Consider the following 72089-nt stretch of genomic DNA (forward strand, 5'->3'; position numbering starts at 1 on the left):
CGCGACGATCTACGAGGCCATGCAAAAGAAACAGATTTTCGGCGTCGCCCTCTTCATAGATGGCGCCAATTACCTCTGCCACTGAATACCGCGGGCCAGTGCACCTGACGTGCCGATGTTTCGGCATTTCCACACTGTGACTCTATGGAAGCTGCTTCGAGCCGTCGGCTTTAAGTGTTGACGAGGGTGACGTAGGGGATGCCGTTAGTTATGCGTAGGCAGATAACAGCCTCTACAGTTTTGTGAAGCCCGTACTCACAGGTGCCTTAACGCCCTCTCGTAATAAAACAAAACAAAACAAAAAAGAATCATGCCTTCCCACTTGTTTATGGAGGGCCACCCTTCACAAAATGCCCACGCTGCCCAGCAAGATCTGGGCAGCGACCATTATATCCTTCCTCTCTCTTTACCCCAGCTCGCTGCCGCCCCTGCCCCCACTAAAGAATTCACCATTACTGACTGCGATGTTTTTCGAAATATACGCATAAGTTCTACCTCAACAGAAGGCATTACCGACATTAACACCTGGATGCAAGCGCTACGCACTGATGTTCAAACGGCCACTCGGGTGGTAACTACAGATGCCTCAGTTTAACGCATGCATAGCTGCCTCGCCCATCTTTTGTAGGCTAAGGCCTCCATCCTAGCTCGATGGAAGGGGCAGTGCCTAAACCGTCGCCTCAGAAGTAAGGTCTCCAAACTCAACACAGCCACGAGGAGCATTGTCAAACCCTCAGCCGGCAACAATGGACTGAGCTGTGTAACATGGTGGATGGACAACTTCATCGCCCTTCCTCGTGGAAACTCCTCAAACATCTACTTGATGATACCACCACCCGCACCACCCAACATAATCGGCTGCAGAAGCTCCTTTATACGGAGACCCTAAAGCAAGGTCCACAACAGGTGCTTGACTACCTCTGCACCAGATATATCTCCAGGGGACAAGTCCGTCCACACACCAATTACATCGGTAGCCCCAACCCTACACTAGACGCCGATTTCAGAGTATCTGAAATACATGCTGCTCTTCGCAAGCTTAACGGTCGTTCTGCTCCAGGGCCAGACGGGGTCACTAACAAAAGCGTTCGCAATCTCGATGACGAGTCCGTGTCCCATCTGACTGACTACATCAACGGTTGCTGGCGCAGTGGTGCCCTTGCCCTTCCAGCTGCCTGGAAGACTGCCAACGTTATCCTAATCCCAAAGCCTGGCAAACCATCTAGCTTCAATAACTTAAGGCTCATCTCCCGCACTTCATGCTTTGGCAAGGTGATGGAACACGCCTTCTTAGCACGCATCAACAGTCACCTCGAGGACTACTCTCTCTATCCCCACACCATCATTGGATTTCGCCCTCACCTTTCTCCTCAAGACGCTATGTTGCAGCTGAAACATCAAGGGCTAAACGATCGTTCCCGTAACATGAAAGCCATACCCGGACTCGACCTCACTCAAGCCTTTGATAACATTTCCCCTGCAGCTATCCTTGACCAGCTCTCCAACCTCCACCTGGGAGAGCGAGCCTACAATTACATTCGTGACTTTCTCTCAAATCGCATGGCTACCCTCTCGGCCGGGGATTTACGATCAGACCAGCTTCCCCTTGGCAGCAAAGGCACCCCGCAAGGTTCAGTTATCTCTCCAATGCTCTTTAACTTAGTCATGATTGGCCTTGCCAAGCAACTACAACAAGTCGACAATATCAACCATACCATCTACGCCGACGACATCACCATCTGGTCGTACAGAGGCAGTGATGGTCAAGTGGAATCAGCCTTCCAAACAGCGATTGACACGGTTGAAGCCTATCTCCAAGGGACCGGACTGCGCTGTTCGCCGGCTAAATCGGAGCTTCTGCTATATAAGCCCGTTCAGCGGGGTCGCCCTCCGCAACATCAATCTGATCACCGACCCTGTGACGCCATCACCCTACGCCTTCAAGATGGCAGTCCTATCCCACACGTCCCTAGTATCCGGGTTCTCGGTCTCACCACCTCTACCAACGGCTCCAATGCTTTGGCTCTCAACAAGATCTGTCATCATCATCATCATCAGCCTGGTTACGCCCACTGCAGCGCAAAGGCCTCTCCCATATTTCTCCAACAACCCCGGTCATGTACTAATTGTGGCCATGCCGTCCCTGCAAACTTCTTAATCTGCAACATTTGCAAGATTTGTGCCCAATCTCAAAACACCCTCCGACTTCTCAAACGTATATCTGACCGACGAGGGGGACTCAAAGAAGAAAGCCTACTCCGACTCGTCCAATCCTGTGTAATAAGCCACATTATCTAAGTTGCTGCGTGCCTCAACTGGTACCGGGCTGAGCAAAACAAGCTCGACGCCCTCATACGAGGGGTCTACAAGCAAGCACTTGGTCTCCCGCATTGCACCAGCACTGAACTCTTCAACCAACTGGGAGTTCACAATCACCATTCCGAACTCATTGAAGCCCAACAACGCGCTCATCTTGAACGGCTCACCCTTACTGAAACGGGACGCTTTATTCTGTCCACGCTTGGCTTCACCTACCATCAGCAACAGGGCCCCAAACAACCGAACCCGACCGACATCCGTAGCTGGATCTACATAGGCCCTATCCCTAGAAACATGCACCCTGAATATAACAGGGCCCAGCGCCAAGCTCAGGCTGGAGCTATCATAAAAGCCCTTGGCCACGTACCTGGCGTCACATTTGTTCATGCAGCCCAATACTCCCATGGCACACGATTTGTGGCCGTCGCAACACGCCATGGAGTCTTACACCACGCCTGCAGCGTCACTACCCCCACTGCCGAGACGGCCGAAGAAGTGGCCATCGCCCTGGCCACTTCAGATCCCACCTGTCACACCATGTGTGTGACTCTCGCTCAGCCGTCACTAACTTCAGCAATAGCCGTATTTCTCCCCAAGCTCTTCGCATCCTCTGCCAGGCACCACACTTTAAAGACAGCATAATCTCCCTAACATGGATCCCGGCCCGTGCGGGCCCTGTCCACCCACACCTCCCCAATCTCAACGAGGTCACCCACTCCATTGCGCGGGGCTTAGTCAACCGCGCCGGAGTCACTGGAGATGATTTCGACACCAGGGACAATCTGACAACTTATAACGATCTCGTTAAGGCCTTATACCTCAGCCACCGAACCTTCCCCTCGCCTCACCCAAAGTTCAGCCGGGCGGAGGCTACCACCTTGCGTCTACTACAAACAAGCACGTACCCTTCACCCGCCCGCCTCCACCTTATATTTCCAGATGTCTACACTACCCCCAACTGCCGGTGCTGTGGAATTCACCCGGCTACGTTTCCGCATATGCTATGGGAGTGCCCAGCACAGTACACACAGACTAACACCACGACTCTCTCGTCGAGGTTCCATGAGGCTCTGCGGAGCTCCGCCCTCGACGACCAAACCTGGGCGACCCAGCACGCCCGCGAGGCGGCGGCGAGGCAAGCGCTCGACGTCCTTTCGTAGGAGGCTTAGGCCCGGCCATCATAAAGTGCTGGTTCTACAATAAAAGTTTATTCCTCCTCCTCCTCCTTGTCCTCCTCTAAATAAGATTGCTAACGCACGCCTGCGAATGTTTTTTTTTGCATTTGCGAAAATGTAATTTTTGCATTTTCATTTGCAAATTGTGCCCTATTTCCTGTGACAGAAAGGTTTGGCCAGGCGTTCCTTCCTTATTCTAATGTTCACCTCTCTTGAGCCATGGTTATGCCTCATGCTAAATATTGACACGTGTGCTTTTTATATTTACTAGTACCACTTTTTCACCCGCTAGCATTTGTAAAGATTTATCGCACGGCGCCGGACGCTCCGGCATCTTTCAGAGCATTCTCGACTCGTTTAGCTGATTCTATTCGTTGTCTGTGTTGCCGCCGAACCTCTTGTTATCGATTGCTTGCGTGATGTGAAGAGTCTTGTACATTCTTGAACTCATGCCGCCACAGCGTTTACTGTGGTACCTTCCATGAGTCAAGAGCCAACGCGCCTGACACGCAGATCGAATTTTTGGAGATCGATGAGGGGGCTCGCCGCTGTAATTTCGCTAAGCGGTACTTGCTTTGCTGGGAACATGCTCACCCAAAAACCCTTAGTTTAGTGACTTGCGCGTTCTGCTGCTCTGGTAGCTAAACGTCACTACAGCGTCACAATATCTCATTGCATGCCTATCTTCTGCTACACTACGAAGCAGGGCGTCTAGCAGTGATATTGGTAAAAAGTATGGCTAGACTCACTGCTTCGTCGCGTAACTGAAGACAGGTCGCACCCACCATATCTGTAGGCCCCGTCACAGTATTACTAGTTTCAGGGCTGTGCAACGATATCTTGCAAAAAGTGTCATGATACAGATGTAAGATACTGAAACGACAAGTGTAACAGATACAGGTACAATACCCTAGCCGAATAAATAAGTGTACCTGACACCCAGTATGCAAGACGCGAAATGCAGAAGCCGACATCCGCCACCTGCTGTGGCTTTGCCCTGCATTGAAACCGACGAGGCTCCGGCACTTCGCGGCAGCGGGACTTTCGCCGCATAATGCTAGCCGTTACGCTGCTTGGACTCAGGGACCGCATTATCGATCCCTCCTGGACTTCATTAGATCCGCAAATCTTGTTTTCAATCATTTAATCATCCTTATTCACCTCCACCTCATACCCCTGTATGCCCGGAGGCATTTACCTTCGCTATAAAAAGAACTGTATCTGACACTATACTTGTCACAAAAACAAGAAAGGGGCTGGCAGATGGAATGGCACACTGTGGTATAAACTTTTTTAAAACAGGGTTGAAGTGCCTCAGACAGGCTGGCCAACGTTTCGATAGGTGGACCTATCTTCGTCAAAGGCGGCCTCGTCATCCTCGGCGTGTTAGTTTTAAAGGGTTAGTGCAGTGACGTCACGTGCGGGTGTTGTTGCTGGCGGCTGGTTTTAAAGAGAGAGATTACAAGAGGGAACAGGCGCTGTCGTCCGACGTCTGTGAGCCTCATTCTCAAGACGAAGGGACAAGAGCGTGAGAGTGGGCACGCGGGGAGGAAAGAAAAGAAATAGAAGCAGAAAAAAGGGGAAAAAAAAAAGAAAGCAGGGGGGTGCCAGGGCCGTACCAAGACACAACAAAGGGGGGGGGAGTGAAAGAAAAAGCAAGACAAAAATGAAATCTTTAAGAAATATGGGGGCTTGGGAGCGTGTTGGGGATGCGAACGGTTAGGAGGTAATCCGAGGGAGTCGTTGGCGGCATGTTTTTGAGGCATTAGAACGGCCGGTCAAGCAATAGGTCGAGTAATTTTGAAATAGTTAAGGTGGCGACGGGGAGTCTGCGGTGCAATGTGTGGGGAGAATGAAAGGCAGCGGCATGGTCTTTCAAGGGGCACTGACCCACGCGCTTAACGTAGGTGTCGTTACGGCGGCATCCAGAAGGCGATGGTTGAGGCGCCGAAAAAGGCATATTGACTTCGGAATGTGTTGTCGAGGGGGTTTCAAAAAAAAAAGGACTAAAAAAGGGGTAAGGGGGAAGGGGGGGGGCGAAATCGGTATAGCAAACAGGAGGGCGACGCGTGCAGAAGCGGGCGCGGGCAAGTGTACATGGAAGAAGGGGATCGTACACTTGGTATAGACGTAAAATCCTGAAAGAGTACATTAAATTGAGTAGTAAGCAGGATTTTTTTTTTTTCCTTCCCCCCTTCTCCCCCTCCCCTCTCCCCCTCTCCCCCCCTCTTTTCCTCCGAAATGAAAGAGTAGGTGAGGTTAAGAATTAAAGTTGGCTGGTGGCCTAATGTGTTTTGTGTATTGGTTGATGATATGAGAGTTTCAGATTTAAGTTACAGCTTTTAAAGATTCTAAGTTGCCGCGTGCCAAATTAATTCCTGTCGGGTGTAGGCAATTAAACTTGTGTATGAGGTATGATTCCGTGTACTTCCTTTCGCGAGGGGAACGGAAATTTGTTTGTAGTATATAGAGCCTTGCTTTGTCAAACATATGTCCATGTTCATTAAAGTGGCTGGCTACTGCTTTGGGTAAATTGTGTTTTGTGTCCGCGCGGTGACCATTGAGTCTTGTATTGATTTGTTGTCCGGTCTCACCTATGTATTGTTTGCTACAAGCGGCGCATTCTAGACAGTAGACTACATTGCTTGATGTGCAGGTGAAAGCCGAAGTTACTTTGTGTGTGTAATTCGACGCTGTACTTTTTACTGTAGTAGTGGATTGAATGTGTTTGCATGTAGAGCACCTGGGGCGACCACAGGGATTGGTTCCCAACTTCTTCTTTTTCTGTAGTTTGGCGTGCACAAGAACATCTTTAAAATTAGTGTTGCGTCTGTAGGCTACTCTGGGAGGGTCGGGAAAAATCTTCTTAAGTTTCTGGTTGCTGGTGAGAATCGGGTAGTATTTACTTAGGATGTTATTCACGTTTGGGAGTGCGTTTGAGAATTTAGTAGTAAGAAGAGGCGTTGTTGTTCTTGTGATCTTCGGGCGGGGCTTGAGGACCTCGGCTCGATCAAGTTTGGTTGCAGCGATGTAAGCTGTTTGAAGGTCACTGTTTGGGTGGTTCCTGTTTGATAGCGTTTCTTTAAGGTGATCGAGTCTATCTATGTAGTCTTGGTTTTCAACGCAAATGCGACGTAGTCGTGTGGCTTGGCCTTTAAAGATGCCTTGTTTGCAATGTCTGGGATGGTGGCTGGTATATTCTAGGTACTGTTGTTTGTCGAAAGGTTTCCTATACAGCGTTGTCTTTAGTTCACCATTGTCAATGTATATTGTTGTGTCCAGAAAGTTTATGCGCTCAGTTGAGGATTCTGATGTGAATTTTATTGTTGGGTGAACAGAATTTAGAAAGGATACATATTTATCTAGACTGTCTTGGCCCTGTCCCCAGATTATGAGTATGTCGTCTATGTATCGTAGGTATGTGTGGGGCTTGGTAGTGCAGCGCGATAGGAAATCTGTTTCTAGAATCCCCATAAATATGTTCGCGTAGGTTGGTGCAAAAGGCGTACCCATGCTTGTACCATGTATCTGTAGGTAGTAACTCTCTTCAAATTCGAAGTAGTTATGTGTGAGAACTAATTCAAGGAGAGACAGGTAAACTTCAGTAGAGTGTTGTGCACTGTGTTTAGACAGCGTTTGTTTTATCGAAGATAAACCATCAGGGATTGGAATGTTGGTGTACAGCGCCGTGACGTCTAGTGTTGCGAGTATTGTGTTGTGGGGTAGTGTGCCTTTAGTATTAATGTCTTCTATAATTCTCAGCAGGTGGGGCGTATCTTGTACAAATGACGGAAGTGTTTTCGGCAAGTTACCAAGGTAGTGGTTAAGGAATGTGGAGATGTTCTCTGTCGGGGTGTTGTTGTTTGATACTATCGGACGGCCTGGGATAATAGCAGTGTATAGCTCAGCGGATGGAATTTTATGAATTTTCGGAAGGAGGTAAAAACGTCCGGCAGTTTTGTTGCTTGGTTTAAGAAATTTGTATTCTGATGGTGTTATCAATTCATCAGCCAAAAGTGATTTCAGCCTGTTGGTAATTGTCACTGTATAGGACAATGTCGGATCGTTATCTAGTTTGCGGTAATGTTCTGGGTTGTTTAGTTGTCTGTAAGCCTCGTGCTTGTATTTTTCTATTGGCCAAATAACTATACTTCCACCCTTATCTGCTTCCTTAATAACAATGTCATTCCGGCAGCTCAGATTTGAAATGATATGACTCTCCGACGCAGTTATGTTTTTAGGTCGCTTAGATGTCTTGGATTGGCTTATAATTTCTTTAGTGATAGTTTTAAGGTATATGTCAAGTTCTATGGCTTGTTCTGGTTCGGGAGTCCAAGTGGATTGGGCTCTAAGTGGTGTCGTCCCGGTGTCTGGTGTGTCTGCAAAAAAGTGTCGGATACGCATTCGTCGGGAGAATTCTGAGAGGTCCTTGTGAAGCTCGAATTCATTTATTGTGTTGTTCGTGGGGCAAAAGTTTAAGCCCTTGCTGAGTACGGCTATTTCTTTTTGACTTAATGTTTTAGAAATGTCTATAACATTGGAGCGGTTTAGTTCTGTGGAAATTTCCTTTCTGTCTGGTCCTTCTAAGCTCGAGGTCCCTCTTGTCTGGGTGTGGTGGCTGTTTGGCTGGAAGGTTGTTTTTTGATTAAAATTTGCTTTTTTCCTTTGTTTTTGAACCACTTTTCTAGATTGTTTTTCGCCGTAATGTTCTAAATCTCTCTTCTCATCTGGTGTCAGGGTTATGTTCCTAAGTCTGTGGTTAAAAGTTTCGATTTGCTCTTCGCAGTGTTCTTTGAGGATATTCAAAAGTGAAAGTGAGGCATTATGTAATGTTGTTTGCCAGTTTGCGCGATGGTGTGGTGGGAGTGTTCCTAGAGCTGGTACAGCCTTGTGTGTTAGGCCTTTAGGAATTATATTTTTCTCGGTGCAGCTTGTGTAGGTTTTCAGATGGAAGGTGTAGCTCACATGTTTTTTGGTAAGTTTTCTAGCCTGTAGGAATTCGGTGCTTCGTGGCATTGAGGAATTATTGATTTGCGATGTCTGTCATTTACTTGTCTTCTTGCGGGCAGATTTGCATGGGGTGTTTTTCCGTTCGGCCGGTTTATTGATGTTTTATTAAAGGACTTGATGTGACACATCAAGTCCTTTATTAAGGACAAGTACAGAAAAACTCTTTTAAATTCCACCTCAAATACCACCTCCACCAACTCTGCGGAACGTGCAACCGCGAACAACACAACTGTGACAGTCACTTCGAGGACACAGGGAATACAGACAGTGGAATGTGAAGCAAGCCACTGCACAAGTGAAACAGTCAACACAAGAACAGTTGGAACACAGACAGTGGAATGTGAAAAGAACCAGAAGGCACACACACCACCAAAAATGACATCAACCACCATGCAAACAGACACAATGGCAACAGACAACAGAAAACCCACCACCGAAGTCTACACACAGACCCCCACACGCCTGCCTGCACACACACAAACTCAAACAGAGACCGAGATCGAATTAAGCCAGGCATACGATAATAAACCGGCCGAACGGAAAAACACCCCATGCAAATCTGCCCGCAAGAAGACAAGTAAATGACAGACATCGCAAATCAATAATTCCTCAATGCCACGAAGCACCGAATTCCTACAGGCTAGAAAACTTACCAAAAAACATGTGAGCTACACCTTCCATCTGAAAACCTACACAAGCTGCACCGAGAAAAATATAATTCCTAAAGGCCTAACACACAAGGCTGTACCAGCTCTAGGAACACTCCCACCACACCATCGCGCAAACTGGCAAACAACATTACATAATGCCTCACTTTCACTTTTGAATATCCTCAAAGAACACTGCGAAGAGCAAATCGAAACTTTTAACCACAGACTTAGGAACATAACCCTGACACCAGATGAGAAGAGAGATTTAGAACATTACGGCGAAAAACAATCTAGAAAAGTGGTTCAAAAACAAAGGAAAAAAGCAAATTTTAATCAAAAAACAACCTTCCAGCCAAACAGCCACCACACCCAGACAAGAGGGACCTCGAGCTTAGAAGGACCAGACAGAAAGGAAATTTCCACAGAACTAAACCGCTCCAATGTTATAGACATTTCTAAAACATTAAGTCAAAAAGAAATAGCCGTACTCAGCAAGGGCTTAAACTTTTGCCCCACGAACAACACAATAAATGAATTCGAGCTTCACAAGGACCTCTCAGAATTCTCCCGACGAATGCGTATCCGACACTTTTTTGCAGACACACCAGACACCGGGACGACACCACTTAGAGCCCAATCCACTTGGACTCCCGAACCAGAACAAGCCATAGAACTTGACATATACCTTAAAACTATCACTAAAGAAATTATAAGCCAATCCAAGACATCTAAGCGACCTAAAAACATAACTGCGTCGGAGAGTCATATCATTTCAAATCTGAGCTGCCGGAATGACATTGTTATTAAGGAAGCAGATAAGGGTGGAAGTATAGTTATTTGGCCAATAGAAAAATACAAGCACGAGGCTTACAGACAACTAAACAACCCAGAACATTACCGCAAACTAGATAACGATCCGACATTGTCCTATACAGTGACAATTACCAACAGGCTGAAATCACTTTTGGCTGATGAATTGATAACACCATCAGAATACAAATTTCTTAAACCAAGCAACAAAACTGCCGGACGTTTTTACCTCCTTCCGAAAATTCATAAAATTCCATCCGCTGAGCTATACACTGCTATTATCCCAGGCCGTCCGATAGTATCAAACAACAACACCCCGACAGAGAACATCTCCACATTCCTTAACCACTACCTTGGTAACTTGCCGAAAACACTTCCGTCATTTGTACAAGATACGCCCCACCTGCTGAGAATTATAGAAGACATTAATACTAAAGGCACACTACCCCACAACACAATACTCGCAACACTAGACGTCACGGCGCTGTACACCAACATTCCAATCCCTGATGGTTTATCTTCGATAAAACAAACGCTGTCTAAACACAGTGCACAACACTCTACTGAAGTTTACCTGTCTCTCCTTGAATTAGTTCTCACACATAACTACTTCGAATTTGAAGAGAGTTACTACCTACAGATACATGGTACAAGCATGGGTACGCCTTTTGCACCAACCTACGCGAACATATTTATGGGGATTCTAGAAACAGATTTCCTATCGCGCTGCACTACCAAGCCCCACACATACCTACGATACATAGACGACATACTCATAATCTGGGGACAGGGCCAAGACAGTCTAGATAAATATGTATCCTTTCTAAATTCTGTTCACCCAACAATAAAATTCACATCAGAATCCTCAACTGAGCGCATAAACTTTCTGGACACAACAATATACATTGACAATGGTGAACTAAAGACAACGCTGTATAGGAAACCTTTCGACAAACAACAGTACCTAGAATATACCAGCCACCATCCCAGACATTGCAAACAAGGCATCTTTAAAGGCCAAGCCACACGACTACGTCGCATTTGCGTTGAAAACCAAGACTACATAGATAGACTCGATCACCTTAAAGAAACGCTATCAAACAGGAACCACCCAAACAGTGACCTTCAAACAGCTTACATCGCTGCAACCAAACTTGATCGAGCCGAGGTCCTCAAGCCCCGCCCGAAGATCACAAGAACAACAACGCCTCTTCTTACTACTAAATTCTCAAACGCACTCCCAAACGTGAATAACATCCTAAGTAAATACTACCCGATTCTCACCAGCAACCAGAAACTTAAGAAGATTTTTCCCGACCCTCCCAGAGTAGCCTACAGACGCAACACTAATTTTAAAGATGTTCTTGTGCACGCCAAACTACAGAAAAAGAAGAAGTTGGGAACCAATCCCTGTGGTCGCCCCAGGTGCTCTACATGCAAACACATTCAATCCACTACTACAGTAAAAAGTACAGCGTCGAATTACACACACAAAGTAACTTCGGCTTTCACCTGCACATCAAGCAATGTAGTCTACTGTCTAGAATGCGCCGCTTGTAGCAAACAATACATAGGTGAGACCGGACAACAAATCAATACAAGACTCAATGGTCACCGCGCGGACACAAAACACAATTTACCCAAAGCAGTAGCCAGCCACTTTAATGAACATGGACATATGTTTGACAAAGCAAGGCTCTATATACTACAAACAAATTTCCGTTCCCCTCGCGAAAGGAAGTACACGGAATCATACCTCATACACAAGTTTAATTGCCTACACCCGACAGGAATTAATTTGGCACGCGGCAACTTAGAATCTTTAAAAGCTGTAACTTAAATCTGAAACTCTCATATCATCAACCAATACACAAAACACATTAGGCCACCAGCCAACATTAATTCTTAACCTCACCTACTCTTTCATTTCGGAGGAAAAGAGGGGGGGGAGAGGGGGAGAGGGGAGGGGGAGAAGGGGGGAAGGAAAAAAAAAATCCTGCTTACTACTCAATTTAATGTACTCTTTCAGGATTTTACGTCTATACCAAGTGTACGATCCCCTTCTTCCATGTACACTTGCCCGCGCCCGCTTCTGCACGCGTCGCCCTCCTGTTTGCTATACCGATTTCGCCCCCCCCTTCCCCCTTACCCCTTTTTTAGTCTTTTTTTTTTTTTGAAACCCCCTCGACAACACATTCCGAAGTCAATATGCCTTTTTCGGCGCCTCAACCATCGCCTTCTGGATGCCGCCGTAACGACACCTACGTTAAGCGCGTGGGTCAGTGCCCCTTGAAAGACCATGCCGCTGCCTTTCATTCTCCCCACACATTGCACCGCAGACTCCCCGTCGCCACCTTAACTATTTCAAAATTACTCGACCTATTGCTTGACCGGCCGTTCTAATGCCTCAAAAACATGCCGCCAACGACTCCCTCGGATTACCTCCTAACCGTTCGCATCCCCAACACGCTCCCAAGCCCCCATATTTCTTAAAGATTTCATTTTTGTCTTGCTTTTTCTTTCACTCCCCCCCCCCCCCTTTGTTGTGTCTTGGTACGGCCCTGGCACCCCCCTGCTTTTTTTTTTCCCCCCTTTTTTCTGCTTCTATTTCTTTTCTTTCCTCCCCGCGTGCCCACTCTCACGCTCTTGTCCCTTCGTCTTGAGAATGAGGCTCACAGACGTCGGACGACAGCGCCTGTTCCCTCTTGTAATCTCTCTCTTTAAAACCAGCCGCCAGCAACAACACCCGCACGTGACGTCACTGCACTAACCCTTTAAAACTAACACGCCGAGGATGACGAGGCCGCCTTTGACGAAGATAGGTCCACCTATCGAAACGTTGGCCAGCCTGTCTGAGGCACTTCAACCCTGTTTTAAAAAAGTTTATACTTGTCACATGTATCTTAAGATACTTCGATACATTAGTTCATTTCTCATTTCAGCTGCACTGTAGAAGCCGCTGTTCAGCTAACATGTCTTTCGCAGCAAATTTTGCACCTCACGGAAGGAGAGATTTTTTCCATTCTAAGTTTCTTTACAGGCGCGTAGAAAGTTTTTGCGAAGTTCGAACAAGCACCTACAACGCCAAAAATTCCGCAACATTCTACGTGACTGGCTAAACATGCCGCAGTTCAGTGCAAATACGCTGCGTATTCAGTGATTTTTTCGTACCACCTTTACTATTGGTTCGATGCACTGCTTTGCGGCCTATTTGTAAGGTGCGTGAGTGTTTTACATTGAAACGTGTTCGTTTGTATAGTTTTGTAATTGTGCCACATTAGGCTTTAGAGTACAATCTGAATGAGTTGCACCAATTTTGCACTGAATTAGTTACACGAATTTTATAGAGATAGCAGTGTCAACAAACAATACGATTCGTTGTAGTGGTAATAACCTTTATTTCTGAAATGAGCAGGAGACGCCTGCACCATAGGCAGGCGGCGTCCTCTGTATATCTTGTAGGAAGACGCGACGGCAGCCCAAGAGCCGTGCCAATGTAGCGAACTGGAAGATTGTAGCGGAGCGCCAGGGCCAGAGGGCCAGTGTAACAGGCTCTTAGAACGGTCGAATTCCCAGCGCCGAGACGTGGTGACCCAGGAACTCGAGCTCGGAAGACCCAAAGGCGCATTTCTGGGGGTTGACAACCAGGCCAAATTGTTGAGGGCGTTGAAAGAGTGCCCGGAGGTGACGCTCATGATCTTGTGGATTAGCACCCGCGACGAGGATGTCGTCGATGTAGGCAAATACAGCCGGCAGTCCCCAAGCTAACTCGGCAATGAATCTTTGGAACCTTTGAGCTGCGTTGCATAGGCCAAATGGCATGCGCACATACTCAAACAGGCCAAAGGGTGTAGTAATGGCAGTATTCGGTATATCAGCAGGCTCAACGGCAATTTAGTGACAGGCCTTGACAAGGTCCACTTTACTAAAGGTTTTGCATCCTTGCAAGTGGCCTGTGGATTTTGATTGGCATGTGAGCGCTGAGCGCTCGGTAATCGCCGCGTGGACGCCAGTCACCTGGTTCTTTTTTCGGCACCAGATGGAGTTGGGAGGTTCAACTGCTGGATGAACGGGAATAATACCGAGCTGGAGCACGTGTTCGACTTCCCGTTTAGCAATGGCCAGGCGCTCACCGAAGAAGCGGCGCGGACGAGCTGCGATGAGGGGACCACGCATGACAATGTGGTTGGCTACGCTGTACTTGGGCGGCTGAGCTAAATTGCAGGACCTCGTCACCGCAGGATGCTTTTCAAAGATGGGAGCGTACAGCCATGGTGGAATCAGCGTGCGGATGCCAGTGGGAGCGACAGCCGAGAGAACTCCAATTGTGGAGAGACGCGTCTTGGTGTCAATCAGGCGACGGCAGTGCACGCATGCTGACATCGAGGTTGAAATGGGTCAGGAAATCAGAGCTGAGGATAGGCTGATTGACTTCGGCTACAATGAAGACCCACCGAAGCGTGCACCGCCCGCCAAGTTCGAGAGTGAGGGACCGTACACAATAGGTGGCGAGGGAGGTAGAGTTTGCCGCGTGGAGCGTGTACGGCCAGTTGACTTGGAAGAGCGGTCGCACTTAGACGGCAGTACGTGAACTCGGCACCAGTGTCGACCAGAAAGCGCAGGCCTGAAATGCGATCTGTGGCGATGAAAAGGCCGTCCGTCTTGAATTTCTGCGGCACTGCGTATGACCCTTTACCGGAGCCTGATCACACTGTGCGCGACTCCTTTGAGCAAACATCCTCACGGCCTGCACTTAGCGTGCTTCTTCCTGCGGCCGTATTCTATCGTCATCAGGTCACCTCATCACCATTATCGCACCAACGATGACACGTGGCATAGAGACATCGGCGACCCAACGCCGGTTCCAGTGCCGCATGACATCGGGTCTGTCTCCAACAACATCGCCCCTGCAACTCGGTCCAAGAGCAACCTTCCACCAGAACCGTCTACGCAGGCCGCTGAGCTGGCCTTCAAGTCAACGCATGACCTTTACAACTTGCCGACTCCGCAGCCTGCGATCTTGCCAGCTATCGCCACCGCGGATATGGGCCACGATCTTTTGCGACCACCGAGATCGAATAGGGCATATCTCCGGCGGTGACTGCAGTCCTGGGCGCTGTTGGTACAGGTCACTCCACGTACCAGCCCATCCGTCTTCACCTTTACTGCCTCCGTGGACATTCGCGTCTCGCTGCTGCGCGCATCGCGGCCGCGTCCAAATACCGGCTTTTGCAACGTCGTCCCGCATAGCACGTCCTCGCCGAACCACCGGGCACTCTTGCGGGCATTGACCCCACCTTGCCGTGCCACCCCGTGGCTCACTTGTGAGGCACCCCGACGCCAGCTGCTCCAGATGGTGTTCGCCTCCCGACAGGGTGCGCTGCATTCACCTGCAATGCACATGTCGTGGTCCACCCAGCGCTTCGACTAAATTTCTCGTGCGCGCACCCTACACTCCATGCAACGGTGCTGTCCGTGATACGCCGCCGGCAATGTTCTCAGGTGCATTGCTGACGCACCATTCGCCTCGCGGGCTTCGCCGTTTCTCCGTCCTCTGAATGACTGTGCCGGTCGTCATCGCGTCAAGTTGGCACGTTCGTCCTTCCAGGGTCCGTTCATCGCGTCCCTTGCCCGTTACGCAACACCTAGGGCCGCCCGCCTGAGCTGGGCGGCCGTGAGTCGATGCCCTTCACGTTGACCACTTGGACTGGCCACGGACCATTTGAAGTGCGGCTTCACTGGCTCGCTATCTTGACGTCCAGTCTGAGCGGGGGGCCCTATAACGCCCACCGATGCCGCAACGCGGCAACGCTCACAGCCGCCGCCTTGGTGCCGGCTGTAAAAGCAGTGAAAGAGATGCGCAGCTCATGCTCGATGCGCAAGCCCGGCACGAACAGCGTTCTTGCAGAAACCTGCCACGCTGGTTTCGCCCTTCTACCAAAATATATGTAGGACTGAGGTTAAACAGCGCGAAAAAGACAAGGACACAAGGAAACAAATACCACAGACAAGCGCTGTAGCGCTGTAGGCGTATTTGTTTCCTTGAGTCCTTGTATTTTTTGCGCTGTTTAACCTCAGTTCTAAGTATGAACCAACTAGCCCTCATAAAGATCTTACTAATATATGTAGGAGCGAAGGTACGGCCCTTCGGCCGCCGTCATGCCATCCTACACGCTTTCCATGCGAAGCTTGTATTGGCTCACAGATGGCATTGTCGTGGTCATGAAAAAAAAAGCCAATTGCTCCCAGAGCAGAGCAGTTGCGGGAAAGGGCGCTTTGATGAGTTGACAGCTGTACCGGCACTGGAGCGTGAGTCATTAGTAAGGATTCTAGGTGCATGGGCACACGATCACGCCACGCGCGCAACCAATCAGAGCTTCCACCGGGGCGGGAAATGGCAGGAAAGGGTATCGGCCGCACTGCGCCGGCTTCGTTGCCGTTCAGTTCAATCTCAGAAAACGGATGGGACGGCCCGGCGTTGCACGTTTTGTGGTATCCTGTGTTGGATTCCGGTTTCGGTTTTGGGTCGTTTACGTCAGGGTGCCACTCAGCGCCAAACGCTGTAAGTTGCAAGCTGCGTTTCCCCTCGCTGAAATAAAATCATTCTTTGTCTGGTCCCCGACTTGAGCAATCCGGCTCTTTCTTGCGGAGCTGCGCACCCCGGCCGTTTAGGCCTCATGCCGTAGGTCCTGCGTCCGGCCACCCCGTCGAAGCCACAACAAACGGGCGACTAGGTAAACCGCTTACTCTGCTTCCTACGTGCCCTAGCCGTTCTACTCCTGCTCCTATTCTGCTTCGGGCATGCAAGACGCTACGTCCACCTCAACTCCCCCTCCTTTGTTCTCGGTGCGCAGCATGGCGTTCACAGCCCCTCCTCCCCCCCCCCCCTGCCACCTTTCCTTGCATTACCTGATACTCCTTCGGTACGGTGGCTCACGTGGAAACGTTTTTTTTTGCATGTTTCTCCAGGTGACCGTATGCGAGGCACTACAAGACGCCAGGAAGAAAGCCTTTTACTCAGTAACTTAGTCTTCGAAGGTCAGCGTCTCTACTACGACCTCGCGTCGCAAACGGACTTGACAGCTACTACGTTCGAAGACATTCTTCGCATCTTCGACCAGCACTACGAAGAAGCACCAATCCCCTGGTGCACCCGCATTATCTTCCGGAACAGGAACCCGGGGAAACCTTTCAGGACTTCGTCACCGTGCAACAAAGGTTGGCGCCTCCTTGTGCGTTCGGCGCTTGGCACACGACGAGTCCCTTCGCGACCAAATCCTGCAAGGAATCGCATCAGCAAGAAAATGAGAAAGACTACTCTACGAAGGATTGTCCCTCACATTCAAGAAAGCCGAGGAAATCTGACGAAGCGTGGAAAAAATTGATAAGGAACTTCAAGCCTTCAACAGCTCGTCTGTTCAGCGCGCCTCAACGCAATGCCAAGATGTCGTCGCCAGCCATCACCTTCCTTGCCCGGGCGCGCAAGATGGCGGTCCCCGACACCCTTTTTCCTCGACCCGGCACCTTCAAGATGGCGCTCAACTGCATGGTGAACAGTCGCATTCTCGGAAGGCCGGCCAACGTGACGCCCGGCCCGAACTTCGTGAAGCCAGTCGAGACATCGCAGTCCATTGCTACCGATGTGGTTCACCTCACCACATCGCGTCCGACCCAGCCTGTGCGACAAAGCACGTTACCTGCTGCGCGTGCGGAAAAATGGGACTTCGGTTTGCCGTTCGAGGAACCTAGCGCAGCAACAGTCTCCTGCTCGAGCGCAAATTGTATACGCTACCGCGGGTACAGAATCAGCCACTGCAGTGCCGTTGATGCTTACAGTTCATGCACCACATTTCCATCCGGCAACAATTCACGCCGAAGTCCTCATTGCGAATACTACACTCAAGTTGCTCGTGGATACAGGAGCTACGGTGTCGCTGATGAACAGCTCCCTGTACGAAACACATATCAAGGTTTTCCCATTATCTCCTTCGAGTCTTCGACTCAAGAAATATTTGTTGGTAACAACTTCATTTACGCAAACATTATTCGCAGCAAGAAATTCTGCATTCAGGACATTCCTCCATGCTCGTCAAGTACCGCAACAAGGCTGCAGTAGTGACATATCACGTCACGAACCAAGGCACTTCTCTTCTGGGCTTAGACGCCATTCAAGCTTTGGGCATTCACATTCAAGGGTGCTCGCTCACATGTCAACAAGTGTCAGGAATTCCAGCTGACCCAAGCGTCCAGCTGCCATCTCTTCCACACAACGCTCCAACAGAGGTCGCGCATCTGTTCTCAGGACAATTGGAACTTGTAAATGGCTTCATCCACAACGTTCGTCTCCGAGCTTCAATGCAACCAGTCTCAGCGAAACTGCGTCATGTGCTTCTGGTTCTCCGTGAGCAAATCTCCGCCGAGCTGCAAAGGCTGGAATCAGCTGATGTCATTGAACGAGTCACTGCGTCCGAGTGGATTTCTCCACTCGTCGTCGTTCGGAAGAAGGACAATTCCATTCGACTTGGCGTCGATCTTCGAGAACCCAACAAGCCTATCATCATCGACGCCTTTCCGCTTACGAGAGCTGACGAACTGTTGCATCAACTCGCTGGTGCTACTGTCCTTAGGAAGTTGGACTTGTAGTCCACTTATCATAAGGTTTTATTGTCCGAAAAAAGCCGTGAGCTTACTACATTTATCACCCATGACGGTCTCTTTCGTTTCTATCGTGTGTGTTTCGGTTTGGCATCTGCGCCATCCGCTTTCCAGCAGATCATGTCATCTGTTTTAAAAAAACGTCCAGGCACCTTGTGCCGCCTTGATGATGTTTTTGTGTGGGGTCACACTCAACGTGGCCACAACATAAATTTTCGAACCGTCCTGTCTAGAATAAGTAATGCAGGCATGCAGTTTAACCACAAGTGCATATTCAGTGTCCCAGAATTAACTTTCCTAGGACATAAAATTTCCCCAAACGGCATTTCGCTGATTGATAGCAAAATTCAGGCAATCGTGGAGGCACCACAGCCTAAGTACAATAAGGCTCCACATACATTTCTCGGCCTCACGGGATATTATGCTAAATTTATCCCGCACTATGCCGACGTAGTGGAAGCGCTAAGGCAACTTCTAGGGAAGGACAAGACTTTGTCCGTGATCGGAATACTGAATACAGCTTTCAGGCGATTAAAGCGTACTTGCATCACGCCCGGTGATAGTACGCATGTTTCAACCGCATCGTCCTATTGTTCTGACGGTTGATGCTTCTGACGGTGGCATAGGAGCCGACCTACAGCAAAAATGCGGAAACGGTCTTTTTAGAGTAGCTTTTGCTTCTCGTACATGATCTTCCGCAGAACGATGGTACTCCGTAGGCGAACGGGAAGCATTGACATGCTTGTTTACGTGTGAACACTGGCATTGGTGACCCCACGTGTGAACACTTGTGCGGTCGACAATTCACTCTACGAACTGATCATCAAGGTCTTGTCGCATTGCTATGTTCAATGGGTCCTGGACAGCGACCATTACGAATTTCAAGGTGGAATGCAAGATTGCTATCTTACAGTTTCACCATTGAGTACTGTAAAGGTGACCCAAATGTCATTGCGGATGCATTGTCACGCCTACCTGTCCCTCCCGAATCTGAACCAGCACCATGGTGAGGAAATAGTGTCTTTAGTTTAATCTTGTATTACAAAGGAAGAATTCCAAGCAGCTACACAAGCAGATTCAGTGCGCCAAGCATTAAAATACAATGTAGTAAAAGGACGGAGAACTGCGGTGGACCTTCCACCAGAGTTAAAGGCATATGCTGCTGTACAGTCTGAATTGTCCTACGTAGATAATCTGCTTCTCCGACGTGAACATATCGTTCCTCCTGCTTCATTGCATCAGGCCCTCCTGCCTATTGCTCATGAAGGTCACTTAGGCATCACGAAAACAAAGCTTAGATGGATAGGCAAGTTGAGGAACTTGTGGGAAACAGCTTTGTGTGCCAACAAGCAGACAAACCTGCAAAACCATCATTTGCTCCATTACAGCCTGTCGAATGACCGTTGAGACCATGGTAAAAGTTAGCCATAGACATAATAGGCCATCTTGATTGTGCTCCACAGTATGCACGTTTTGCTTTGGTCATGGTTGACCATCATGGCCTTCTGTCATCATGCCATCATGCGCAGTCTCATGTTCATATTCAGTAGAGAAGGATTTCCTGATGCTATAATGTCCGCCAATGGACCACAGTTTGCTTCTGCACAGTTAAAAAACTTCCTGAAAGAAAGAGGCATTGAGCATTTCTTGTCTTCTCTTTACTACCCACAGGCCAATGGCCAGGTAGAAAGCTTTAACCGTGTCCTTAAAGAGCTCATACAGATTGCTATTTTGGAACAGCGAGACCTCAGGCTTGCGGTCTTAGAATACTTAGTAATTTACAGGTTTACTCCACATATGACTGCCCGTGTGTCTCTAGCTATGCTGCTCCATAGTCGACAACTACGAACTCGTCCGGACGTCGCAAACATGCCTCCAATTCATCCTGAATTTGCTTTTCCAATGTGCAGAGTAGAGTACGTCAAAAACAGAAAAATAGTAGAAAGTATGTGGATCGTTGGCGTGCAAGCAAATGTCCTCAGTTTCAGCCAGGTGATCTGGTTAGGGTACGTACTTCACGAAAATATGCTCCTAAATTCTCCGGTCCGTTCAAGATTTATCGCAAAGTAGGTCGAAGTACTTTCCAGCTTGAAAATGGAAGGCGTTGGAATGCTTCTAAACTGGTGAAGTACTCGGTACGCCAGGTTGAAACAACAAATGAAAGGAGTCATTTCAATGAGGACACATCCTTTGGCAATAGTTTTCCACGTTTTCTTCGCATGCCTACTGGTACCCGTTTTCCTGCAGCAGCCACTTCATTGCAACCGCCTGTTTTACCACCGCCACCGGGCTCAACGCGTGCAGCAAAGTCTCCTGACCGTACGTACGACACTCCTCCCTGAGACACTGCTCCTGAAAACACTCAGGACACTGACACACCTTCCAGTCCCTGTACGAGTAACACTAGCGCTGTTCCTCCTTTACAACCTGAACCAGTCCTCCGTAGGTCTACACGTCATAGCCAACCTCCGGTACGGTTTAATGATTATGTTTCCAAGTAGCTTTCTACCATGGTTTATTGTCTACAGAGGTTTCAACCCTCCCAGGCGAATTCGGCTCTTAACGCCAAAAATCTTTCCTTACATGTTCGTTAAGTAAATAGTGCATAAGTAGTATCCTTCAAATGGGGGGATTTCTGGCAGCACGAATGGTGCAATGCGCACACTGTACTTACTGATATACCGCAGATTCATCAGTGGGTCCTAGTAGTAGGAACACTTTCCTTGATTACTTAGCATCCCCGTAGAAGGGATACCATACATTTCTTGTACGCTACATTTCTTGCAGGATAAGCATGTAGTATGCACATTTTCGCTACGGCAATAGCCGCCATACGAGCTTGTCTTTCATGCCAAAGAGTTTTTGAACATTAGGTATTTAGCATCCTTACGGGGGGACTATCTCAACTTTTTGGGAGTTTAAAGTGCTTTATACGCACAATCTCCAATCCACGACAGCTACAGAGCTGTCGCGAGTCAGGCTCAGGGCGAATGAGCCACCCATCCAGAGCCACCCACCCAGAGTTGTGCGTTACATAGCTGATGTCCATTATACGCACTCCACAAAATCACTTTTTTCTAAATATGAAATTCTTCCTGTATTTTGTTTTTACAATTATAGGTTGATGTTGTGCTACAAAGATTTCGTAAAATTTGGCATTGATGATACAATTCATCTGGCAAAACTTCGGGAAAATACAAATATTCTACAGACCCGACATAAAGAAATGTGGTTCGTACCTACCCCAAGAACCTCTTATGATGAGCAATCTTTATCCTATACATTACCTTCGCTTTTAAACCTATTAGACCGACAAAATTTTGATCCCTCCAGAAACCGAAACTCTCGCATTAAACGTTTTTGTCAACTTATTTATTTGCAAGACTAGACATTGCCTTCTCCTAATTTTGTTTTCCACTGTTATTTATGAGTGTTGATTATTTCTTGCCGTCTTGTTTCACTCTGTATTACCCGTTACATTGTGATGTTTTTTTTTCATTTCTTGTGTATGACTGGCTGTCATCTTGCTGTTATGCCAACTTACAAGGGGTCGGGACCTCGTCAAGCTGTCCAAGCTTTTAGTCCTGTACTCCTCCTTCTTTAAGGAAATAAAATGATTGATTGATTGATTGATCAGTGCTGTCCCAGGGGGCACACAGATGTTCGCATTGTCTATTTGTACTCGGTGAACTCTTTTTCATGTGTGATCTGTGTATGCAAGTGTGCTTCTCGTCGTCTTCCCAAGACGGGTACTGAAACTCTTGAGAACTATAATGCAATCATGTTTATTTCTAGTCTTGATGTTGTGCGTTTCTCTAAAAATGGGGAAGCCAAGGATGTCATTTTCTATTGTATAAAAATGTTATCACCAAACACGCGTGTTACAGGGCTCACATGTGTTCTTCTGTAACTCATGACTTGCTTTTGTTGCGATGAGAGCGAGTAGCACATTTTCCTCTCAAGGGAGAGGTGATGTGGTATCCTGTGTTGGATTCCGGTTTCGGTTTTGGGTCGTTTACCTCAGGGCGCCACTCAGCGCCAAACGCTGTAAGTTGCCTGCTGCATCTCCTCTCGCTGAAATAAAAACATTCTTTGTCTTGCATCCGACTTGAACAGTCCAGCTCGCTCTTGCGGCGCTGCGCGCGTCGGCCGTTTAGGCCTCATGGCGTAGGTCCTCCATCCGGCCGCCCCCTAGAAGCTACAACCCGTTTCATCGAGGACGGGCAACGTTCGACAACCGGCGGCGAGAACTCGCTCGTTAAAAGGCTCGCCGTGGGCGCGCTGATCTAGCCTTTAGAGCCGCCCGGGCGCAGGCAATCTGACAACAACGAGAAAATCCCGAGCTGATGGAGCGGGAGGCCGAAGCAATCCGGCGTCGTTACCTGTGGGTTACTTCACTGAGACGAAGGTCAGGTGCATACAGGATATTCTCCGCTTACCTCCATTTTTAGGTAAGGGAAGCGTTGGTACTATTTTAGAGCGCATCTCTAGGCGCCCGTTCCCGTATTGAGAATCGGCGTTCTCGGCGTTCCTCAGCGTCGTACCTCGGCGTAACCAAGCGAACGACCACAGCGAAGGATCAAAGAGCGAACATGGGGCACAGTGTGTGATGAAAGACGGTTAGAGCGAAGAGAGCGCGAGGAGGAAGGTGGAGGAGGGGGGTGCAGCTGGAGGATGAGGAGGAATTAAAGCAGAGGAAGCCACCTTGAAGCAAATGGGATGGCGCTCATGTCTCCGCATCCACGGCAGCAGCGGCACCGGTCGTGCGGGGGAAGGAAGAGAAAAAACCAGAAAGCTAGCCTTTGCGCGGTAAACGTTACAGTTGCATAAGCTGCAGTTCGTGGCCGGTGTATATATAGCGCCACGTGTCGTGGCTCTGCCAGTCGGTGCGGTGATCGGTGCGATGCCTCAATATACCGCGATATGAAAACACGTACACAGCTGCGCTCAAATTTCGCATTAGGGAGTATAGTAATCGTAGGTGAATTCTTTAGACCGCAGCTCTTAGGCACTCTAACGTCCGTGGCGCGACATCCCCGATGATAGGCTAGAGAGGCAACCTGTATGCGCTGACACATGAGCGAATTGAAGTTTGTCAAACGTCTTGCCGCGCTTGACGTTACAGGAAACGATAGGGCGAAGCCAGTTGTCTACGCGCACTGCCGTGCTCTCTTTAAGTTGGGTTGCCGCTGTATAGCAGAAATTCTTCCGGAGCAAAAATTGCAATTGCCTGATGCGCAGCAGCATTGAACCATTGAAAGTTAGTTTCCCTCTTAGGCCATACTTGGCCCTTGCGCAATAAAACTAAATATAATGTTATAATTAGTTTTCTTCTCGTAGGTCTGGTAAATAAAATGAAGACAAAGTAAATAAAACGCTCACTTACCTGGTGCTCAACAAGATGAATAAAAAACTTTCATCGATCATGAAAACTAGCTCACCAAAGCTGGTGCAGTATTCTCGGCCAACTATTGAAAAACTATCGAAGCTCAACATCTTACATTCATATATAGCAGCACTAAAACTTGTAACTCCGCTTAATGAATTTTGGAGGCATATTTCTAGTCCGAAATCCTGGAACCGAATGTAGTCAAAACTGACCTGCATGAATTGAGATTCTGAGATATCTTCAAGCAATTAACTGTGCAATATGGAAGCTTATGTATTACTTCTTCCGTATTTATCAGAAAGCAGCCCCATTTTCATCTCACCTGAATCGCTGTCTCGTCTACGTCACGTTAAGTGTTTGTTAGCAATTTGAGATGTATAGCATTACGTGCAAGCTTTTTACTCATTTGCTTGGAAACGACGAGCATCGCTGACGGCATGCGTGGAGTGCTCTTTGTTTTGGGGTGTAGCGGAATTAACTGAAACAAGAGGAGTTGCAAGATTTCAGTTACTTATTCAGTTCTTTATTGACGAAGAAAACGTAGCGAAAATAGGGGTTGAGCGCAGAAAGAAGCTGAAACCAACCTTTGTTTCAAGAAAACAGTAACATTTCTAATACTTTATCATAATACATAAGAAATGGATGTGCATTTGTGTCACGTAATCTGCACACTTAGTTCAAAAAATACATACACCGGCTGTTTGTATATATGTTGGTGCTGTTGCCCCGAACTATTGCATGTCATGTAATACCTGGCGCTCGATATTCTGCGTTTTTATAGACTCCAGCCAAAGGCCAGTTCATCGTGCTTCCTCGTTGCATGCGCCAACTGGCATTGCTACAAACGGCAGTGTGGAGGTGCGTTTGGCATTTATGGAAGCATTCGGGCCGGAAAGCCCTCGTAAGAATAGCCGCTTTGGTGACGGTGTTTCATGAAGCTGTTAATTCTGTTTAAGTTTCAGTTTATTATTCGTTCATAACAATTTGTTACAATATATGGTATACAAAATATGGTATATGGCTACTTTTGCTCGTGGCGTAAAACCGAGGATCCTCTTTCCTTTGTTATGAACAAAATTAGGTTATTATTTACCCGACAGTGTCATCTAGCGACATAACATTTTCTATGTGGAATAACTTGTATACATGGTGTGATGGAACGCATAAACATTAAGTGAAAATATTCCATTTGCCAACACTGAACGTCTCATGTTACTTTTGATAAAAGGGGCCATAGTACGAAGTTTTGTCTATATTAAATTTGGGTTTAGTGATTAGGACAGATACCCTGCATCCAAGTGTAAAGTTCTAAGAGGAAGCTCAACAGCGTACTAAGAGCGTGTTTTCTTCCTTGCACTCGACATTTGATAATAAGCGGGTTTTTCATGTCGTGTTTCCATAAATGTGAAGCGATATCATATGACACGCATTTGTTTCCAACGGAATTCACTTTACAATGGAACATGGCACTCGTTGTGTCGGCTGGCGCTCATGTTGACAAGAGCACTCTGCGAACTGCGCGTGCGCCACTAAGTGTTAAAAGCAGAGTGCCGCTCGCTAGCGCTGCCTTTTTCTTGCCGAGCATTAACACACAAGGATGGGTTAATAAACGTTGTTCACCCGGAACTTGTCTGATCCGTTTCGGCACGCCTCGCGTAAGACGTAACAACACTCAAGAATAGACAGGACGCGGCGTTTGTCCTGTGTGCCCCTGTGTATAGCATTTCTTTACACAGCGTGCAACTTTGGCGAAAGCTTGGTAACTAGCCCAACAAGATGTACTAATTATGTATCTATCTCTACAAGTTCTACACCGGCGCAGTGAGGCCAAAAGCGGAAAATGTACACATCAGAGACCGGAGGCTTCATCAAGCCACTGAGGAATAATACACAAATGTATCGAAAGTCAGCAAAGTTAAAGAGCTGCTGAAAGATTACCACGGAGGAAGCACTGGAGAAGTTGATGTACCATGTAAGTCCAGAGTTCTACCAACTCTTGCGGAGTCCGGTACCACTCCATTGTCGCAGTAAGAAGGGGAGAACATGGAGAAATGCAACTCTGGAGCACGTTGGCGTGGGAGCACACTTGTGCGGTGTGGCCACTGTACTGAAATATAAGCTATAAGGGATATTTTGTCCTAATAAGTGCCGCATAATCCTGATGAAGACGTTCAGCAATGCATGACTTGTGCTGCAAATAAATGACACTAAAGTGGCTCTAAAAAAGCGCGAGAGAAAATCCGCTGCAATAGGAAAGCTCCAGAAACTTGCGAATGAGGAATAATTGTCTTACTGATATTTTATTCTTTTTGTCAAGTTTGATAGTTATTAGGGTTGTCTTTTGATTAGACCATATTTACAAAATATTTGGGCACATTTTTTTGCGTAAACATGGTGCAGCGTACTGTCCCCCCCCCCCCCCTTGTGCGGACAGTCATTGCTCCTACACTTGCATTCTCCGCTTGCAAAATTATTACATAGCTAACATACATGGATCTTGGGATGCTATGATCTTCTTCAGGTTACTTCGGTAAGGTTATGCAAGTACTAATCTTGCTCGACACTCTTGACTTCAGTGGTTTCATTAATATGGCAAAAGGCGCGGGCGGAGGGGGGAGGCGGTACTCCTTTCGTCAAATCCACGAATGCTATTAGTAAACAAAGAATGCATGTATGCTGTACCAGAAACGAGTATTCTAGAAAATGTTGAATAGCTTTCGCCTCCTTACTGTGTCGACATCTAAATTCTCATGACGAATGACCTCCTTCCAATGATTAAATTCGTAACATGGCACTGATGCCGCTCCTGTGCTTCAAACAGGTCGCATGAAACTGAGCCTATGGGTTCTCGCAAAAAAAGTGCAACATGCACGTTCCGCGTATTAGAGTAAGGCTTTGAAAACATTTCAAAGAAGATTTGTTGTCAGCAGGTTGCCCTGATGCATTGAATGCAGCCGATTTGAGTTACTTTAAAAATATTTTTCCATGTCTTCAGGATACGCGTTCATTAATACCTTTTTGTATCACTCTGCCCTTGTAAAGATCGTTCCAGATGATTTTAATGAAATAAACAATTCCACACTAACACCGCGCACGATTAAGTAGTAGAAGCAAAAAAATAAAAAAATAAATAAAGAGGTCACCGAGTAGCGTAGCCGGCGTAGCCTGTGCCAGCTAGCCTTCAGAACGCACGCACAAGATCGAAACTGCAAGGAGTTAATCCCATCCGCTTGGTGCGCTACAGTCAATTCAGCCGCTGGGCTCTATGGGAGTGTCCGCCCTTGTTGAATGTCTTTCCTTCTCCCCATGCTATAACTCTAAGTGTTCACCATGTTTTGACTCTACGCATTACATCGCCTGTCCAGCACCATTTTTTCCCTTAATCTCAGCTAGAAAACCGGTCATCCCGGTTTGTGTTCTGACCCACACCGCTTTCTTCCTGTCTCTTAACGTTACGCCTAGCATTCTTCGTTCCATCACTCTTTGCGCGGTCCTTACCTTTGTCCTCGAGCTTCTTTGCCAGTGTCCAAGTTTTTGCCCCATATGTCAGCACTGGTATAATGCACTGGTTGTACACCTTTATTTTTACAGATAATAGTAACCTTCCAGCCAGGATCTGACTATGCCTGTCGTATGCACTTCCACCCATTTTTATTCTCCTGTAAGTTCCCTCCTCATGATCAGGGTCCCCTGTGAGTTAACTGACTGACATAAACGTACTCCTGTAGAGACGCTAGAGACTGACTGGTGATATTCTTGTTCGCTTGCCATGTTATTGAATTCGGCCTAATAACTATAAATGAAACTCTAGTTAGTACAACTATATTCATTAGTGTTACTAGAACCGTACAGCATGTCCCTTTCTCAGTAGTATTTGGTTATTAGAAAATTATTTATTATATAACAGCGTCGCCTTCTATAATAAACTTAAACATTTTTCACTGACTCACAGTGTCATTTAGGATTTTTCCATCACCATAACCTGCAAACAAAAATACGCGACAGTTTGCACGATGTATTAGGCTCCTATCTAACTTTAGCCCAACTGTTCAACGAAAAACAAAAGTTTAAAAAAACAGGATGCAGGGTACAATTTTAAGACCTACCGTCTTCGGTAGCCAGACCTGAAACGACTGAACAACGGAGGTCTTACAATTTCACAGCGAATCTGTTCAGGGCTACTTTCCCCAGGAGCGTCTTTGTGCGTTCATCATCATCTATCAACTATCATCATCAGGATGGCTCTAGCGTCGTCGTTATTAATTAATTAAAAATACTACGTAACCAATTTTACAGCGAAGCTGTTGAGGGATCGTTTCCTCAGGATCGCGTGTGTAGACACAAAACACTCAGACACAAGACACAGACACTCGCCATACGTGGGCCAATCCCGAAGATAGTGCAATGGCGGACCGAAGCGGCACTGACGTGAGGCAGACGTTAAGCACTCCCCATAGGCGGGCCGATCCGGAGGATAGAGCATCCTTTTGAGCCCCTCAATGCGAAAACCAACCTATATAAAAGTGAGGGAAACACGCACCACCAAGGTATTGCAGGTTCAAGCAAATAAATTAGAATGAATGCGGGTAGAAAACGTAAAGTCCGATTTAGTAAAAAGCCAATTACAAAAAAACGTGTAGCTGTTATGGAGAATGAAATGTATTAAGTGCACCTTCATAGTTTTTAACTCATGACTGAAGACAGTGCAATGCCGGGCCGATCATCGGCGGAGGTGCAGTGGGCCCACATACAAAGCTTTGCTGGACATCCTTCTTCACAGAACCGAATGACACTGAGTTATATCTTAGAAGGTGTTCTTTAAATGTTTTTTTTTGTTTTCGTTGAGCAGCTCGGCTAAGGTTAGCTGGGAAACATGGCAGGTATTGCTACACATCTTGTCTAATGCATGATGATAGAGATACCTTTAGAGTATCTTAAGACAGTTACACGAACACTTGTTTATTTTTTACCGGTGACCATTTTTCTTCAGCTAACAAACGTTAAACATTTCCGCTCGAGATCAAAGACACACCTTTCTGTATCTGAAGTTTATATTTCATAATATCGCTGGTTCTATCTGTTGTCTGTGTTGTCGCCGAACCTTGTGTAATCAGATTATGTGCGTCTCGCAAATAGCGGTGTACATTCTTGGACTTATTCGAGCACTACTGATTAGGCTTGCATGTTTATTGAGACATACATGTATGAGTCGCCGACGCGTCTGATCCGCAGATCAGATTTCAACGATCGCCGACTATACTCACCGCTATCGTGGTGCAATTAGGGTTAGTTGTTTTGCCGGCACTACTTGGCTCTATAAAGAGTTAGTTTCGTCACTGGCAGTTGTGCCACCGTCTTCTTCTACAACATCGCTACCACGTGACAATAGTATCCAAGATGCATATATGTTCGATAAAGCCCAGCTCCGACCAGCGTAACACAGTGTTTTGACTGGGGATATACCATGACTCAAGCACGCGCGGATGCTAGGAGACTTGGATTAAGATGTTTCCAATTCCTACCTGGTGGCATTGTTAACCATCTCACATGTGTTTCAGTGGACACGATATTCAAGCTATTGCGTAGCCGTACAGCTGCCGGGTGACGAAGATAGGCAAGTCCACGTAAGCCTCCTTCATATGCACATGGGAAAATCCCGCGTTGTTGATGACTTCACCCGAGTCTCGGTTGGGATTGCAACCACAGAAAATGAGCCGCCAAAGTGGAGCTACAAGATCCTGAAGGAAGCGGCCAATGGTCCCTTTCGGCAACGCCACGTGCTCCATGAAGAGTAGCCGGCCTCCCTGGTCAGTTAGGAAAAATAAAGAAGCACAATGGTTTTGTTACGCACCGGTACTTGAACTGCAAACATGACTAGATCTTATGGCGGGAGTGTGGATATTGTTGTAGAATAGAAAACGGGAATCATTCATAGTCTTTTCAGAAAAATATAGGGGATGATTCTATTCTTGCCCGTTAATATATTGTTGCAAAAACATCGCATACAACACACAAACCACACACATACACTAGAAAGCAAGCGTAATCTATAAACTGTTTTTTTAGAAAACATTGCATACACAACGACACTCTGTAGCCCCTACCCACGCCATTGACTGTCCCTATTAAACCAATGGAATTTGAACCTGGCAATGTTTAACGCTTGAACGTTATCGAGTGAGGCTAGTCTAGCAGTGCTATTGGAGGAATTAGCGGGCCGTGAATGGGATATAACAGGGCTCAGTGAGGTTAGGAGGTCAAAAGAAGCATATACAGTGCTGAACAGCGGGCACGTCCTGTGCTACCGGGGCTTACCGGAGAGACGAGAACCAGGAGTCGGATTCGTGATTAATAAGGATATAACTGGTAACATACAGGGATTCTATAGCATTAACGAGAGGGTTGCAGGTTCTGTTATGAAACTTAAGAGATACAAATTGAAGGTCGTACAGGTCTACGCCCCTACATCCGGTCATGATGACCAGGAAGTCGAAAGCTTCTATGAAGACGTGGAATCGGCGATGGGTAGAGTCAAAACAAAATTCGCTATACTGATGGGCGACTTCGATGCCAGGGTAGGCAAGAAGCAGGGTGGAGACAAGTCATTGGGGTAATATGGCATAGGCTCTAGGAATAGCAGGGGAGAGTTATTAGGAGAGTTTGCAGAAAAGAATAATATGCGGATAATGAATACCTTCTTCCGGAAGCGGGATGGCCGGAAGTGGACGTGTAGGAGCCCGAATGGCGAGACTAGAAATGAAATACACCTTATATTATGCGCTAACTCTGGCATCATACAAGATGTGGGCGTGCTCAGCAAGGTGCGCTGCAGTGACCATAGGGTGGTAAGGACTCAGATTAGCCTAGACTTGAGGAGGGAATGGAAGAAACTGGTGCATACGAAGCCGATCAATGAGTTAGCGGTGAGAGGGAAAATAGAGGAATTTCGGATCAAGCTACATAACAGGTATTCGGTTTTAACTCAGGAAGAGCACCCTAATGTTGAATCAATGGGCGAAATATCATTAGGGAACGTGCAATAAAAGTTGGTGGTAACTCCGTTAGACAGGATACTAGTAAGCTATGGCAGGAGACGAAAGATCTCATACACCACTGTATGAAAGCCTCTAAGCCTGCAGCTAGAACTGACAGAACTTTCAAAGTTAATCATCAAGCGTAAGACAGCTGACATAAGGAAGTATAATATGGATAGAAATGAACATGCTCTCAGGAACGGAGGAAGCCTAAATGCAGTGAAGAAGAAGCTAGGAATAGGCAAGGATCAGATGTATGTGTTAAGAGACAAAGCCGGCAATATCATTACTAATATGGATCAGATAGTTCAAGTGGCTGAGGAGATCTATGGAAATTTATACAGTACCAGTGGCAGCCACGACGATAACGGAAGAGGGAATAGTCTAGAGGAATTTGGTGTCCCACAAGTAAAGCTGGAAGAAGTAAAGAATGCCTTGGGAGCTATGCAAAGGGGGAAGGCAGCTGGGGAGGATCAGGTAACAGCAGATTTGTTGAAGGATTTTGGGCAGATTGTTCCAGAAAAACTGGCCACCCTGTACACGGAATGCCTCAGGACCTCGAGCGTACCGCAATCTTGGAAGAACGCCAACATAATCACAATCCATAACGAAGGGGACGCCTAAGACTTGAAAAATTATACACCGATTAGCTTATTGTCTGTTGCCTACAAAGTAGTTACTAAGGTAATAGCAAATCGAATCAGGAACACCTTAGACTTCTGTCAACGAAAGAACCAAGCAGGATTTCGTAAAGGCTACTCACCAATAGACCATATCCTCTTTATGAATCAGGTAATAGAGAAATGTGCGAAATAGAACCAACCCTTATAATAGATTTCATTGATTACGAGAAAGAGTTTGATTCAGTCGAAACCTCAGCAGTGGTGCGGGCTTTACGGAATCAGGGTGTAGATGAGCCATATGCAAACATACTGAAAGATATTTATAGCGGCTCCACAGCCACCATAGTCCTCCTTAAAGAAAGCAACAAAATCCCAATAAAGAATGCCTCAGGCCGGGAGATATCTACAACGCTATTCACAGCATGCTTACAGGAGGTATTCAGAGACTTGGATTGGGAAGAAGTTGGGATAAGAGTTAATGGTGAATACCTCAGCAACTTGCGATTCTCAGATGATATTGCATGGCTTTGTTCCTCAGGGGACTAACTGCAATGCATACTCACTGACCTGGACAGGCAAAGCAGCAGGGTGGGTCTAAAAATAGTATAAAGAAAACTAAAGTAATGTTTAAGTCTCGGAAGAGAACAGCAGTTTACGATAGGTAGCGAAGCACCGGAAGTGGTAAGGGAATACATCTACTGAGGGCAGGTACTGACCGCGGATCCGCATCAACAGACTGAAATAATCAGAAGAATAAGAATGGGCTGGGGTGCGTTTTGCAGGCATTCTTAGATCATGAACCGCAGGTTGTTATTATCCCCCATAAGAAGAGTGGGTAACAGCTGTGTCTTACCAGTACTCATCTACAAGGCAGAAACCTGGAGGCTTACGAAGAGGGTTCTACTTAAATTGAGATCGACGCAACGAACTATTGAAAGAAGAATGATGGGTGTAAAGTTAAGGGACAAGAAAAGAGCAGAGTGGGTGAGGGAAAAAACGCGTGGTAATGACATGTTATTAGAACTTGAGAAAAAGAAATGGGCATGGGCAGGACATGTAATGAGGAGGGAAGATAACCGATGGTAATTAAGGTTACAGACTGGATTCAAAGTTAAGGGAAGCGTAGCAGGGTAAGGCAGAAAGTTAGGTGGGTGGATGAGATGAAGGAGTTTGCAGCGACAACATGGCCACATTTAGCCCATGACCTGTGTAGTTGCAGTAATATGGGAGAGGCCTTTGCCCTGCAGTAGGCATAGCCATGCTGATGATGATAATGATGCTGCTGCTGATGATGATTAAACCAATATATTTTTCCCTAACACCTGTGGAAGGCGTACTGACACATGCGAGATTACAAGTGACTGTAATCCCTAACTTTTGCTTTTGGTGCTGGACATCCGTATTGTCTGCATACTGTCAGATATTCCTTTGCAGTTGCACATATAAAGTGCGCACAGAGGGCAGCGTTTAATTGATACACCAACTAAGCAATAAAGCATGATGGCCAAATCGTGCACGCCAATTTACTCCCCATTCCACCCGTTTATGGGAGCGTGATGTCGCCCTTGAGTGAACCTTGAAAAATAAAGTGGAGCCGAGGGACCCGATTTTCGCTAGACACAACCATATCATGTAAGGCACACGGAAAATAATTTATTGTTTAAATTGAACGTTTAAATGAACTGGTGAAGGGAAAGAAAAGTGGACGAAAAAACAAAGCCGTCGCCTGTGGGAACCGTAGTATCTTCCGCATTACGTTTTCTTTCTCTTCTCACCACTGCCTGTTTTCCCAGGCATTCCCCTTAGCTCTCGCGATCCCTATACCTACTTCTCACTATCTTATAACCCTGAGTTGACTAGGATGGACCACAGGATGATCATTCAACTCTCTTGTTTCGAGCCACCCTTGCAGGGCTTTTAGTTAAACGCAAACAGAAGCCCAGATTCAGGTCACATTGTTATCAGCTTTGCAATCTCACACGGGCAGACTTGCTTGGGCTTGGAGACTGATATGCTTGCACCCCCTAGAATTGCACAGCTTCCTTCCGATTTCACAAATGATCCGCCGAAAACCTTCGACAGGATGTCCCATGAAGCTGTGTGCCGCGAACTCGCTCGCAGGAAGTGCGGTGCCCGCGCCCGCGATTTAGTCGGTGGTTTCCTACGGGCACGAACTTTGCATAACAGACATCTCTCAGTTACTCATATTTCCGCACAAGGTGCATTGTTGTTCTGTGCTATGTCCCCCTCGCTTTCACTTTAGCCAGATTTGTCATTGATCGGGCTCTTTCTTCTTTTTCAGATAACCAGTACACTACACATGCGGGCGACATAACTATTTGAACGGTCTTTTGATTTCATAAACCTTAAAACACTCACTCAAGCACACGTACTCTGCTGCTGGCACAATTAGCCTTATACAGTGGACTGTCTTTATACGGAACCCCAAGGGAGCACGGAAATGGATTCCCCCTTATCAGTGGTGGCACTCACTGATTAGCTGTAGGCCGGAGAAGTGTTTTTTGTTATAAAGGCAACTACTTTATTGCATAAAAAAATAAGCAGTGCAGCACAAGGACATTGCATAGTAAATATAAAAGAAAACAGGAAGTTGGTTAGCCACTGACTTCGCAGCGAGTGCTGCTTTCGTGACACCACCACTCTCGGATTAATATATGGCTGTCAGCTCTGTGTCTAGCGTGAGCGCAGTGTGCGGTCGATTCGGTGCAGCCATCGGACATGATCAGGAAGCTCACCGACCAGAGACACCACGTGTCTCTGGTCGGTGAGCATGAGCATCACTCGAGCACAGCTTCAGCACAAGCATAGAAGGATCAACCACGGCCAATGGAAGAAAAATGTGTAGAACCCCTGCGTACCACAATGTTGCTGATACATATCTTTATGCGGCTGAGATGGCTTTTCATTTTTTTTATGCCTATGGCGATGCAGATGAACTGGTCCATTTAATTTTGCTTCCGTTTATGTTTACAGTTCTGTTTATCCGGAGGTCGCATAAACAATGATAAGATTTAACGAATATCTTTTTAGCATGGCACGAATATCAACCAAGCAACCATGATGATGGTGTTCAGTCTAAGCGGTAGTTTAAGCGGTAGTTTAAGCGGGAGTGATTTTCGTTTATCCAGATTCCAGCGTATGTGTTCACCCGAGAAAATCCCAAGCGGTTGTCACCCCAGCCACGATGTATCAGCATTCTTGACCACTACAGCTGGAGCCGTGGGGGTCCCAATGCGACGGTGCAGCATGTTCTCCGTCAATAGGAGCAAGTACTGTACATTAACAATAGATTGTCCTAGCGCTCGCGTGGCCTCAAACATTCCGACATTCTTTACCTTACTTAATGGCGTTTAAGTTTCTCAATTTTGCTATCAGCTCCTTATACAAGAACCGGCGCTTGTCTGAGAAAGCCACATTTAAGAGGCCTTTTTTACGTAAGACGACGAAGCTTGCCTAAAGTCTCTATGTCAGGATTAAAACTTCCGTTCTGCTCCACAAGGGCGTTCAAAGCACGACTAAGGAGATTCTCTCTGTTCCCAAGCCAAATCTGATTCAGATAGCTTTTCCAAGGCCTCATAAGATAGGCTCTCGCTATCATTCAATGCTGAGACGATGTTTGCCCTACGTCCTGTGTTCACCTTATTTCCCTACTCTCTGTTGCTACGGAAACCCTTCTAACAGTGACCACCCTCCAGGGCTACATGCACCCAAGTTCAGCAGTGATTACCAGCGTTGCGTCCACAATCTTGCCTCGCTCCAGTCTTTTCTTTTTTAAATATTGACGGCAGGAGATCTCCGCGCGCGGTTTCGCTGCCGCCGTTCTTTATAGTCCTAAGTTTGCAGGGAAATACTTCGTATTTTCTGGAAAAAATTTCCTCGACTTACAACTCGTACTTGATAGTTTTTTTTGTTTATCTATCTCTTTCCTTCCTGCACATAGCAACAAGACATAAGAACGTGCTAGTTGGCAATCCATTGTGAACGCGATTATGTGCCTGTCGCCGTTTTTCTTCCCTCGTCTGATCTCTGCGCTGTAGTCGCTTTCGTGCATGTACCAATCATTTTGAGATAACAGTACCTAAGCTTTATTTCGACGTAGTTGGTGGATGCTCTTGGCCAACAACTATTATTTCTGGAAGTTTAACAGTCCTGAAGCAACACAGGTGCTATGAGACTATTTCTGATGGAATGCTTTAATTTGAAGCACACAGGGTATCTTAACGTACTCCTACATTCAAAGGTCAGTAAGCGATACTGTTTCCACTTCGCCTTCCTGGGAATTGCATCGGCGTGTTTGAAACAATAAATGTCGCCGTCGTGCTTGTTAGAAGAACGCCATAGAACGACATCGATATTAAAAAAGAAAAAAGTTTGAACAATCCCTCTTCCCTACGAAACAACTCTTCCCTACGAAATGACAAAGAACGGACGCTGATGTATTTCTAACTCATTTAGAATGTAACAAGCCTTAATGATATCCATCCTGCCTCTTCAAAATGCACTTAACGAAGGGATGTAGAAGCTAAATAGTGCCATCCTAATCAGAACTTTCTCACAGCGATTTTGATTGTTGGCCACATCGTGCGCTACGAACTCTTCGAGTATGCGATAGAGTGTAGTGATCCCTTTCATCTTCTCTTCTTTTTCTCTCGAGGGATGCTTTCCATAGTGAAATTGGTACGCAGGATATTGTCCTTTGAGGAATCACAAAGGATGCAAGTATTCCCTCTGTTGTCCGCGTCCCCTTGTGCGTTGGCACACAATTTGCAAATTGGCTTCTTGTAGCATGTATTCTTGCTTATTTAAATACCTGTGCAAGACATTCTGCTTACTATATTTCTCTCTCTCTCTCTCTCTCAATAAGGAGCGCACCCAGCTAATATGGAGACTCTGGAGTGGACTTATAGAAAGAAATCGTTCCTCGTACATTCCAAGATTCGTAATCCTAGTGGACAAGGGTTCACTTTATTTCACGAGTTATTGAGTATCTCTACTGATTTGAATATTAAAAAAATATAGTTACTATTCTAGGAACAAGCCAATAGCAAGTAAACTATAAAGAAAAACATGCTAGTCCACGCGTGGCGGTCCTCACCTTGACCAAGACCCGCCGGCACTCCTGCAGGACCGTCTCAGAGCACTGGACAGAGCAGAACACGTGCGTAGTGAGCACTACGTCGAAGTAATTGTCGGGAACGACTTCCATGTTTTCACCGTAGCCTACTACGCATCGCTCCATCCGAACCTGCAATTGCAAGAGAGACGTGAGCAACTGCAAACCGAATACAATGGACAATCGTCTTCCGTATTTTATAAGTTGTCACCGCTCTTTTGCATAAAACAGGTTCCATGCGTAAGCATAATTTCATCCTCACATTATGCCACGTGGCGACCAAGGCGAATAAAAAATATATCCTAATACAGGAGAGCCACGGAACTCGGGCATTACAGACTGATATCGTGGTGTGTTTACGATGTTCAGCTAGAGCCAGGCCTGCCTAAGAGCATGAACAGGTCTTCTCATGACTTAGTGTGCTAACTCTAGTTATTCGAAATTGCTGAAACCATGGTCTTGAACCGGAACCAAACCTGAAACCAGAACGGAACCTGAATTTTTGCCCGGAACCAAACCGAACTCGTATTTTCCCACCATTTTCGAACTGAACGCGAACCGGAACGAACCAAATGAACTGTTCCGAACCGGTTCTGGGAACCGAGATTTCGAGCAGAGCAATCTGGTCCTGGAGAAGCCGTCATGTAGCAAATCCGTCCCAGGGTCTGGCAGTGTGCAGGTTCTCCGACTATTGAATGGCAAGGAAATAAAGCCGACCCAACTCCCACACACATTGCAGGTGAGCGCGGGTTTCAGCGTAAACGTAACCAGGTGAGTTCATCATGAATGTTTGCGCGAATTCGTCACTACGAACGGTCGACCATTTCGCATGATTGATGACTCCGGGTTTCGAAAAATCATTGACCCTATTTTACAGGGCCTTAAGAATGACCGTGAGCGCTGAGAGTGTTCGATTACGAGTGGCTCAAGAATAAAAAAAGAAAAGCCAGAAAATTAATTTCATAGTCACTTCGAAATCTCGTTTCGCTGAAAATGGACAGTACTACGCGCCTTGGTCGAGCAATCCTTGGCGTCAATGTACAATTTATTGAAGATGGCAGGATCCGCCTACAGACACTGGCTTAGAAAGAACGATTTGACGGCAAACTACGGAAAACCTAAAGCTTGAAGTTCTTGGTAGGCTCTCTGAATATGCAGTATCTCTGGACCAAGTGTTGAGTGTAACGAAGGACAATGGAGCGAATATTGTTAGAGCGGTTCATTTTCTATCAGAGCCAGCATCTGAAGAAGAAGACGTACGGCACGTGCCACGGCGCGAAGGGGATGAGAAAACGTCAGATCAGAGATGAAGCCACTGGCCTTGCCTAAGCCATTGAACTCGGAATCGAACCAGGGTCTCCGGAGTGTGAGACGTAGACGCTACCACTCAGCCATGAGTTCGATGGCTGAAGGCGCGACAAAAGCACCTCTAGTGAATGCGGTGTTGCCTTAGAAACGTGCCGTAGAACGTTAAAATGCGCTGTGTGTCGGTAATTAACAGCATGTAAATTTCAGAAGTCACAGTTAAACGAGTAGCGAAGTACGTTTCCGCTACATTTCTTCTGCGCTTGGCGCACACACAGAGCCATCTTGTGGCAAGCACAAAAGACCCCTTCCTCGCTATGTACGGCGCTGCCCCGACAGATGGCGCGCCACTCGTCCGCTTCTCTCCTGTGTCTCGTCTGAGCGCATTAGAGCCGGGCGGGGACCGGTGCGAGGATGCCCCAATACCTTTGCGTTTAATAAGTCTTCTCGCTCTCTCTCCCCTTCCAACTTCCAGCATGCGTCACTTGAACCCTAGGGTTGAGGCGACGCGGCACCCCTTTCCGCTCACAGCGCGATTCTTACGTGCACTGTCCGATGCGGGACGCCTTTGACGTGATCGCTGCGCCGTAGCATGTCTGGTGGGAAAGCGTCCCTTGCGGTCTGTGCCGTGCTGCTGGCGAGGAGTCAAGCGTCTGCGTGGTGCCGCCAACCGAGATAGAGGACGATCCCATTGAGGCGTCAGCCCCACGATTGCGTCCGCCTTCATGGCGCGTCGCGGCCCGACCGTTTCAGCCTGTAATAAAAAAGTTGGGCAAATAACCTTATTAATTAGTTAGTTATAGGGAAAACAAGAAATTGAGTTACTATCGGCTATTGGGAATGGTATGCGATCGCACCAATTCACGTCCGCGCATTTCATTTTTGAATTCTTGGCGGGAGGTATGAGGGACCACCATATATATATATATATATATATATATATATATATATATATATATATATATATATATATATATATATATATATATATGTATATATATATTATATGTATGTATATATATATCTATATACACGCTTGCGCATGTCAGCAACCTGGCGGTGAGTGACACGGCGCTCAGAGGCGGGAAGGAGGAAGAGGAGGAAAGAGAGCAAAGAGAGGAAAGGCAGGGAGATCAACCAGACGAGCGTCCGGTCTGCTACCCTACACTGGGGGAAGGGAAAGGGGGGAACAGAAAGAAAGAAAGCGGGATAGAGGGAACACTGTCTGTGTACGCAGCGAAGTTCTTGGAAATCAGTCGTCAAAGCAAGTGCTCCGTCGATACGTTAGGCTGCCGTCAATCTTGGTGGTTCATAGCTGGTGATGCACGTTGAAGTTACCAGTGAAGACCAAGGATCCGGTGGGCGTCAGCAGTACGTTGCAGTACATGGCAGTATATTTTTAAGCTAAACCCCGGCCTTTCTGACTTCAGTGCGAATATAATGATGCTGGTGAACCATGATGCTTACTCAAGAGTTGCAAGTACTGAATTGAGAGCATCCAGCAATTGCATTGCACTTCGCGCTGAGGGAGTGTGCATGTTATTTAAGAGTATTGGAAGGGTATTCATCAGAGACTGGAGCATCATAACGACTAGCCGGTCTTCTTCGGGCAATTTGTCAGGATCCCGCGCTGTTCGCTCTAGAGCCGTGTGCAGCTGTATTACTTGACGTGGTTCCGGCTCGGGTTGTGGCATCAGCTGCGGCATCGCCTCCGGTTGTGGCATCGGCTGCGGTATCGCCTCCGGCTGTGGCATCTCTTCCAGCTGTGGCATCGGCCGTACCACCGACTGTGGCATCGGCTGGGGCATCAGCTGTGGCTTCGGTTGTGGCTTCCGCTGTTGTTCTGGCTTTGGCTGTTTTTTTAGTAGTGAGGACCAAGTTGTATTGATCTGCGTCATGGCCTTGTCCGATTTAGATTGAATTGCCCCAGGCCTAGGGGGCCGAGGAGGGGGTGATGTCGGATGGGACATACTCTTCATAGAGGTATCAGCGTTCTTTGAAGTCCGACGGCCTCGGGAGCTTCGCTTTCTAACTGCCGCAACAGCTTCCCGACGAGACGAATGGTCTCTCGCCATCTGCTTCAAGATCGTCTTTTGCTTCTTCATTTTGGGGCAGTCCTTCGTGGAAGCATCATGGGACCCAAGGCAATTGGTGCATTTGAGAACCGTGGCTGCACAAGAGTCTGCGGCGTGGGGCTCGCTGCAGCGTGAGCAAACTCTCGTGTTCTCGCAGACGGCACTCATGTGTCCCAGCCTCATACAATTGCGGCATTGCAGTGGCCTTGGGATGAATGGTCGCACAGGGTGTCTAAAGTGGCCCACCTTGACGTGCGAAGGGAGAGTCTCACCCTTGAATATAATTTTCACACAGCGGGATGTGCCGAGGCGATATACATGTGTTATGGCGACGCCATCAACGGCAGGCTTCACTAGGATCGGCAAGTCGGCGCTTGAGATGGAGACGTCCACGTCGTAGATGACACCAGTAGTTGCACCACTGTTCTGGAGGATGTACGAGCGGAGCTTAACGCCACCTAGTTCTGTAACTGTAGTCAAATTTCTCAGCGCAGTCTCATGTGTGACGTCGATAGCCAACACATTTTTTCGCGTGTTGACTCTAACGTCTGCTATCTGATTTGGGGCCACCGCTTCAAGTTGCACCGATACGGACTGTCTGTTGAGTCGCCTCAGGTTGTCGGTAGCGAGTTCTGGTACAAATAGAATCGTACTGACTGCGGTATTCTGAGTTGGTCTTACCGCTGGCGTTCTCGAAGACATGGATGCCCTGGTGGTGTGTCTTCGTTTCGCCTTGCGGCTCCGCACAAGCTCGAAGGCGTCATCGGAGAAGTTCTCACTGCTGAGCTAGTAGACGCTGGTGTCATCGCCATCGGTGTCGCTCTGGAGGCCGGTCCGCTTCCTAGACGCAGCCGCCGCTGAAGTCGCCATTCCTGGCAGAGGCACGGGGACGTCAACTTGCATCCGTACCACGAACCATGCCGGCTCTCGAAAGATGTACGCAGAAATAAGGAAAAGACAACTGAGCTAGAGAAATAGCGTTCTGGCTCGCAGACACTTCGTCTTCGTCTTCGTCCCTCAGAGGTGGATACTCGGTAAGGGCGCTGCCGTAAAGGTGTATGACTGCCGGTATCTATCTGATGAAAACGGTCCATGTGCGGCCCAACCCGGAAGCATGGCTGTCGAAAGAAGCGCTGAACCTCTGCAGGAGAGCAATAAGCTGGCTTCGTTCTGAAGATGACGTGCCATCGTCGATGGAGCAGTGGAAAGCGTCGAGGAGTGAATGATCAACCGCAGAGTAAGAAGTAACTGCGCCAAGGTCCGCAGAAGTAGAAACGGCAGGAGCGTCAAAGATGCAAAAGGTCTCGACCGGTTGAGCGAGGCCTAGGCATTCACCATGAAATAGAGCTAAAGGGCAGGCCATGGGATTGTCGACGACCATTTTCGTGACGCCATTGCGAAGAGTAAGGAGAGAACAGGGCAGCGGAGAACATCGGCTGTGAATGAACAGCTCAGAGGGCGTAAAGAGAACAGTGACATCAGAAATAGCGGCGCACGACACAGGAACAAGCAGGGAAGGGCGTGGAGGGACGAAATTGTCTTCGGAAACAAACAGTTTAACACTGGAAGGGTCGTTTTCGATAGTCTCGACGTCGGGAAGTGCAGAAAGTTCGAGTTCGGCGTGAGAACAGTCTATAACGGCGTTATTATTTGCAAGGAAGTTCCAGCCTAATATGGTGTCATGGGAGCACGTGGGCAGCACGACGAATTCGACGGTATACAGTAGACCTTGAATGAAGACGCGAGCAGTACAGGCAGCGAGAGGCGTTATATTTTGAGCGTTCGCGGTTCGAAGGGAGAAGTCGGAGAGAGGCGTCAAAACGTTTCATAGTGTGCGGCAGAGTTCGGCGGAAATTAGGGATATGGCGGCTCCTGTATCTACAAGTGCCAGGACGGCGATTCCTTCGACAGAGATTTCAATTACGTTGACTGGAGAGGGACGAGGACTTGGGCATTGCAACATGGACGCAGTTCGTGCCTCGGGAACTGCGGCCATCAGTTTTCCTACTCGGTCGACATGGGACGGCGCCGCATCGGAGAAAGTGAGCGATGACGGGGAGATGGTGAGCGGCGAGTAGAGGCGATTGGGCGGTCAGGGCAAAAGGAAGAGGTAGGAAGGCTGGAAGGCGAACAGGAAAACGGAGCGGGGAAAGGTGGCGTTCGCCGGATGTTCTGAAGAGGTAGCATGCCACGACGACAATGGCGCGCCACGTGACCAGCACCACCGCAAGCAAAACATATTGGGTGGTCATCGAAGGTGCGCCATTGGTGGGGGTAAGGTCCGAGTCGCGGTTGAGGATTCGGAAAATGCTGTCGGTCGGGCAGCGGCATAGCAGGAAAATGCCGTCGGTCATGAAGCAGCATAGATGGCGGCAAAGATGTCGGTGGTCGATGCATAGAGGGCGGCAGGGGCGCTTGTGGACGAGATCGGGAAACTGCTTCAGCGTAAGGGAGGGACGTGAGTGGTGTCTGCTCAACGGCTGGAGGAACGGCTTGAGATACTTGTTCTTGAATGAAGTCGCGGATCGTAGGACGCAAAGCAGGTGGTGGTTCCTGGACAGAAGATATAAAATATAGCTGGCGGGCGACCTCTCCGCGATCGAATTCCTGAATTTTTACGAAGGGAGCAGCATGGTTGTCGTCGACTCCAAGGCTTGATAGAGAGTTGGCGGGCGGGCGCGACGTCTGGTGTGAAGCCGTTGCATGCGCAACTCGTCGTAACTCTGGCACAATTCTATCACTTCAGCGACAGTGTGAGGACTCTTCGATAATAACATTTGAAATCCGTTGTCCTGAATACCCTTCATGATATGCTTGATCTTCTCCTCCTCTGACATCGATGCATTCCCCCGTTTGCAAAGGTCGACAATGTCCTCAATGTAGCTCATGAAGTTTTCTCCGGCCTCTTGGGATCGTGTGCGCGAACGTTATTCTGCACGAAGCTTTCTTACTGCAGGCCGACCGAAAACTTGGGTAAAGTTGGTTTGAAGACCAACCACGAAGTGAGGTTGACCTCGTGGTTTACAAACCATAGTTTCGCAACGTCCGCAAGATAGAATGCGACGTTTCTCAACTTGGTAACGGCGCCCCACTGGTTATGGGCACTCACTCGCTCACAAGACGAGATCCAATCTTCAACGTCGTTGTCATCTGTGCCCGAGAAGATAGGGGGATCTCGCTGATGCAAGGCACCGGCACAAACCAAGGTGGCCGGCGCCGTTAGAGGAGCTGGAGGAGTGCGTGCGTCGACGGGCATGATGGGGGGTAGAGTGCGACTCAGAAGTTCCAGGGTGGTCGAAACCCAGCACCTCCACTACTTGCTACGAGATTTATTAGCAACGGGCGCGAACGGGTAGCAGTCACAAGCGTTCGGCAAAAGACAGTAACCACGAGCTCATGCCGGTAGCGATGGTGCTGTGGCGCAGGCAGGCTACTCGTCTTCGTTACAATATATATATATATATATATATATATATATATATATATATATATATATATATATATATAGCTCTGTCATGGCCGCGGCTGCCACGCTGGCAACCAGGTGTAAGAAAGAAGAGAACGACGTTGCCAGGCTGCCTCGGTACAATTGGAAACGCGCCTATCAATCAGACTCATCTGATTCTGCGTGAAACATCTCATGTGTAACATTTGGTGGAGCTGGGCGGGGTAACTCCCACAACCTACAACGGAGCCATCAACACAAGAACTACTCCGAAACCCGTCGCCTCGCCGGACTTTCGCCGTCGCGCTCAATCATTTCCACAGAGCAAAATACCCTCACCAGCAGTGCCTTGGCGAGCCCAGCCCCTATCCAGCACTACCGAGAGCCACGCACGTTCTCGGCGAAGGCAGAGGAAGATGTGAATGAATGGCTTACCCATTACGAAAGGGTAAGCCAATACAATAATTGGAACACTGCCAGTCATCTTAGGAACGTTGTTTTCTTCTTGGCCGGCACGGCGCTGGTATGGTGTGACAACCATCCGGACATGCTAACTACATGGACACGCTTCGTTGAGGAGATCAAGAAGTGTTTCGGTGACTTGGACGCAAAGAGGAAACGCGCGAAATTCACATTAGCCCAGAGAGCTCAGGTACCCGGCGAGACTTGCACTACCTATATCGAAGGACGTCTCACATTTCCCTGCTTGATTTTCCAGGTTTGAGACTTTACCTTATAGCGAAACTTATCTATTTGTTATCCTGCTGCCTCTGTTGCCAAACCACTGTTGTCTTTCACTGCATTTCATGATGTCAACCGAAGTGTCAAACTTAGCGTGTGAACTGCGCAGGAAAATAAGGGAGCTTAAATATAGTCTTGAGTTTATCGATGAAGAGTTCGAAACACTCAAGCAGGACTGCGCTGAAAAGCAGTAAATGTAGCTCTCAAAACATCGCAACTAGCACTTACGCAGGAAGTCGAAGCACTAAAAAAACAATTGCATGAAACATCGCTCAAGGTCACTGTTCAAGACCAATACTCTCGGAACAAGAACATCAAAATTAAGGAAATTCCGCATGAGAAAGCTGAAAATCTAGTTCATGTGCTAGGCAAAGTAGGCGACGCAGTGGGTGAACCGATTAAGAGGGAAGACATTGAGATTTGCCATCGAGTCGCGTCACGAAGGGCGGACACAGAGCAGAGCATTGTGGTTGTTTTCAACCACCGTGCAAAGCGAGAAAAAGTGCTTCAGAAATCACGGAAGGCTAGAATTAATTCCAGTGACCTAGGATCTGGCAAGCGGCAAGCAATATATGTAAATGAGCATCCTTCTCCGCAGCTAAAGAAGCTTCTGGGTATGGCCGTCGCTAAGAAACGGGAACTGAACTGGCGTTTGGTTTGGGTGAATGGCGGTAAAATCTTAGCACGGAAAACGGAAACATCTAATGGTATTCGAATTGGCCGCGAGGGAGATGTGCAAAAGATGTGCGAGTAGACGCCCCTACATAAAGATTTCATTGATCTGTTTCATATCTTATTTGCACTATGGGATTGGTTTCACCAAGAGACGTCATAAAGCCGAATTCGCATGATTACCTTTCATTTCTTTACTGTAACGCACAATCAGCAAGGCAGAAGCATGACGAGTTGATCGCGCTTATCGGTGACTTTGCGTTTTAATTTGACAATGTAATGATAACGGAAACATGGTATGGATCAGAGGAAGAAGTGTTTCGAATGTCTGGTTTCCAAATCTTTATTTGAACTATTCTGATAGGTGTGGCGAGAATGTATTACAGCTTGTATCTGATCAAATCTCATGTAGCATGCTTCCAGCTTACTCTGCATTGACAACAGATTACGAAGTTTCAAGTCTAGAATCACACAAGTGCGTTTTCACTGTTGTGTATCGTAGCCCTAGCGGCGACATTGAGAATTTTTTTTGTGTTTCTTGAAAGATTGTTGTGCTTTATCAGCACAAATCACTTGCAACTTGTCATTGGCGGTGATATCAATATTAATCTTCTAGTAAATACACCGAAGTCGCGAAGATTGCAGATTATTCTTCATTCTTTCTGCTGCAGAAACGTAATTACGGCACCCACACGAATTTGTACCAGTTCCGAAAGCTTGCTTGATTTGTTTATCACAAATAGCTCGGGCGGCTATGTGCAGTCTGGTGTAATTGAATGAAACATAGGAGATCACTCGCCCGTGTACATTACATATAAGGTTAATCGTGCATTTTGGACGTGTCATCGTTCTGACTCACTCCAGATTTAAACAATTAATCGGAAAACTCTAGAAAATTTTCACACGGATATAAAAAAAGTTAACTTCAGCTCTGTACTTGACTGCAAAGACGCAAATGAAGCGTATGATATATTTATGCCTACACTTTTAAAAGTTTACGAGGTTTGTTTCCCATACAAAAAAAAAAAAATAAAAAAATCGAGAAAGATTAGGAAACCATGGCTTACTGATGAATGCCTCAGAATGATCCGCGAAAAAAAATTCTTTGCACGCAAAGTTTCTTAAGACTCGGGATCCTGCGGACTTCACTTCCTTTACAAAATACGGAAACTCATTAAATAAACTATTGAGAAATGCCAAGAACAGACACTTTGAAAACATTTTAATACAGCGGGAACTAGGAGCGATGCCGTTTGGCGTGAAGTAAATAAACTTCTACTGCCGGGACCTCACAGTAAGCAGGAATTGGAGCTGACAATTGATAACAAAGCAATTAGTGGTGAAGAATTACCTGACACATTTAACAAACACTTTACGTCTTTAATCCCAAGCACGCATAATATAAATGTGACTTCCTTTGTGGGTACTCCCAATGCTTACACAGCTTTTTTAGAACCTGCTACACCATAAGAAGTATACTCGACCTTTATGTCCTTAAAGAACAGCACATCGCACGAAATAAATGGATTGCAGATTAAACACATTAAATTTGTGCTTCATATTTTGTTACATGTGCTTACCCACATTTTTAACATTTCCTTATTAAACGGCGTCTTCCGTGTGGAAATGCAACATACGAAAGTGATTGTTACATTTCAGTCCGGAAACAAGAACGAGTTTACAAATTATAGGCCAATATCTGTACTTCCCGTAATTTCGAAAGGTCTCGAAAAGATCATTTGCGCGAGAATTAAGTCATTTTGTGATAAACATAGCATCCTAACAGATATGCAGTTTGGTTTCCGGCAGGGAATGTCTACAGAGCTTGCCTTGCTGATACAAAAAGAAATAATTTTAAATAACTTTGAGAACAAAATGTTAACTGTAGGTGTATTCGTTGACTTTTCCAAGACTTTCAATTTGGTAAACTATGAAACCTTATCTTCAAAATTAAACCATTACGACTTTCGCGGGATTCTCCTCAAACTTCTGAAATCATATCTTGAGCACAGAAGGAAGTGCGTCGCAAATGAATCAAAAATTTCATCAGCAAGAGAACTAACACAGGGCGTGCCACAAGGAATTTATTTAACATTTATAATAATGACATAACGAATGTTAGTGAACATGCACAATTCATAGCCTATGCGGATGATACTAGCCTCTTTTTCAAATCACGTAATATTGCGCAACTTACAAATATGGCAAATAACACTTTAAACTTATCGCAAAAGTGAAGTAATCTAAACTCATTAGCAATTAACGCGAATAAAACTAAGGCTGTGTTGTTTACGCCACCACAAAAACAGGCAAATTGCAATACTGCCCTTTACCTTCGCACAGAAAGGATAGAATTAGTGGATAATGTCAAAAAGTTATGCGTATTTTTAACAAACATTTAGTTTTTGCTACACATGTTGAGCGTATTATGTCCACTTTGATGAGAGCATGTGGAATAATCTGTTGATTACGACACATGCTGCCCTCTAAGGTAAAACTGGGGCCGTATTCTGTAGCGGTTCCTTTGGGAACCGGTTCCTTTTGGCTGTTGCCATTGGTCGGCGCTTCGATGTCGTCATCCCTGGTGGGCGGGACGACAAATTTTGATGACGTCACGCAGGTTGCCAATCATCTGGAAAGGAACCGGTTCTCTGCTAGGAGCGGAACCGCGGAGAAGTGGTTCGTTTGAGAGTCGCGCGCGGGGGCGAGCATGATGTCGAGGGTTGCTAGGGCAACCGCGGCTGCCGGCTAATCTCGCGCCAGCTGACGAGCCGGCACCTAGACGAGACGAGACAGAGACGGCAATGGCGGCTCCCTTGGTTGTGCTGCTGGCGAGTGCCGAAAGACAACAACGCGACGAGAGGCAACGACGCGACGCGTTCGGCATGGCCGAAGAAGAGTTTAGAAGGCATTTTAGTCTCTCCAAAGACTTAGTGCGACGTCTTTGCGATGAGCTGGAAGGACATCTCGGACCTCAAAGATTGCGTGGTGTCGACACTACGATGAAAGTGCTGTGTGCGCTGCGGTTTTTTGCCACCGGGAGCTTTCAACAGTGCGTCGGGAATGAAGAAGCGATTGCACTGTCGTAGCCTTCGGTCAGCCGGATCATTACAGCCGTCGCCAAGGCCATTAAGGTTGTGGGCAAGGAAAAAGGATGGGTTAGATTCCCATCCACGGCGCAACAGAAAGCCGCCGTCAAGAAAGGCTTTCTTAGCCGTGGAAAAATTCCAAGAGTTCTAGGATGTGTGGACGGGAGTCTAATAGCCATCGTTCGCCCTAAGAAGCTCGGCCCCGGCGAAACGGAATCGTACTGGAGCCGTAAAGGGTATTACACCCTCAACTGCATGGTCGTGAGTATTGTTCATTGACAAATATTTTCGATATGTGTTTGCGCGAGTGCACGTTGTAAAAAACTTCGTTTCGTTATTTTTCATCAATTGCCGGTAATACTTGCGTTCCTATTAGAGAAAGTAGCGTTTGTGTTGTATGTGTAATGACGACTTTGATCTTTGCATAGAACACGGCCGCACTTTTTCAGTGCTCTCCAATCACAGTTGAATAGCCTTTTCGATGCTACAATGTAAACACATTACGCGCGACTTAAACCGGAATAGACGCTGTAGCAGTGAAGGGAGTCTTCGTCTGCGAGCGATCCTAACAGAAGACGAGCCCTTGTGATTCTTATTCGACGTAAAGCTAAAGCATTGTGGCCAACAGACTGTAAACGTGAAAAGGAGCATCCCATCAATGAAAATGGTGTGAGGGAGAATGAGAATGTGTGGACACCCATTTGCTCTAGCTGTCAATACGGCACATTCTGTTTCCGCGTTCTTTCGCTTGTAATAGGCACTTTGTCTGAAAAAAAACACAGGTGGCACTCTTTAGCAGAATCTTGTACAATATGGACGGAAGAAACCAAAGGAATTATTTTGCACATTGTGTTGTTACCGTATGCCATACATGAGTATGTGAACACATGCCAACATTGCATTTGTAGGTTAAGATAACATTGTTATCATGCTGATCATTAGTTGAACTGCCTACTGCGTATGTTGATATCTCCTTTTCTGTAATTGTGTTCACTGACTGAACAGTAACTGATTGGCAAGTAGTGTTGTAAGCAAAAGGTTGTGCCAGATATTTGTTGCAGTGGCACTGACACCTTCTCTTTGCTTTCCCTTATGAGGTGTGCGATGCGAAGCTGAATATCCTGGAAATTGACCCACGGTTTCCGGGATCGTGCGACGATTCTTTCGTCTGGAGGCATTCTGCATTTCGCCGCCGCCTCACTCGTGGCCTGTTACTTCATAGAGAAGTCTTGCTTGGTAAGTGCACCTAAAGTAGCAGTGCTTCTTCCACATGTAAAACATACACAGTCAAATAGTTTTACATCCTAGCAAGCTTTAAGAAAGCGTGATTTGCTAGAAATGTGTTGTGAATGCAGCAGTACCTAATGAACCTGCAGCGACTATCGAGAGAAACAAGTCTCTCTTAAAAGGCAGATATTTATACCAGCATGTATACAACAGCTGACATGTTATGCTGTTTATTTATTAATTTCAATACACTGAATGCCATGTGGAGCGCTACAGGCAGGGGTGGAATTCTACAGAACACGTCGAAATGGCAGTTTTCAAGTATAGTGGAAAAGGGTTGGTGACAATGGACTCGGGGACCTGGTCCCTGTCCTTGGAACAAAAGAATAAGCGTGTGCGTGAAACTTTCGGCATCGACGTTAGTGATCGGTGTAGTATATATTGTAGAATGGTGCAAGTTGCGCTATTTTGCTTTGCGTCGCAATGTGTGCGATTTTTTTTGTTACAGCGACATGTGGTGCTGGAGTGATTAGAAAGGATCAAACGGGTAGCTCGATTTTGGGTACCTTCATGAGAAGAGGTACGAAAGGTAGAGCAAGGATCCCAGATACTGGCAGCATATTCGAGAGTAGACCTTAGAAGTGTTTTATAAAATAACACTTCTGAAGAGAGAAGAGCTAATAAGTTTTAGTGGAAGATGTACATTTAGGGAGGGGCAAATGGGATGAACGGAGCAGAAAACCACGAGTATGAAATAAATATTACATGTCCAACTTAACCTGAGAACGAGATTTGCAGCCAAGACAACAGGTGAAATTGGGCTTTTCTTTAAAATGAGTTGAACTTTCTTTACAACTTTCCGGGAAGGTCAATGTTTGATAGATATTGCAACAATAAATCCAAGACCCGCTCCTGTTGTAAAAGGGCCCTGGCGTAGACTGTGTTCTTGCATTGTGCCTTAATGTATCCATTTCGTTCACTGACATGCAACACTTTACAGGGGACTCTGGGTACCCGCTAGAGCCATGGATCATGACTCCTGTGCCTGGTCACCCAAATCGCCTCACGGCAGAGGGGCGCTATAATGAGACACACGCATCAATGCGAAATGCCGTTGAGCGGTGCATAGGAGTCGTCAAGAGCCGCTTCCGATGCCTGCAGAGGTATCGGGTGCTCCACTACTCGCCTAGGAAAGCAGCCACTATTGTTTGCGCTGCATAACCTCTGCCTTGCAGCAGGCGTGCCTCTGCCAGATGACGACGGTACACAAGACGACAGCGCACAGGGGCCAGCCCAGGCACAAGTGCCGCTTCAAGTACAGGTGCCGCCGCAGGCGCACCCTGTACAGCCTTCTCGAGCTTTGTTTCAAAGAGGCTGTGCGGTGCGCGAATCCATAGTTGGTGTGTTTCGGCTGCCCAGAAATTTGCGCATTGCCTGCCTGCAAAGTGTGCGCCGGCGCATTCGTTGGCAAATGAGGCGGAGACATGTGCTGGTGTAACATGTTTTATTTTTCTTTTCATGAAGTAAATAGGCCGTGCACTTCAACATAACACATTGCGTGTGCTCACATGTGGCTAATCGTTGTATGCTGCATACTGCGGTAGTGAAAAGCACATGATTTGTCTATGTTGAGCATGACAGATACACATGCAGTGACAAATAGCCATGTGCCATTATGTTACTCCTTTGCTTTGTTCACTGTGCTTTTAAATATTGTCTTGCCAGGGAATTTTCTTAAAATAAAGGTTATTTCCAAGGTGAATGGCAACCAATCTTGCATAGTTGAATATTGCTTTGCGATGCCTATTTTACTGTGCAGTATGCATTGTTCCAAAGCTGAAGGTGTCTGTTCATGTGTGACACACAAGCACAGCACAAGTTACACAGCAACTGAAATGTCGTTCAGAGCAATCTGTATAGCACATATTGAAACGTATAGCAACAAGCGAGACATGCCAAGCACTTTTTGGAGCAGGATTTCTTTAAATAGCAGACACTCATGCTTCCTACTGCTTTGTTTAAACTCAAGAGTTGCTTCAACATTGCATTTCTTGCACGCATGATTTCACATAATGCTCGTAATTGCTGCTTAACAAGGTGCAACTACGCTATAACACAATATAAACAAAATCATGACAATGAAACATTTCTTTATTTTATTCATTGGGTACTGCTTCGCCATTCAGGCATTACAACAGGGAGGGTACAACTCATACAAATGTACACTCAAAATTACATTCATAAAGCATGGAAGAAATCATCATTTGAACAAATACAGACAGTGTCAGGTGGTAGAGTATTTCAATCCCTTATAGTACGAACATAGAAAGAGTAGCGGAAAGCGTCGCTTTTAACCCTCTATTGCATGGCGTCCCATATTTGGCACATACCAGTTACCATTCTTTTTTGCATGTGCGAGATTCTCAGTTGAGAATGTGATACCATCAGAGTAAATCTCATAGTTATGTGCACTTATTATGGGCAAATGCTGGCATCTCTTGATAGACGCGCAAAACAGAGGTGAAGTACATTTTGGGATGCGACGTGAAACTCTGAGGGGGCAAACACGAGCAATAGTTCTTTTTCTCTGAAAATTTCGGCATCAGAAACATAGAAAAATTATTTTGGCATATTTTTTGGTCTCGTCAATCCAAGGCCGTTACTAGTTTTCTCAATTTTGCCTGCAACTACAGCAGAGAAACCGAAATCGGTGTTTGCCATATTTGGCACAGTATGAACTTGAAATACAAAATATGGTAACGTGCTGCCATGTGTTCAATAGCCCGAAGTTGCAGGTCACTCTATCACAAGATGGAATTTTGACGATCGGTACAGTAAGGGCGAATTGTCTACCAAACAGCCACCTGAAAAGCGAAAAGGAACTGAAATGTAAAGGACGTGGTGCTTCAGAGGCACTCACAAACGCGATAGATGACGTGGAGTTATCGTGTGTGCATTGATGCGATAACCGCGCCGTGACATTTCTGTCGAGCTTTGTTGGGAGAGATCCAGTCCAAAAGACTAAGCGCTGGTTTACCTCCGCCAAGGTGTTTCGCGAAATTGATTGCCCCAGCGTAGTAAAGGTCCATAACAGGCACATGGGTGGTGTTGACCTGCTGCACTCACTGTTTGGACTTTACTGCATACATATCAGAGGTCGAAGAAATGGCACTTTCGAATTTTTACGCCTATGCTAGACTTATCGGTAGTAACAGCATGGGTATTGTACAGGAGGGTGCAGGAGCAGCTTAGGAGGAGACAAGTACTACCGCTGGCTCATGTAAAAGCAGAAATTGCAGAATGCCTTACCTCGCATAACAAGTGCCTACCCAACCAACGACCAGGAAGGACTTCTAGTCAGCACATCGAATTCCAGGTTCAAGTCAAAAAAGCACAGGGACCAGCGGCCGCAATGCCACCCAGAGACGACCGATCTGACCAAGTCGGCCACTGGCCAGAATTTGATGAGAAGAAACAAAGATGTAAGCGGCCACCTTGCACAAAGAAGTCATTGGTAAGATAGAGGAAGTGCAACATTCATCTGTGCCTGAACGCAGCAAACAACTGTTTCATTTCATTCCCCACATCGCACTAAAAAGACCACCGTCCGTGAAGCTTTGTTTTCCGCCCATGGCAGCAAGAGCGCTCAGCCATCTTCATGGTGTGCCATATTTGGCACAAAGCTTTATCTTTATTATTACAGTCGTGTTTGTTCATTCAATCAATAATGAAAGCTGAAAAAATGACTTTTCATAATTCATGCAATAGAGGGTCAAAAGGAATCTCAGATATTTTTAATTTGTGATCTCGCCTTTTAGAAACGTGGGCGGCTGAAAATACAATTACCTGGCTATCCCCGTATTAGAGTGGTATATGTTATGAAGAAATTTTAATCTGAGGTTTCGGCGACGGTGTTCAAGAAGATGCCAATTTAATGCTTTTTTGCTTTCTGTCATGCTAAGCATCCTGTCATAATTGCCAAGGACAAACCGAACTGCCCTGTTCTGCACTTTTTCTCGTTTATCTACAAGTTCTGTAGTATATGGATCCCAGCAAACACACGCATACTCTAGTGTACTGCGCACATGTGTGAAATACAGTTGCTCCCTAAGTTTCTGTGGCAAGCTACTAAAGTTACGTTTCAAGAAACCTAATGCTCCGACAGCCTTGTTCCTAACATGAGTAACATGTCTGTTCCACCTTAGATCAGCAGAAAAAAATACACCTAAGTATTTATATTCTGACACTTGTTCAAGAGTAGCATTATTTATAGTGTTACAATTGCTGTCATATGAGCGCTTCCCGGTAAGGGTGACGTGGACACTCTTTTGCTCATTCAGTGACATTTTCCATTTTTCACACCATGTGGCAATCAAATCCAAATCATGTTGTAGTGCTTGTTGGTCAGATTCGCTGTTGATGACCTTATATACTATACACTCATCTGCAAACATTCTAAATATTTATTTATTTACGTGTACCCTAAATGCCTTCGAGAAGGCATAGTGTAAGGGGGAAACACGGTAACATATTAGTATGGAATCGGGAAAGAAATAAACATCAGCATAATGAAAGGAGTGCACACAGAACATGGAAAATTAATACATTAGCAAATACAATATGTAGAGCAATAACAATAAATGGTAAACAACAACATAATAACATAATAACATTGTAAACGTTTTTACATGTTATACAGTAGTAAGTATTGTAAAAAAATTGGGAGCGCTGAAATTCTTTAACTTGTAGAAAAAAATGCAAGTAAATTACAAAAGACATGACGTGTTTAGACGGTTGAAACGGCATATTGATTGCTTAGCAGATTGCAAAATGCAGTGTGTTTAGATTGGCATGCAATGGTATCTGGTAGTGCGTTCCATAAACCAACCGCACGGGGCAAAGTTGAAAAATTAAAAGCGTGTGTGTTGCCATAAATTTGGGTGTAGCTGAACTGATTGTTCAGTCGTTGTGACGTCGAGGATGCTTCTTTCAGGTTTGATAAGGTTAGGCCAACTGTGTGAACAAATCTGTGAAATAATAATCGTATAGAAGATGATATATTGTTCGGCAAGTCGTTAATGTAAATTAAAAAGAGAAGAGGCCCAAGTACACTGCCTTGAGGTACACCACAGGTTACGTCAGAGAGGCAAGAGGAAAAGTTAGCAACAACAGTGAACTGTTCGCGATTAGTAAGAAAATTACGAATCCATGATAGGGTTAGTGAGTTGAGTTTAATTGCTGAGAGCTTTGACATCAGGTGACTATGGGCTACACGATCGAATGCTTTCGAGAAATCCAAAAAGATGCAGTCAATTTGTTTATTACTGTTCATATGAAATGTAAGTCTGACGTGAATTCTAGTAGTTAGGTTTCGCAAGAAAATCCTTTTTGGAAACCATGCTGTAAATGATGATGTAATGCCCGAAGTGGTGCCATGAATGTGACTTCTGGGGTACCCCAGAAGTCACAGGTACGTAATCAGAGGAACATCCGTTGAGAGCCACAGACATCTGTCTTGGGCGAAGATACTCGGCAATCCATGCGATAACCTTCTCAACCAATTTGTAAAGTCAATGTTTAGCGATCAGTAGACTATGCGTAACGACGTCAAAAGCTTTTTTGAAATACAGAAATATACAATCAACAATTTGTTTCTTGTCGACTGCTGAGACTAGCTCATGAGTGAATGCAAGCAATTGTGCCGTACACGAAAAACCCTGCCGAAACCCATGCTGACTAGGATGAAGAAGGTTATTGTTATCAAGATGAGACATGATGCAGGTATACACATGTGCCATAACCTTACATACATAAAATGCTAGTTAAGGATACTGGTCCGTAATTCTCAACTCTGTTCCTCTGTCCACTCTTATGAATTGGCACCACTCGCGCTAGTTTCCAATCACCAGGAACAACGCTGTTATTTAAGAAATTTTGAAATAAGCGACAGATGTACAAAGATGCTCGAGCAATTTATAAGGAATGATGTGGGGATATCATCCGGACCACACACTTTTGTTCGTTTCAAACTCTGTAATAATCCCTCGATGCTCGTCACACTAAATACAACCTCAGACATTTCGCCGGCTCCGACCGGAAAATGAACTCTATTAACCGCACTATTGTTTGAATGAGTAGACTGAAATACTGATGAAAGGTTTTTAACAAAAATGTCGACCTTACTTGACGCAAGCGATAGTAAATAGCTTGACGATTTCCGCTCAAGCTCGGGCCATCTTCTGAGCGGCAACACTAGCGCGCGACCACACATCAGCCATAACGGCGGTGACTGAGCGAATCGCGACAGCACGTCGACTTGGCGTTGACCTATTGAAACCCATGCGCCTGATGTTCACCTCTTCGTCGGGCTCAAAGAACGGCGGGCAGCAGACTCCGATGGCGCTCGCCCGCCCTCGCGGTCCGGGCAGGCTGCCTCCTCCGGTTCCTCTGTGATTAACACGTTTGTTTGAATATGGTGCGCAAAAGCTCCGTCAGCGAGTGAGCTTACCTGGCTGCATCACGGCGGGCGTTATACACGTCTTTCTTCCACACGCCGCGCCATTGGGCTGCAGTTTTCACTGCCGGGCCCTCAGCGTTCAGCAAGGCAGTCACTTGCTGCTAGAGCTCCTCCTTGCGCGCCGCCGTCAGCTGTTGACCCAGCACACACGACGCCTTCGCAAGGTAGGGGTGCTCTTCAACAAATGACACGAGTATATCGCGTTGCCTCGCTGAAACATGAGGACCCAGCCGCCTAACCTTCTGTGAGGACATCGTTTTCGATCCGCGGCGCGCAAACTGGCAAGTCCAAAACGTAAACAAAGCGAGGCAACTTGTTTGCATAACGTATGGCACACCACCTAGCGACTAAATAAGAAAACAACACAAATAAACTTACAACTCCCAGTAGCTGTCTGCGCCGCAAGCTCACATTTATTACTGAAAATATATTTGCAAGTGTTTTATACAAACCAATGTTTTTTATCAAACCAGCAACATCCTTCAATTGCTATATCGTCCCCCAAGTACAAACAAAAATGATGACGTGATCGTCCGGCAGACCGCCGCTCGTTGATTGGTTCCCCTCACGCCGCCCCGTTCCACTCTTTCTCCGAGTTACGTAATCCAGACGTAACAGCCAAAAGGAACCGGTTCCCAAAGGAACCGCTACAGAATACGGCCCCTGATGTTATATAACAGTATCTTCCTTTCACATGTTCACTAAGGTAATCGAGTGTGGGGATGTCATCGCAAGCAAACAAACGAAGCTTAAAAACATTACAAAAGAGAACTGTCCGACATGTTGTTAACGCACCGTTTGATGCACATGCACTCGAGTTATTTCATGCTCTTAATGTGCTTCCTATTTTATATTTTTATGATTATAACCCAGTCTTAAAAACTAAAAAATATTTTCGCTGTAACAACGACGTTTTCATAAACTTGTGCAACTTACTCAAATCAAGGGAAGCGTTATATCGATTCAAAAAACAGAGGCAGTGGGTGTTACCTTACACAAGAACTAATTATGGTTTCAAGCGATTGCGGTACCAGGTGCCGAGAATATTAAACGTGATACATGCTTCCCATACCAAACTAAATGCTATTACTAGAAAAGCACAGAAATTAAATTTAATTATTATTGGTCATTTTTTTTAAATCATAACATTTGCATTTTTTATTTTTTTTTTAATGTTATTTTTTAGCATGTTCCAAATCTGTTTTCCATCGTTCCGCATTTTTTTTTGTTGCGCTGAACATTGCCGCTACATTCTGAGTAGAATTGTTGGTGTTTTTAAAGTGTATTTTTTCAGGTGTTGCTTTTCATTTGAACATGATCTTTCTTCCTCCACTTTTTCTGGATACAGATGTATGCCTACATGTACAGATGCAAATATGTATATATGCTGAGTTGGTGTAGATACGCATGTGAATATACGTATATAAATGTTCTGATGTGAATGTCAATGTCTGTACAATATGAAATTATTTTGTACATATGTAAAACATTCTGTTTGTGAATATGCTGCAACTGTTCGTCAATGATAGGGGACAGGAACACCGTCAAGCTGCGATCGTGCAGCTTTTTGTTCCCGCCCTAGCATTTTGTTTTGGTGTAAGAAGGAAAATGCGAAATAAAGTTTAAAGCTAAAGTTGAAAGTTGAAAGAAATTTTGAAGCTGTGCCAAACCGTCAATCCTCAAATCACAGAGGAAGATAAAGTGGGACACGTCGTAAAAGGAATAGCGGAAGACGTGTACAACTTCCTCATTGGCAAAGAGAACTTTAACACCGTATCAGAACTGATACGCTACTGCCATACGTGCGACACGCTGAAGACTCGCCGAATTACACCAAAGTTTGGACGGCTGGCCAATGTGACGACCATAGCAAGTATTGACGCGAGTCCTCCGCTTCCAGACCTTTCGTCCGCCATCCGCCAGATAGTCCGCGAGGAGCTCCAGCGGCATGACGAACAGGTACTTTATGCGGCGCCACGTTGCAGCTCCTCCGTTTTCCGAGACACTCTTTGGGATCCTACTTCGGCTACTTGGAACCACTTGCAGTAACTGTTTGCAGCTTGCATGCAAAAGCACCTTCATGTGGTTGCATTGTTTATTTTGGTTATCTGGCCCAGGCAAGTAATTGAAATAAGAGAACAATTATCAAACATCATTAGCTTACTGAGGCCTAGAAAACTCATTTCATCATCATCATCAGCCTGGTTACGCCCACTGCAAGGAAAAAAACTCTCCCATACTTCTCCATCTACCCCGGTCATGTACTAAATGTTCCCATGTTGTGCCTGCAAACGTCTTAATGTCATCCGCCCACCTAACTTTCTGCCGCCTCCTGCTACGCTTCCCTTCCCTTGGAATCCAGTCCGTAACCCTTACTGACCATCGGTTATCTTCCCTCCTCATTACACGTCCTGCCCATGCCCATTTCTTTTTCTTGATTTCAACTGAGATGTTATTAACTCGCGTTTCTTCCCTCACCAAATCTGCTGTTTTCTCATCCCTTAGCGTTAGACCTATCATTATTTTTTCCATAGCTATTTGCATCGTCCTGAATTTGAGTAGAACCCTTTTCGTAAGCCTCCAGGTTTCTGCCCCGTAGGGGAGTACTGCTAAGACACAGCTATTATGCACTTTTCTCTTGAGGGATAATGGCAACCTGGCGTTCATGATCTGAGAATGCCGGCCAAACGCACCCCAGCCCATTCTTATTCTTCTGATTATTTCAGTCTCATGGTCCGGATCCGCCGTCACTACCTGCCTTAAGTAGATGTGTTCCCTTACCACTTCCAGTGCCTCGCTACCTATTGTAAATTACTGTTGTCTTCCGAGACTGTTAAACATTACTTTAGTTTTCTGCAGATTAATTTTTAGGCCCACTCTTCTACTTTGCCCCTTCACGGCAGTTTGCATGCATTGCAATTGGTCTCCTGAGTTACTAAGGAAGACAATATCATCAGCGCATGCCAAGTTACTAAGGTATTCTCCATTAACTTTTATGCCCAATTCTTCCCAATCCAGGTCTCTGAATACATCCTGTAAACACGCTGTGAATAGCATTGGAGAGATCGTATCTCCCTGCCTGACGCCTTTCTTTATTGGGATTTTGTTGCTTTCTTTATGGAGGACTACGGTGGCTGTGGAGCCGCTATAGATATCTTTCAGTATTTTTGCATACGGCTCGTCTACACCCTGCTTCCGTAATGCCTCCATGACTGCTGATGTTTCGACAAAATCAAACGCTTTCTCGTAATAAATGAAAGCTATATATATGGTTTGGTTATATTCCGCACATTTCTCTATTACCTGATTGATAGTGTGAATATGGTCTGTTGTTGAGTAGCCTTTACGGAATCCTGCCTGGTCCTTGACTTGACAGAAGTCTAAGGTGTTCCTGATTCTATTTGCGATTACCTTACTAAATACTTTGTAGCCAACGGACACTAAGCTGAACGGTCTAGAATTTTTCAAATCTTTGGCGTCCCCTTTCTTATGGAATAGGATTATGTCAGCGTTCTTCCAAGATTCCGGTACGCTCCAGGTCATGAGGCATTGTGTATACAGGGTGGCCAGTTTTTCTTGAACAATGTTCCCACTATCCTTCAACAAATCTGCTGCTACCTGGTCATCCGCAGCCTCCATCCCCCTTTGCATAGCTCCCAAGGCGTTCTTCACTTTTTCCGGCGTTACTTGTGGAATTTCAAATTCCTCTAGACCACTCTCTCACATTATCGTCGTGGATGCCACTGGTACTGCGTAGATCTCTATCGAACTCCTCAGCCACTTGAAATATCTCGCCTATATGTGTAATGATATTTCCGGCTTTGTCTCTTAACGCATACATCTGAGTCTTGCCTATTCCTAGTTTCTTGACTGCTTTTAGGCTTCCTCCCTTCCTGAGAACATGTTCAGTTCTATCCATATTATAGTTCATTATGTGAGCTGTCTGCGCGTGTTGATCAACTTAGAAAGTTCTGCCAGGTATTTCTAGCTGTAGGGTTAGAGGCTTTCATACATTGGCGTTTCTTGGTGAGATATGTCGCCTCCTCCGATAGCTTACTGGTATCCTGTTTAATGGACTTACCACCGACTTCAATTGCACACTCCTTAATGATGGCCATAAGAGTGTTGTTCATTGCTTCAACACTAAGGTGATCTTCCTGAATTAAAGCCGTATACCTGTTCTGTAGCTTGATCCGGAATTCCTCTATTTTCCCTCTTACCGCTAATTCAGTGATCGGCTTCTTATGTACGTACCAGTTACTTCCGATCACACCTAAAGTCTAGGCTAAGTCGAGCTCTTACCACCCTATCGTCACTGCAGCACACCTTGCCGAGCACGTCCACATCTTGTATGATGCTAGGGTTAGCGCAGAGTATGAGGTCTATTTCATTTCTGGTCTCGCCATTCGGGCTCCTCCACGTCCACTTTCGTCTATCCCGCTTGCGGAAGAAAGTATCCATTACCCGCATATTATTTCTTTCTGCAAACTCTACTAATAACTCTCCCCTGCTATTCCTAGAGTCTATGCAATATCCCCCCCCCCCCTGATTTGTCTCAAGCCTGTTTCTTTCCTACTCTGGCATTGAAGTCGCCCATCAGTATAGCGTATTTTGTTTTGACCCATCGCCGATCCCACGTCTTCGCAGAAACTTCCTGGTCATCGTGATTGCCTGTAGGGCCGTAGACCTGTACGACCTTCAATTTGTACCTGTTCATAATTCTCACAACAAGAGCTCCCACCCTCTCGTTAATGCTATAGAATTCCTGTATGTTACCAGCTATATCCTTATTAATCAGGAATCTGACTGCTAGTACTCGTCTCTCCGCTAAGCCCCGGTAGCACAGCACGTGCCTGCTTTTTAGCACTGTATATGCTTCTTTTGGCTGGTAACTTCACTGAGCCCTATTATATCTCATTTACTGCCCTCTAATTCCTCCAATAGCACTGCTAGACTCGCCTCACTAGATAACTTTCTAGCGTTAAACGTTGCCAGGTTCATATTCCAATGGCGGGCTGTCCGGAGCCAGGGATTTTTAGCACCCTCTGCTGCGTCGCAGGTCTGATCGCTGACGTGGTCAGTTGCTTCGCAGCAGCTGGGGACTGAGGGCCGGGCTTTGATTGTTGTATTCATATAGGAGGTTGTGGCCAATTAATGCACCAGGATGGCGAATCCTGCTCTGGGGTGAGAGTGCGTTACCGGTTCTGGTCACCGGGATCAGGTCGCACTCCAGGCCTGTTTATGCAATTTTATCAACACGCGGATTTTTTTTATTTGGTGGAAAGTTGCGCGGCGCCGGTATTCGAACCATGGTCCTCTTTTACGTTAGGCGGATACTCTACCTCTACACCACCGCAGGACTTGTACGCCTTATTTAACCTACAGTGGTGCCTTCTTCGACCAGTATAGTTCGACCAATCTGAGCTCGGTTAAACCACACAGATGGCACTCAGCTGGGGAAACCTGGTAGTTTATCATAGGCACTTGAGTGGCCATGAATAATAGAGGAGAAAAAATTGATAAGTGCTTTAAGAAAAAAAGTTTTAAGAGGGTCCCCGTGCGGACGGTCGTGGCGAAGATATGCAATTCCCTGATATAGTGATAAACTAGAAGAAAAGAGAAAAAAAGGAAGAGAACAAAGAATTTGAGCTCGTGACCCTTGGATGTTGCCTGGAGAGGTGGTTCAGTCGGCTGGTACGACAGGCCCCAGGTTACATTGAAGCTGCATAGCTCCAGTCCAGAGCCTCGTACTTACGTGGAAAGAGGCTGATGTTGTCCGCGATGGTCGATTTCTGAGAAACTTGACAACCTGAGACTTGAGAAATAGTTACGTTATCAACACATAACATGGAAATCAGCACTCGAATACGAAAAGAGAAATTATTGAGACACAGAAAATTCCCTTGAACTAAGTATGGTTTCCGAGAGAAATGCTTTTAAGTATTGAACATTTTAAAAGATGAGGGAATATAGGATGGTCTCCGCGCTTGCCGAGAGGATGGCGTCCGCAAGAGACTACACCAAGCACCTTACTGAGACATGGAGCCCTGTGGGCGGTACAAAGCCCCCTTTTCACCAGGACGGGCACAGATCACGTGCGTTGCGATCGCGCAAGGTCGCGCGGACATTATTTAGTTTGAATCGAGCGAACTCGAGCCGCTCTAGACTCTAGAAACTCATTTGCGTAGCTGTTGATAGCAGTGGTCGAGGGCACACTTGAAAGGCACCATTTGCAGTCTGCACTTCATATCGTCGTCATGCCATAGCTATTGTTGTATTTGTTTATCTGACTGGCCAAGTAACATGAATGTAAGCACAATTATTCACTCTGAATAGCTCTGCTAGCATTGTTTGTAATTAAAAATGTTGAGTAAAGTGGAAGGTCTTTTATCGAGCCAATTTCTTAATTCACAAGCCATCGGTATAGCGATAGCCAGGTTCAGACAATGACATTGGTGAAGCAATAAGTGGTGGAAATTGCAAAAGCTCTCAGTACACTGCTTTTGTGGGCTCCATTCCCTGAAAAATGTCTTTGTAACGATGAAAGCATCAGACAAGAAATGACACTGCACTGCACAATGTTACTCATGTTGAAAATTTGTGCCAGCATATGTGATGGGCAGCAAAACCGTCTGTTTACAAAGACTGGAAGCGTGAAAAATGCAACAACACAGCAAGGTGCTGTTGCACAATATGGTGCCCTTTCATGTGCACTTCTGGCGAGCTGCCGCATGCGCTGATGCATAAACATGCACAAGAGGTGAGGCAAAGTTGCTCTGCAACCCACTTGACGCTTTTAATAAAATGTATCTGCAAACCTTCTGTCTTCATATGTGATCAACATATATTTTGAGTAAGTTGGTTAATCACATTGCGGCAACAACACAAGAAGCAAAGACAGAAATCACAGCGAGAAGTCAGATTCAGAAGGCGAGGTAGACCATTGAGAAAGGCTTTAATCAGATGGAAGAGGCCAGCACTGCAGTTTACATGACCCTAAAGGTTTACATGCCCCTAGTGCTTTGAATGAGATGGGTTAATGAAAATGCGTAAAAAGACTTTGCTGAAAGAAAACTAGCAAAAACAAATGCTAATATAAAATAAAAGGACGGAAATAAGTGTAAGCGCAAACACGCATGGAACCAGGCACATATTCACACATGAACGTGAAAACTAAGAAAACATCAAATATCAACAAATGTGGGAAATAAAAAAATTAGACTAACACAAGAAAACATACACACACGCATTTACAAACAGACGCGTGTACAGGTGTTAGGAGCGGGTTCACAAGCTGCTGTGCCTATCTTCTCGTATGTTTCTTTTTTTTCCTTTTTACCGTTCTCTTAACACTGTCCTGGGAATATTTAATTACAACATATCACGAGAACCGAAAAGCAGCGCGGCGCGGTGTTGTGGGAAAGCATATCGAGCGCTGGTAACACACCTTATGAGTGACTGTATCACAGCACGCATTCTACAGCTTGCGCGTGCAGTGAGCACTGGTGGACAGCAATCAATTGAAGGTGCTACACAACGCTCGAAAACCGCCTCTAGACGCTCGGCTATCTCACTGCTGACAATGATCGTTCACGCTAAGTTGACGGCGACAAATCTGCGTCTTGAAGACTGCTTTTGCAAATGTTTTCTGTTGAGACACTCGTATGTTTGTTTCATGTACGCACACTTTTCTGATTTCTCTTGAGAATGGTTTTGCTCCATCACTTCACCCCGTCCGATGAAAAAAGCAGCGACAAGGTACACGAACACAACCGCTGCTAACAGTAGGCACCAGTCATCGGCAAACTTTTTTCGTCATAACTTCACTCGGGAGCGAAATAAAACATGGAATAAACACGCAGGATGTGTATTCGAAGATGGTCACCACGGGATCTTGTTTTCAAGCAAAGTGTAGTGCAGCGTCAGCGATGCTCGCTGCAGTGTTCCTTCGCCTGATCACTGCTCAGAATGAACAAACGTGGCGCAAATGCCGCATCGTAAGCTCGCAGTAATATTTCCGACAAGATAGACCATCACAAACAGTTCTGGAATTCACTCTGACGAGGGGCTGAAGCAGACAGCTGACGCGACTTGGCCCAGTTCGAAGCGCGGGCGGCCATCTTCTTCGTCGGCGGGGTCACCGGTCGTCCGGCTCATGACGTCAGTCCAGAGTGCGTGCCCATTGGTGGATGCTCTTGTGTATCCGCTTCGGAGGAGTAAACGCCCCCTTTTTTCTAAAGTTGTAGCAGACTATAGTTTCGCGTTGCAATGGGAGATACGCCCATGTGCGACTCTAGCGCAACTCTCTCTCTCTCTCTATATATATATATATATATATATATATAATATATATATATATATATATATATATATATATATATATATATATATATATATATATATATATATATTATATAGATCAGTTGAACACATATTCTGTCAATGCCCCCAGTACTATTTCGAGCGTAAACCCGGACAGCATTGACGTGGCTGAACTCTAAACCATTTTCGGAAACGAATATTCTTGGACCATGACCATATGCATCAATCGCACAGGAAGCCACGAAAGCATGGTTGCTGTACTTTAACTCGACAGGTCTTGGCGACCGCTTGTAGTCTCGGTGGGACCCTTCATATGAGCGCGAAGCTGGGTTCTCTCTCCTTTCTCTCTCTCTTTTCATCGCCGTACCCCTTTCTCCCATGCAGGATAGAAAACCGGACATGCGTCTTGTTAACCCCGCGGCTGACCTCCATTTTATTTCTCTATCTCTCTCTCTTTCTCTCTCTGGTTAAATATATTTCATCTAGGTCCCCCTAACGCAAGCTGATGCCGACTTTACGGTGGTTCGTATTGTTGGTCCTTGACACATGTCCAACCGTCGAACAAAGGGTTGTTCCAAATGTTTCATATTTCGGCGTACCCTCCTTCCTATCACTACGGTTCACAACCACGCAAAAGACAAAAGTGCTGTGTGAAAAGTGTCGTTATTCCAAGCCCAGGAGCTACCGTAACTCACCTCACCTATAACGCTGTCATGTCGTGTTAGATACTAAATGTGAAATTTAAATCGACGCGTCACGAATCCAAAAGCTCGCGACCGGCCCAGCTAGCTTTATTTCACTTCGTAATTCGCCCTAGAAGAGATGAGGCAAGCCACCGACATACTAAAGGGCAACATCACTGAGAAAAGGACATACAATAGAAGAGGAAAAGGCAGGGTGGTTAACAACGGATGCACCCGGTTTGCTACCCTACACATGGGGAGGGAAAAATTTATTGGCAGCTTAGCGGTAAACGCGAGAGAAACGCCGTAGGCATTTCGTCGCACGTCATTCAGGTCGCGGAGCCATGGTTAAAACCACATTCACCATATTTCAATGCGCTGTTCAGGAGCTCAAGCGACACACACACGCATATATATATATATATATATATATATATATATATATATATATATATATATATATATATATATATATATATATATATATATATATATATATATATATATATATATATATATATATATATATATATATATATATATATATATATATATATATATATATATGCATGGGGTTTCTTGAAAGTTCAGCACGCAGTACCCGACCGCGCATACGCAGGAAAGAGACGACGAACTTTTTGGAAGGCGCATTTACTAAACGTTTTCAGCTGTGGACCAGAGTATATATATTCATACACGCGAGGTGTTTCACGCAGAATCAGATGAATCTGGTTGATAGGCGCGTTTCCAGTGGTCCCGAGGCAGCCTGGCCAACGTCGTTCTCTTCTGGCTTACACCTGGTTGTCAGCACGGCAGCTGTGGTTATGACGGAGCTCGTGACATTTCCCCGCTGGCAGACGAAGCCCACCGGGCGAGTCAGTCATCTCGTGGATTGTAACGCCTCAGACGCGCGATGTGTGTCACTTCAGCCTTGGCCGAGCGTGGTCCACTGCTTGTGAGATGCGCAATGTGATAGTTCACTGCGCTGAGGCGCTCCAGAATAACGTAGAGGCCGACGTATAGGGCAAGAAACCTCTGGCACAAGCCACGCTTGCGCAACGGCATCCAGAGCCACACAAGGTCACCAATCTCGAAGTAAACGTAGCGGTGACGCCTGTCATAGTGTATCTTGGACCGGTCCTGCGATGCCAGGGTGCGTAGCCTAGCGAGGCGTTGCGCTTCTTCTGCTCGACAGAGGATCTCATCAACTGATTCGTTGTCATGAGCGAAATAGGGAAATATGGTGTCGAGGGTGTAGTGCGGCGGACGAGCATAAAGAAGGAAAAATGGTGAGTAACCAGTAGTCTCGTGTCTCGCGGTATTGAAGGCAATATGTAATAAAAGGCGAGATTCTGTCCCAATCGTTGTGTGCTTAATCGGCATACATGGACAGCATGTTGGAAAGCGTTCTGTTTGTGCGCTAGACCAAACCATTAGTTTGTGGATGGTAGGGCGTAGAATGGCGGAAGCTACATGAACACAGACGAAGGGTTTCTTCAACTACGTCCGCGTTAAACTGTCGCCCACGATCGCTGATTACTATGTGAGGAGGTCCATGTCGGAGTATAACGTGAGCCAGCAAGAAGATAGAAACTTCTGTAGCTGTGGCCGATGGCAACGTGGTGGTCTCACAATAGCGGGTAAGATGATCCACGCAAACGATAACCCAATGATTCCCCTTGGAGGATCGCGGGAAAGGGCCCAGAAGATCTATACCAACTTGCTCAAAGGGGACGCTAGAAGGGGGAAATGGCTGAAGCAGGTCGTGTGGCACTTGTGGCGGACGCTTGTAGCGCTGGCATTAAGAGCAGCTGGCGACGTACCGTTAGACATCCTTTATCATCTTAGGCCAGTAAACACGTTCTTGAGCCCGGTAGAGCGTACGTGTCGAACCAAGATGACCGGAAGTTGGATCATCGTGCATGGTGTTTAATACTTGGTTGCGAAAATTATTGGGGACAACTAAAAGGTAACGTGCACCGGTGGTCGAGTAGCTCTTCTTATACAGCGCGCCACCATCACGTAGGCAAAAGTGACTGCCTGCAGGTGACTCATGTGCTGCCGCGAAGAGTGGTTATAAGCTCTCGTCCTTGTGCTGCTCGGTTATGACGGTACCCATATCCGGAAATTCCGGGGACACAAAAGCGATGTATTCATCAAAGTTGTGCGCTTCACATTCAGTTGTTTGAAGTGGCATCCGAGAGCGACAATCAGCGTCAGCATGTCGCCGGCCACTTTTGTAGCAAATAACGAAATCGTATTCCTGTAGACGGAGGGCCCAGCGCTCTAGTCGTCCTGAGGGATCCCACAGATTCACAAGCCAGCATAGCGAATGATGATCTGTGATCACAGTGAAGGGGTGCCCATAGAGATACGAACAAAACCATTGCACTGCAAAGATGACCGCCAGACACGCTTGTCCGGTGATTGTGTAGTTGCACTCGGAGCGGCTCAAGGACCGGCTAGCGTATGAGATCACGTGCTCACTGTCATCAACACGCTGAACTAGCACAGCTGATGCCTACTCCTCTGGCTTCGGTGTGAATATCAGTTGGTGATGAAGCATCAAAGTGCCGAAAAATTGTTTGGGACGTCAACAGGAACTTCAGCTGACGAAACGATGAGTCGCAATCTGCAGTCCACTCAAAGGGGAAGCCTTTTTGCAGAAGGCATGTAAGGGGATGGGCCATGTCAGCAAACCGGGGAATGAATCGGCGAAAGTAGGAGCACAAGCCCAAAAAAACTTCCTAACTGCTTGACAGTGATGGGTACCTTAAATGCTTCTGCGGCCGCAATCTTTTGTGGATCTGGTCGGATGCCTTCCTTAGCTACCAGATGACCTAGCACAAAAATTTGTCGTTCCGTAAAACGGCCCTTTTTTTAATTAAGCACAAGACTCGCTTTCTTCAAGCAGTTCAAGACCAAGTCCAAACGTTTGTTGTGCTCACTAAAGGTTTGCCCGAAGATCGCAACGTCGTCTAAATAGCACATGCCAACTTCCCATTTTAAACCACGCAATATCGTGTCCATGAACCTTTCGAACGTTGCAGGCGCGTTACACAACCCAAAAGGCATCACGTTAAATTCCAATAATCCGTCGGGCGTTACAAATGCTGTCTTTTTTCTGTCGTCCTTGTATATAGGAATTTGCCAGTAACCTGACCGTAAATCAATAGAGGAAAAGTAAGATGCCGCGAAGAGACAGTCGATGAAATCATTAATTCGTGGAAGCGGATATAGATCTTTCTTAGTAACGGCGTTTAGGCGACGATAATCAAAGCAGAACCGCCATGTACCGTCTTTCTTCTTCACCAATATCACGGGGGCTGCCCAAGGACTAGATGATTCTCGAATGACGCCTTTGCATAGCATTTCTTGGACTTGATCGCTGATTATCTTACATTCTGACGAGGACACACGATAGGGTCTTTGTTGGAATGGCTGGGCGACTCCTGTGCTTATGCGGTGACGAGTTCTGGGCGCAGGAATCGATGGCGGGCCATCGTGCTGCGCAATGTCGAATACCGAGGTGTGTTTCATAAGCAGGACCATCAACACTCGACGGTCGTGATCACTGAGTGATTTATCAATCGTGGAGTGTATCGTCGGGCTCCTGGGGCTAGAGACACTGGTTTCTCCTCCATCGGGGAGCTCTGTAAGTACTGCCACCGACGCAGGCGAGTCTTCCTGAAACGCGGCAATCTTTAGGATTTGAGGTAGCACTGCCGCTTCAGTGGAACAGTTTAGCGCCCACAGCCCCGCGCATCCATTGGTCACTAAGACCACGCAGTGCGGAACTAACACGTTTTTCTTGAGGCAGGTCCGATGTACAGGTTGCACTGCAGCATCGAACGAGATAGGAGTCGAAAATGAACAGGCGACGGCAACACGCATCGCGGATGAGGTGGGCACAACTGTATCATAAGACACGCGCAACCAATCTCCGGGCAAGCTGCACCTTCAAAGAGCACAGGTGAAGCAATGGTGTCGACAGTGAGTTCTCCCGTCCGGCAGTCAACATTCGCACCACACAATTGCAAAAAGTCAATCCCCAGAATCACGTCATGCGAGTAGCGAGGAAGAACTGTGAACGCTGCGTTAAAAACTTTCCCACCGAAAGACACATCCACGTTACACACACCAACCGGGTATAATGATTCACCACTGACTCCACGGAAACTTGTGCACTGGTCCCAACGAAACATAACCTTGCGTCTCAGAAGGCCTTTAAACCCCACACTCATGACCGAGACAGTTGTTCCCGCGTCAACTGAAGCCAATGTAGAGACCTCATCAATCAGTACATGAACCTTATTCTTGAGCATGAAAATAGTTGGAGGCAGTTGAGTCGGCAGCGCACATTTTCCAGCAACCTCATCTCCATCGGCCGCGCTGGCTAGTTTCCCGGCGGGGGCGACACGAAACGGCGCCGAGGCGATGGTGACGTGAATCGCGGCCAAGGGGATGGTGATCGGGAGGCTCGGAAGGCTAATGGTGGCGTCAGAGTACGGTCGGAGGCAGGGAAGCGGTAGCGGTTCCGGGTTCCTTCTTCTCCAAAGTAGGTCTCCTGGGCGGTGCATCGGTCCTCTCGGAAATGGCTTCCTGAAGTGGAGTCCCCTGGCCACTGAGTGCGCAGTGTACTACCGTTAGACCGCATAGTCGGCGCTGACGATCCGTAGTTCGATGCTCGGCGTCGGCTACAGTACCTAGCTATATGGCCAGGCATGCCAACACAGTAACACATTGGCAAAGGACGAACTTCAGAATGCGCATTGAAGTATTCTGCCGAAGATATCGGTTGAGGGTAACAAGGCTATTCCCCTTGAAAGTCATAGGTAGCGGCAAGTCTCCGTGGATGAGAGTTGCGTGAGCGTAAATCAATACCTTGAGGGGGCGAATCATTGCGTGGTGGTTCGGTCGTAATGTAATGCGGTTCGTGTCTCGAGCCGTTAAGATCCGCAACGTTCGCTGAGTGGTTCCAAGTAGCCGAAGTAGGTTCCCAAAGAGTGTCTCAGAAAACGGAGGAGCTGCAACGTGGCGCCGCATAAAGTACCTGTTCGTCATGCCGCTGGAGCTCCTCGCGGACTATCTGGCGGATGGCGGACGAAAGGTCTGGAAGCGGAGGACTCGCGTCAATACTTACTGTGGTCGTTACATTGGCCAGCCATCCAAACTTTGGTGTAATTCGGCGAGTCTTCAGCGTGTCGCACGTATGGCAGTAGCGTATCAGTTCTGATACAGTGTTCAAGTTCTCTTTGCCAATGAGGAAGTTGTACACGTCTTCCGCTATTCCTTTTACGACGTGTCCCACTTTATCTTCCTCTGTGATTTGAGGATTGACGGTTCGGCACAGCTTCAAAATTTCTTTCAACTTTAAACTTTAGCTTTAAACTTTATTTCGCATTTTCCTTCTTACAGCAAAACAAAATGCTAGGGCAGGAACAAAAAGCTGCACGATCGCAGCTTGACGGTGTTCCTGTCCCCTGTCTTTGACGAACAGTTGCAGCATATTCGCAAAGAGAATCTTTTACATATGTACAAAACAATTTCATATTGTACGGACATTGACATTCACATCAGAACATTTATATTCACATGCGTATCTACAACAACTCAGCATCTATACATATTTGCATCTTTACATGTAGGCGTACATCTGTATCCAGAAAAAGTGGAGGAAGAAAGATCATGTACAAATGATAAGCAACACCTGAAAAAATACACTTTAAAAATACCAACAATTCTACTCAGAATGTAGCGGCAATGTTCAGCGCAACAAAAAGAATGCGGAACGATGGAAAACAGGTTTGGAACATGCTAAAAAATAACATTAAAAAAGATAACAAAAATGGGTGTGGCTTAGCTAAGGTTAAGCCTAGGATGCGAAGCATACTAGCCTTTATTTTAACGCGACAGCGTTAAGGAGCTCGTGTCGCAGAAAAGCCGGTGTCGTCGGCGTCGGCTCAGGCGTGCGGCGCTTGCTCAGGCGCACATTTCGTTGTCGCGCCGAACGCTGCGTTGCTCGACGCTCACCGCGTCCGATGCGGGGGCGACGCCGCGAGCGACGGCGCTAGTTGGAGCCCCGTTTCTTTTCTGTCGTGACGTCATAGTGTCACGTGGTATTCAAGGCGACACCGCCGCGCCTGAGGAGCTGGGTTGAGCTCTCGTAATATGCTTCGCATAAAATGCAAATGTTATGATTTTAAAAAATTGACCAATAATAATTAAATTTAATTTCAGTGCTTTTTTAGTAATAGCATTTAGTTTGGTATGGGAAGCATGTACCACGTTTAATATTCTCGGCACCTGGTACCGCAATCGCTTGAAACCATAATTAGTTCTTGTGAAAGGTAACACCCACTGGCTCTGTTTTTTGAATCGATATAACGCTTCCCTTGATTTGAGTAGGTTGCACAAGTTTATGAAAACGTCGTTGTTACAGCGAAAATATTTTTTTAGTTTTTAAGACGAGGTTATAATCATAAAAATATTCAATAGGAAGCACATTAAGAGCACGAAATATATCGAGTGTATGTGCATCAAACGGTGCGTTAACAACATGTCGGACAGTTCTCTTTTGTAATGTTTTGAAGCTTCTTTTGTTTGCTTGCGATGTCATCCCCACACTAGATTACCATAGTTAACATATGAAAGGAAGATACTGTTATATAACATCAGTTTTACCTTAGAAGGCAGCATGTGTCGTAATCAACAGGTTATTCCACATGCTCTCGTCATAGTGGACATAATACGCTCAACATGTGTATCCCAAATTAAATGTTTGTTAAAAATTACGCATAACTTTTTGACAATATCCACTAATTCTATCCTTTCTGTGCGAAGGTAAAGGGCAGTATTGCAGTTTACCTGTTTTTGTGGTGGCGTAAACAACACAGCCTTAGTTTTAATTGCATTAATTGCTAATGAGTTTAGATTACTTCACTTTTGCGATAAGTTTAAAGTGTTATTTGCCATATTTGTAAGTTGCGCAATATCACGTGATTTGAAAAAGAGGCTAGTATCATCCGCATAGGCTATGAATTGTGCATGTTCACTAACATTCGTTATGTCATTAATATAAATGTTAAATAAATTCTTTGTGGAACGCCCTGTGTTATTTCTCTTGCTGATGAAAGTTTTGATTCAATTGCGACGCACTTCCTTCTGTGCTCAAGATATGATTTCAAAAGTTTGAGGAGAATCCCGCGAAAGTC

General features: G+C 46.3%; 1 protein-coding gene across 1 annotated transcript; it reads right to left on the reverse strand.

Annotated features, from left to right (window-relative positions):
* Window positions 1–29288: 29288 nt before the first annotated feature.
* LOC139060418 (thiol S-methyltransferase TMT1A-like) lies at window positions 29289–55954 on the reverse strand. The gene is made up of 5 exons (XM_070539549.1): window positions 55862–55954; window positions 55710–55800; window positions 38648–38858; window positions 36782–36931; window positions 29289–29812 (listed from the first exon to the last, which is right to left on the reverse strand). Exons 3-5 carry the CDS (start codon window positions 38696–38698, stop codon window positions 29579–29581), a joined length of 435 nt encoding a protein of 144 aa, XP_070395650.1. The 5' UTR covers window positions 38699–38858; window positions 55710–55800; window positions 55862–55954; the 3' UTR covers window positions 29289–29578.
* Between the last annotated feature and the right edge of the window lie 16135 nt (window positions 55955–72089).

Source organism: Dermacentor albipictus, chromosome 5, assembly GCF_038994185.2.
Source record: "Dermacentor albipictus isolate Rhodes 1998 colony chromosome 5, USDA_Dalb.pri_finalv2, whole genome shotgun sequence".
Taxonomy (NCBI): Eukaryota; Metazoa; Arthropoda; class Arachnida; order Ixodida; family Ixodidae; genus Dermacentor; species Dermacentor albipictus.

Coding starts and splice junctions, on each gene's coding strand:
- LOC139060418 (XM_070539549.1), bottom strand. CDS start 38,698: ATGCTACGGCGCAGCGATCACGTCAAAGGCGTCCCGCATCGGACAGTG. Junction 36,932..38,647: donor TCCCGCATCGGACAGTGCAC/GTAAGAATCGCG, acceptor TTGCAATTGCAG/GTTCGGATGGAGCGATGCGT. Junction 29,813..36,781: donor GCCGGCGGGTCTTGGTCAAG/GTGAGGACCGCC, acceptor CTAACTGACCAG/GGAGGCCGGCTACTCTTCAT.